At 45.8% G+C, this 72,089-nt stretch overlaps 3 protein-coding genes across 4 annotated transcripts; 1 reads left to right on the top strand and 2 right to left on the bottom strand.

Moving 5' to 3' along the window:
• Window positions 1-3,196: 3,196 nt before the first annotated feature.
• On the bottom strand, window positions 3,197-13,187 carry LOC130298108 (oocyte zinc finger protein XlCOF8.4-like). 2 transcript variants are annotated; one of them, XM_056550999.1, is made up of 3 exons: window positions 12,653-13,187; window positions 5,047-5,214; window positions 3,197-4,781 (listed from the first exon to the last, which is right to left on the bottom strand). In XM_056550999.1, exons 1-3 carry the CDS (start codon window positions 13,179-13,181, stop codon window positions 4,030-4,032), a joined length of 1,449 nt encoding a protein of 482 aa, XP_056406974.1. In that variant the 5' UTR covers window positions 13,182-13,187; the 3' UTR covers window positions 3,197-4,029. The 2 variants fall into 2 exon arrangements, with proteins under 2 accessions (XP_056406974.1, XP_056406975.1); XM_056551000.1 differs by lacking the exon at window positions 5,047-5,214.
• A 7,984-nt stretch (window positions 13,188-21,171) lies between these two features.
• Window positions 21,172-45,868, top strand: LOC130298115 (zinc finger protein 585A-like). The gene is made up of 3 exons (XM_056551010.1): window positions 21,172-22,071; window positions 39,286-40,622; window positions 44,475-45,868. The coding sequence occupies exons 1-3, from the start codon at window positions 21,438-21,440 to the stop codon at window positions 45,738-45,740; spliced, it is 3,237 nt and encodes a 1,078-aa protein (XP_056406985.1). The 5' UTR covers window positions 21,172-21,437; the 3' UTR covers window positions 45,741-45,868.
• Window positions 45,869-61,223: 15,355 nt separating this feature from the next.
• Window positions 61,224-64,592, bottom strand: LOC130298110 (uncharacterized). The gene is made up of 2 exons (XM_056551004.1): window positions 63,427-64,592; window positions 61,224-61,290 (listed from the first exon to the last, which is right to left on the bottom strand). Exon 1 carries the CDS (start codon window positions 64,505-64,507, stop codon window positions 63,671-63,673), a length of 837 nt encoding a protein of 278 aa, XP_056406979.1. The 5' UTR covers window positions 64,508-64,592; the 3' UTR covers window positions 61,224-61,290; window positions 63,427-63,670.
• Window positions 64,593-72,089: the final 7,497 nt, after the last annotated feature.

Genomic DNA, 72,089 nt, shown 5'->3' with positions numbered 1-72,089 from the left:
CTTGGTTTCTGGCTCCCTCTACCCCTCCCATTCTGCCCCCTACTAGCTTTCCTCTGGGCTCTTTGCGACATCCTTTTTCTCGCACCCTCCAAGTAGCCTTCGTTGTGAACCTCCCCCCCCCTCTAGTTTCCCCTTTTTGTGTCTTGTGTATGTGCGGTTCTTTGTGGTTTACTTTAGTAGTGTATTGGGCCTCCCTGCCTGTCTAACCCACTTAGTTCTCAGCTGTGCCATGATAGTATAAGTGGTTGGGGCCCGGATATGCTGTTATGGGTTCCAGTGCTTGCACGACCTGGCTGCCTGAATGTTCACACTGAAAAGTCATTCTTCCCCTTTCCGTTGGCTAGATGTCCTGGATTGCTTGTCTCTCCTCCCTTACCGGAGGCCCCCCTGACCTCGCTAGTGGTATGTTGGTTCCCTGTAGGCTCTAGCTGTACAACCCTCACTTGTGGACCGAAAGCCGGCGTCCAACTGCTGGAAACTGCATTGTCTCGGATTTATTGACCTGCCTATTTTGTGCTATCTAGCGCCTGACCGGCGTATGTATATGTTTCAGAACTGATTGTGTGGACTTCCCATTTCCGATGTCTGTTTTTCCCCTTTTTTTTTTTCCCTTGATTGTTTGATTTCCGCCTCCTTGGAGCGGATGTTGTCTTTGTTATTAATGTTTAATAAAAACTTTTGAAAAAAAAATAAAAAATGGGGGCCTCCATCTGTTGCAAAACTACAACTCCCAGCATGCCCAAAAAGTCAAAGTCCATCTGTGCATGTGTGTAGTTGAAGTTTAAGGGTACGTTCAGATGAGCGGATCCACAACCTATTTTACGCTGCGGATCCAGCACCGAGGGACCGGTACAGGGTGCCATTAGATGTGCCTGCTTGCAACAGCAATCTGGCCTGCGATGTGCGAGTCACAGCGCACATGCACAGTATATTCACACATCGTGGCTGCTCTCGGCCTAGCCCAGGGAGCAGGGGGAGTGGCCGCCATGTGTGCAGGTACACCACGCATGCGCGGCAGCTCGCACATTGCAGCAGTGTGTCTGCTCATAGCAGCGTAGTGCCACTCCGAGCAGGTTCATCTAAAAGCACCCTGTAGGGGTCCTTCAGCCGTGGATCCGCAGCGTAAAATACGCTATGGATCCGCTCGTCTGAACATACCCTTAAAGTTTTTAAACAACTGAAGGCACCTTTTTTGGGAAACACTGCTACATAGTAATTATATATATATATATATATATATATATATATATATATATATATATAGATATATATAGATATATATATAGACAGAGATATATCTCCCCAATAAAGTTCTGCTAAAGCATTTTATATATATATATATATATATATATAGGTTGTATATATACAGTACATATACACACAGTGGTCCCTCAACATACGATGGTAATTCGTTCCAAATGAACCATCATTACTTGAACCCATCGTATGTTGAGGGATCCGTTCCACAATAATATATAAAGTTATACTAATGTGTCCTCGCCGCTCCGGACAGTCACCGCTGCCCTGGATCGTCGTTCTACATCGCTGTCATCGCGTCGCTGTACACGTCGCTCCTATTGGATGACGGGGCGGCATGCGCAGCGACGTAATGACGACTGAGAGCTACGACCATGCAGCGGAGCATGAAGAGGATGGTCCGGAACGGCGGGGACAAGTGAGTGATAATCACCGGAGCACACAGGCACCTTAAATGGCTATGCGGCAGCTGAAGCAGTCTGCGCTGCAGGAAACAGTTTATGCGATGGCCCCGACATACAAAAGCATCATATGTTGATGCTGCCTCTGAGAGGCCATCATATGTTGAAATGATCGTATATTGGGGCCATCCTAGGTCGGGGGGTCACTGTATATATTTGAATAAAAATATCTATACACTCGTATGTATTTTTTTCATACAAGTCATTGTGCGTATTAGATATCTTTTATAAAAATATTTTTAGATATTATATATAATCAGTGTTTCCCAACCAGGGTGCCTACAGCTGTTGTAAAACTAAATGCCTAGGTAACCAGAGGCTGTTTTGGCATGCTGGGAGTTATAGTTTTGCAACATCTGGAGGGACACAGTTTGGAAACCACTGTGCAATGGTCTACATTGCCCCATAACCTCTGATGACGCCACATCGTGGTGAAACATGTTAGGAGGGGCTCTGTGTAGTTTTTAATTACAGCACAAGCACTAAATAGCTGCACATACTGCAGATGTGCGCTATGTATTAGAGAAATAATTTTGCCGCCTGGTGTGGCATGATATCATAAGAAAGGGAGTGCGATTAGTGCTGGTCTTTTTAAATCACACAATTTATACTCACGGTTTATTTTCATAATTTAATAAAAGTTAAGTTTTATAAATTAGAGTGAGGGCTAAAAAGTGGACTGGCCCCCTCAGCCGTTTGACTGAGTTGAAAAAAATTCATAACTTTGTTATGTCCACCCCTCATTTAGGTCCTTTATTTTGAAGAGTTGTAGTATTGCAACATCTGGAGGGCAAAAGTTTGGTGACCACTACACAGTGGTCTCAAAACCGTGCACTTCCATCTGTTGCATAAATAAAACTCCCAGCATACACTTCAGCTGTCAGTGCATGCTGGGAGTTTTAATTTTGCAACATCTGGAGGGCAACAGTTTGGAGACCACTGTGCAGTGGTCTACGAAAGGCACTCCTCCAGATGTTGCAAAACTACAATTCCCAGCATGCTCAGACAGTCCAGGCATGCTGGGAGTTGTAGTTTGGCAACATCTGGCCCTTCACATGTTGCCGAACTACAACTCCCAGCATGCCTGGACAGTCTGGGCATGCTGGGAATTGCAGATTTGGAAGATCTGAAGGGATCAGTTTGGAGACCACTAGAGTGTGGTTTCCAAAATGAGCCCTTCTAGCTGTTGCATAACTACAACTCTCGGCATGCCCTTCGGCTGTCAGTGCATGCTGGGAGTTGTAGTAAAATAAAAAAACATTAGGTAGGCAGCTGTGCCCCCACATTAGGGGCATTATTTCCCCACATTAGGAGCATAGTTTCTCCACATTAGGTAGCATAGTTTCCTCACATAAGGTAGCATAGTTTCTCCACATTAGGAGCATAGTTTCCCCACATTAGGTAGCATAGTTTCCTCACATTAGGAGCATAGTTTCTCCTCATTAGGTAGCATAATCTCTCCACATTAGGTAGCATAGTTTCTCATTAGGTAGCATAGTTTCTCATTAGGTAGCATAGTTTCTCCACATTAGGTAGCATAGTTTCTCCACATTAGGTAGCATAGTTTCTCCACATTAGGTAGCATAGTTTCCTCACATTAGGAGCATAGTTTCTCCTCATTAGGTAGCATAGTTTCTGCACATTAGGTAGCATAGTTTCTCCTCATTAGGTAGCAGTTTCTCCTCATTAGGTAGCATAGTTTCTCCACATTAGGTAGCATAGTTTATCCACATTAGCATAGTTTCTCCTCATTAGGTAGCATAGTTTCTCCACATTAGGTAGCATAGTTTCTCCACATTAGGTAGCATAGTTTCTCCACATTAGGTAGCATAGTTCCCCCACTGCCCTGGAACACTATTACTGCTCCGGTCAGTGTGACTGCTGGGGCTCACCCGAGTTTCTGCGGCCGCTCATCTCCCTCCTCCACGCTCCAGGGCAGACATCAGTGCCGGGAGCGTGAGGGACTAGACGCGCTGCCTCACGGGTGTTGCTACACAGAAGTCTCCCGCTCTCCCACGCAGATGGAGAGTCAGGTGGTCATCTGAGCAGTTGGTCATGTGACTTCCATCTCAGAAAGTGGGGGCTGTAGGAGGAGGGACAGCCGCTGAGACGGAGATGCCAGAACAGGGAGGCAGAAAAGGGTTTTGATGACATTTCACCTTATGAATAGTGGTGGAAGGAGTGTAAATTTTTTATGGATGTTTATTGCAAAAATAGAAAACTATGAAGGAGGAAACTAATAATAGAAAAAATATATATTAACTGACCTACCCCTTTAATATCTAGATGTGTTATCTGCATCATTTATTGCTCAGAATTGACTTCTCCCCTGTGTGAGATGTTTAACAAGACCGGACATCTCTGTTACACATTTACTACTTTTTGAACATGAAAATGGCTTTTCTCTTGTGTGAGTTCTTTGATGTACAACAAGATCTGATTTCTGAGCAAAACATCTCCCACATTCTGCACATGAAAATGGCTTCTCTCCTGTGTGAGTTCTTTGATGTACAACAAGACCTGATTTCCGGGTAAAACATTTCCCACATTCTGAACATGAAAATGGCTTCTCTCCTGTGTGAGTTTTTTGATGTACAACAAGACCTGCTTTCCGAGTAAAACATTTCCCACATTCTGAACATGAAAAAGGCTTCTCTCCTGTGTGAGTTTTTTGATGTACAACAAGGTCTGATTTCTGAGCAAAACATTTCCCACATTCTGGACATGAAAATGGCTTCTCTCCTGTGTGAGTTCTCTTATGTCTAAAAAGATTATATTTGTGGGTAAAACACTTTCCACATTCTGAACATAAATACCGCTTGCCCCTTGCACAATCTCCTTGATGTCCATCATTCCTTCTATGAATTTTATTTTGCTGAACATCCTGTGATGACTGAGAAGACCGGACCTGTATATAAGGATGAGATGACAGATCTTGGCTGTGAAGGGCTGAGGGTGTATCTGGGATAATGGAATGTTCTTCATATGTATCTTGTGTGATATCATCATCTGCTTTATAATCTGAAGATATAAGATTCTCCTCTGATCTCCTGGTACAAGAATCTGCCAAGAATAAAACAGATGTTATCTACATAAGGTGATTTTAGTACGTACCTGGCAGGCAGTAATGGACATGCTTAGGAAGGATCTGCGCTTGTCTTGGGGCTAATGGTTATGCTTTGCGATTACCATAACACTGTGGCTAGCTTTTTGTGAACTGCTATTTCCTGTTTGAGTTCCCTTCTTTGCCTACAAATCCCATAATTCCATTTTACTCCCTCCCACACATGAGCCAACCCACCCATTGAAACATAAATTAACTGCATACATTCAAAAGACCTGTGGTTTTCAAACAGGGTGCCCACAGCTGTTACATTAGTTGCAGATTGATCTCTCTCCCACCAAGCGATCTCTCCACCCATTGAAGCAGACAAGCTCCCTGTCATCAGATGACTAGTGATGTCAGGTCTCGGCCGCATTGCAACCTGGGAAAAATCTGAGACAACAGTAATTTTGGATGATGTTAAAAATAAATATTGGGGTGAAAATCACATAAGAATTGTGAGAAAACCGTCACACACAGGTACAGACACTATATTATGAACTACACTAACTTTACAGCCCCTGTAGCATAGTCAAATAAAAAAAATTCCTGGAATACCCCTTTACCCCCTTAACAACCCAGGAAATTTAAGCTTTTGTGTTTTCTTTTTTTTTCCTCCTCTCCTCATAGCCATAACTCTATATTTTTCCATCTACATTGCGTTTGAGAGCTTGTTTCTTGTAGGACAAAATCCCATTCAGCACAGCATGATGTATACAGAGTGAGGACAGCTGCATAACACAGTCAGTGACTACAAACACAATACAACCTAAACCGGGGACCTTAAAGGGGTACTCCGCCCAAAGACATCTTATCCCCTATCTAACGTTTTTTCAGAATGCTTGCTTTGGGCAGCCGTGGTCGTGATGTCACACCCCCTCCATTCATATCTACGGGATGGGACGTGACGGATGCCGGGTGCTGCATGGAGACCGCGGGGGTACCAGAGATGGGAGTACTCCCTGAGTAACTTGAGCGCATAACAACTCCTAGACTGAGCTGGAAAGAATTCCCTCCTTTGGGCAGAGGGACCCACCACACTACCCACCAGAAAAGGAAGAAAGGAAGGAGAAAGACAGAAGAGGAAAGGGTTAAAATGAGGAGCCAAGAGTTACCGAGGATAGCAAAGAGGTGAAACCTGAGAGGGAGTAATGAGGGAGAACCACACCGGCCCCCCCATACCTTATGGAACTTATCAGGGCACTTTCTTATTCAAGGTGAGTGTTTATTGCAGAAATATCGCCACGAGGCAAAACTTTATCTATATTTACAATTTAGTTGTTTTCTGTAGATTTGAAGTCTTCAGATTCGTTCAAACGTTACATGGTTTTTATGCAATTTGCGCAACTATGGGAATAGCATAATTTTTAAAGCAGTTCTGGAAAATCATGGGATATAAGCAATGTATGAACACAGCCTTAGGGGAGGTGTATGGCTACTATATATCCTGATCCCATAGAGATAGCAGCAGTATACAGATAGAGCTGAAGGGGAGGTGTATAACTAATATATATCCTGATCTCATAGAGATAGAAGCAGTATACAGATAGAGCTGGAGGGGAAGTGTATAACTACTATATATCCTGATCCCATAGAGATAGCAGAAGTATACAGATAGGGATGGAGGGAGGTGTATACCTTCTACATATCCTGATCCCATAGAAACAGCAGCAGTATACAGAGAGCTGGAGGGGAGGTATATAACTACTATATATCCTGATCCCATAGAGACAGTAGCAGCAGTATACAGATAGAGCTGGAGGGGAGGTGTATAACTACTATATATCCTGATCCCATAGAGATAGCAGCAGCAGTATACAGATAGAGCTGGAGGGAAGGTGTATAACTACTATATATCCTGATCCCATAGAGATAGCAGCAGCAGTATACAGATAGAGCTGGAGGGAAGGTGTATAACTACTATATATCCTGATCCCATAGAAACAACAGCAGTATACAGATAGAGCTGGGAGAGGTGGTTTCTGGGAGCTGCCAGGATAATCTGATATGTGATGATGTCATCCTGTAGTTTATAGGAAGTCAGCTGACCGAGGACTGACCTCTTCCACTGATACATTAAACACTGATTTTCTGTGGGTTAGACTTATCACATGACTCAGTTACAATAATTTATCCCCCCCCCCCAAAAAAAAAGTTAAAGGGGTAAGTTAAGTGCATATTCATTTTTTTTAGAAGATTTTTTTTTAACCAGTCATGAAAAAAAATGTGTTAATTTGGAATCGATGAAATCGTACTGACCTATGAATCAAATTAGCAAAATGACATTTTCTTTTCAGTTTCACCTCACAAATAATACAATTGCTTCAGTTTTAAAGAATATTTAATGGGAAATGAAGGATTTCATTATCAAATACAGTGGATTCTGCAAAAAACATGTCTATGTCTATTACAAGGCGAGGAGGGAAGAAATAAATGAAAAAATGAAAATTGGCTGCATCATTAAGGGGTTAAAATAATATATAATACAAAAATAAAGTATAGCAGAAACCAGGTCAAACACACAGCCAGGGGTCAGAAACCAAAGCTAGACACCCAAAAGCAGCATAGTCAGAAGTCAGAACCAGGATTAGGAACCAGATGTCAGCCAGGCCAGGATTATTAATGGAATCACAATCAGGAACAATAGTAACGCGCTTGGAGATCAGACTGCCTCTGCCCTTGCGTGGTCCTTGAACTGTTGCCGTTAAATAGCCAGGACCCAGCAGGGAAGGAGCTGGATGATTGAAAGGTATCCAAGGAAATAAGGAGGTGCTCATAAATATCAGCTGAGGTTTTGTTGTCTGAGAAACCCGCAGTGGAGCAAAGGAAAGACAAGAGCAACATATTTGGGGAGGAATTAAAGGGGTACTCCGGTGGAAAAAATTTTTTCAGGAACTGTCCAGAGTGCAAGCAAATCCCCATAGCAAAGCTATGCTGCTCTGGACAGTTCCTGACATGGACAGAGGTGTCAGCAGAGAGCACTGTGCTCAGACAGAAAATAAATTAAAAAAGAAAACAACTTTCTAAGGAGCATACAGCAGCTGATAAGTACTGGAAGGGTCAAGATTTTTAAATAGAAGTCATTTACAGATCTGTTTAATTTGTTGGCACCAGTTGATTTAAAAAAAATTGTTTTCCACCAGAGTACCCCTATATGCATGAAAGGCACAGAGAAGGGCAGGAGCACATACATCTGTAGTTGGAACCCAGGACCGTACCTTGGGCAATGTCTTCAATGGACCAGATACTGGAGGCCGCCCCTGGATACATGGTTTAACTTTTTTTAGCCAGTTGATATGAGAAAAAAATAATAGTATTTCACTGGAATACCCCTTTAAAGAGGAGAATCCCACACCATATGGAACAAGTCGGCAGCCAGAGGGCCACACCTCGTCTGTCCCACATATTTATTAATTAATCTCAGGAAAAAAAAGCCTACAAAAAAAACTACAGCCCATGGCGCAAAGAATAAACCCTAATACAGATCCGTAGGTGGAAAAATATAGAGGTCAGAACACGGGGCCACCAGAATTTTCCCAACAGGGCCCATAACAACTGATTTCTCCTGTTCGGCTGGAATCATGGAAAGCCCCCATCACTAGGCTTCTCGGGAGGAGCAGAGCTTAGAGCAGTGAGAATGGGGCCCCCAACAGGCAGGTGACAGTACTACATATAGGGCTAGAATACGGTCAGCAGGTATGACTGGTATGAGACAGGGCATCAGCTTTAGGTTATGTTCACACCGCAGAATGTCTGCAGGGAATTCAGCAGGAATATTCCACACGGACATTAAGCTGCAGCAGAGTCCGCTTGATTTTAATAGGATTTTAGTATATGTGCTGTCGAGGCGACTTCTATAAGATTCTGCTGCACTGTGCACACGACGGAATGTCCAGATAGACTTGTCTATTCTTCCTGCAGATTCCGATAGGAAATGTATAACAGTCTATGAGACGCAGCATTTCTGAGCCGTCCTATCGGCCATCGGATCATTTAAATCTGCGGAATGTCGCCCGTGTTTTCTGGGTGTTCATTCCGCACATTTTCAGCCATTTGAACCCGGCCTTAGTGTTCTTAGTGCCAAGAAGAAAGGAGACACATAATAAAATGGGGAGAAGAAGAAGAGAGCCCACCTAGCCTGTCCTAGAGATAAACATTTGGCCGCAGGGAGGTAAATGAAGTGTTTGTGATCCATAAGAATTAGAATAGGTCCGGTAGTACCCACAGACAAGTGCGGCCACTCCTTGAGGGACAAATGATGGCCACTGAGGAAAGTTTCCTGGTAATAAAGCTATAAGAATAAAATGGTCTCTCTGGGGTAGGAAGGTGAGACACCTATTCTGTCTCAGACGCATCGTATGAACGGGAAAGCTGGGTTGTGGTGACCCAGGATGGGAGCTGTGGTGACGGCAGCTTTCAGGGTGGAAAACGTTTTTGACCTTCGTAGAATTCACATTTCTCCAGTTTGTAATACAGAACAATCTCTCGCAACGTAGCAATGCAGCTAAAGATTACAGCGCCGGAACTCTGCATATACTACACGGATGTGAGTAAGTGACCCCTCTTTGTAAAGCTGTTTACCCCACTATAACCCCGTATATTGGCTTTAGTGTGGAGAACAAGGGGTCAGATTCTCTATAAGTTACTTTGGATAAGACTGTAATGTGATTGAGGCCCCTGCGATTGATACAGGGCCTCAACTCACCAATCCCAGGGGCCTCAACTCACCAATCCCAGGGGCCTCAACTCACCAATCCCAGGGGCCTCAACTCACCAATCCCAGGGGCCTCAACTCACCAATCCCAGGGGCCTCAACTCACCAATCACAGGGGCCTCAACTCACCAATCCCAGGGGCCTCAACTCACCAATCCCAGGGGCCTCAACTCACCAATCCCAGGGGCCTCAACTCACCAATCCCAGGGGCCCCAACTCAACAGTCCCAGGGGCCTCAACTCACCAATCCCAGGGGCCTCAACTCACCAATCCCAGGGGCCTCAACTCACCAATCCCAGGGGCCTCAACTCACCAATCCCAGGGGCCTCAACTCACCAATCCCAGGGGCCCCAACTCACCAATCCCAGGGGCCCCAACTCACCAATCCCAGGGGCCTCAACTCACCAATCCCAGGGGCCTCAACTCACCAATCCCAGGGGCCCCAACTCACCAATCCCAGGGGCCTCAACTCACCAATCCCAGGGGCCTCAACTCACCAATCCCAGGGGCCTCAACTCACCAATCCCAGGGGCCCCAACTCATCAATCCCAGGGGCCCCAACTCACCAATCCCAGGGGCCCCAACTCACCAATCCCAGGGGCCCCAACTCACCAATCCCAGGGGCCTCAACTCACCAATCCCAGGGGCCTCAACTCACCAATCCCAGGGGCCTCAACTCACCAATCCCAGGGGCCTCAACTCACCAATCCCAGGGGCCTCAACTCACCAATCCCAGGGGCCTCAACTCACCAATCCCAGGGGCCTCAACTCACCAATCCCAGGGGCCTCAACTCACCAATCCCAGGGGCCTCAACTCACCAATCCCAGGGGCCTCAACTCACCAATCCCAGGGGCCTCAACTCACCAATCCCAGGGGCCTCAACTCACCAATCCCAGGGGCCCCAACTCACCAATCCCAGGGGCCCCAACTCACCAATCCCAGGGGCCCCAACTCACCAATCCCAGGGGCCTCAACTCACCAATCCCAGGGGCCTCAACTCACCAATCCCAGGGGCCTCAACTCACCAATCCCAGGGGCCTCAACTCACCAATCCCAGGGGCCTCAACTCACCAATCCCAGGGGCCTCAACTCACCAATCCCAGGGCCTCAACTCACCAATCCCAGGGCCCTCAACTCACCAATCCCAGGGGCCTCAACTCACCAATCCCAGGAGCCTCAACTCACCAATCCCAGGGGCCCCAACTCACCAATCCCAGGGGCCCCAACTCACCAATCCCAGGGGCCCCAACTCACCAATCCCAGGGGCCTCAACTCACCAATCCCAGGGGCCTCAACTCACCAATCCCAGGGGCCTCAACTCACCAATCCCAGGGGCCTCAACTCACCAATCCCAGGGGCCTCAACTCACCAATCCCAGGGGCCTCAACTCACCAATCCCAGGGCCTCAACTCACCAATCCAGTTTCTGACCTGGACAGAGGTGTCAGCGGAGAGCAGTGTGGTCAGACTGGAAAGAACTACATAACTCCCTCTGGAGCATACAGCAGCTAACTATTGGAAGGATTAAGATTTTTAAATAGAAGTAATGTACAATACTGAATAAATTTCGAGCACCAGTTGATTAAAACAATTAATTTCCATCAGAGTACCCCTTTAACCCCTTAACGACGCAGGACATAAATGTACGTCCTGGTGAGGTGGTACTTAACGTACCAGGATGTACATTTACGTCCTATGCATAACCGCGGGCATAGGAGCGATGCCCTGATCATGCGTGGCAGGTCCCGGCTGCTGATCGCAGCCAGGGACCCGCCGGTAATGGCGGACATCCGCAATCGCGCAGATGTACACCATTAACCCCTCAGATGCCGTGATCAATACAGATCACGGCATCTGCAGCATCGCGGTCACTAAAATGGATGATCGGATCGGAGCCCCCTGAGGAAGGAGCGAAACAGTGACTGTAGGGGTCCAGTGGAGTGCAGACGTTTACTTATTATGGGTGAGTGCACATGACTTCATGATAGTTTTACATCCGGCAATGTGTACATTGTATATGCACACAGAGCAGTTTTTTCTGCAGACAGGTCACTATAGACAGGAGGATAACCTCCCCTAGGGACACCAATTAGTCCGCAGATTATATATGAGAGCTCCGCAAGGTTCTTGTGCAATATTATAATATCAGCATTTGCATGTAATATGGTCTGTACCCCACTGAAAGTTTTTATTGGTGCGCCATTGTGAGTTATACCTCATGTTTTAAAGATTTTTTCTAGAATGTATAATAAAGTTTGGTATTCTTTTGGAGATTGTTGTAGCTCTATTTTTTTCATTGGTAAAAAATAAATAAATAAAAAATTTAAAGAAGTAATAGAAAAGTGTATAATCATGGGTATCATTTTAATCGTATTGACCCAAATAATAAAGAACTCGTCATTTTTACCGTAAATTGTATGTCGTGAAAATGAAACCTTCCAAAATTAGCAAAATTGCGGTTTTCTTTTAATTTCCCCACACAAACAGTATTTTTTTGGTTGCGCCATACATTTTATGGTAAAGTGAGTGATTACATTACAACGGACAACTGGTCGCACAAAAAACAAGCCCTCATTACCGTCTTTGTCTTGTATTGTATGGCTCTTTTTTCTGCCCCTGTCTGCCCACTTGCCTGGGCAGCCTGGCTTTCTACTTGCCTGCCCCCTCATCTTACTGTTTTTATGCCCCTGTCCAGGTGTTTGGACGGTTTTCTCCATTTCTTTGACTTAACTTTCTCTTGGTGTTTTCGCACACTTGTTCCAATGTTTTCCTTTTTAACGCTACCTGTATGTTTTGATCTGTTCTATTTTGGCCCACCAGGCCGTCATTACCGTACATTGCTTGATTTATTGAGTTTTTGTCATTACTGATTTGTTTAATAAACTTTTTCTCAATTTGAAGAAAAAAAAAAAAAACAAGCCCTCATACTAGTCTGTGGATGAAAATATAAAAGAGTTATGATTTTTTGAAGGCGAGGAGGAAAAAACGTAAACGTAAAAATAAAATTGTCTGCGTCCTTAAGGTCCAAATGGGCTGCATCCTTAAGGGGTTAAAAAAATTCCATATAAAATTATTACAGTCAGTGACTGAGCAGAATCTGTGACTGTTACTACTCACCTGGGCGGTTACCTGTAGGAATGTCCTTCTCATACTGCTCATCACTGCTCCTATCTGTCTTTTCTTCTTCCTTTATGTCTGTAGCATTAATATAGATCAGATCTTTCCCTGTATGAATGTTCTCCTTATACTGCTCATCAACACTCACATCTGTCTCTTCTTTTTCTTCCTTTATGTCTGTAGCATTATTATAGATCAGATATTTCTCTGTAGGAATGTCCTCCTTATACTGCTCATCACCGCTCACATCTGTCTCTTCTTCTTCCTTTATGTCAGTAGCATTCATATAGAGCAGATCTTTCTCTGTAGGAATGTCCTCCTTATACTGCTCATCACCGCTCACATCTGGCTCTTCTTTTTCTTCCTTTATGTCTGTAGCATTTATATAGATCAGATATTTCTCTGTAGGAGTGTCCTCCTTATACTGATCATGTCTATTACCTGGTGACGTCAGGGGCTGCTGATCCTCCATCATGACCTGATCATTGTACTGATCCTTGTGTCCTTCTACATAATCCCACTCCTCCATGGAGAAATAAACCGCCACGTCCTGACACCTTATAGGAACCTGACACATAATGATACAGTCATCACCCCGACCCCTCCAGTGGTGTTACTGTATAATGTCCCAGCATTCCCAGCAGTGTCACCTCTCCAATTATCACCAGACCCCTCCATTACTGTATAATGTCCCAGCAGTGTCACCTCTCCAGTCATCACCAGACCCCTCCATTACTGTATAATGTCCCAGCAGTGTCACCTCTCCAGTCATCACCAGACCCCTCCATTACTGTATAATGTCCCAGCAGTGTCACCTCTCCAGTCATCACCAGACCCCTCCATTACTGTATAATGTCCCAGCAGTGTCACCTCTCCAGTCATCACTAGACCCCTCCATTACTGTATAATGTCCCAGCAGTGTCACCTCTCCAGTCATCACCAGACCCCTCCATTACTGTAGAATGTCCCAGCAGTGTCACCTCTCCAGTCATCACCAGACCCCTCCATTACTGTATAATGTCCCAGCAGTGTCACCTCTCCAGTCATCACCAGACCCCTCCATTACTGTATAATGTCCCAGCATTCCCAGCAGTGTCACCTCTCCAGTCATCACCGGACCCCTCCATTACTGTATAATGTCCCAGCAGTGTCACCTCTCCAGTCATCTCCAGACCCCTCCATTACTGTATAATGTCCCAGCAGGGTCACCTCTCCAGTCATCACCAGACCCCTCCATTACTGTATAATGTCCCAGCAGTGTCACCTCTCCAGTCATCACCAGACCCCTCCATTACTGTATAATGTCCCAGCAGTGTCACCTCTCCAGTCATCACCAGACCCCTCCATTACTGTATAATGTCCCAGCAGTGTCCCCTCTCCAGTCATCTCCAGACCCCTCCATTACTGTATAATGTCCCAGCATTCCCAGCAGTGTCACCTCTCCAGTCATCACCAGACCCCTCCATTACTGTATAATGTCCCAGCAGTGTCACCTCTCCAGTCATCACCAGACCCCTCCTTTACTGTATAATGTCCCAGCAGGGTCACCTCTCCAGTCAGCAGCTCCATCATCTTGTTGATGAGTTCTAGGATCTTCTGTTCATCCATTTCTTCATGTATCAGGGAGTGAGGTGGGGTCCCCGGGATTGGGCTCAGGGTTCTTCCCCATCCTTCACACACAGGGGCCCCACAGCGCCCACTAGAGGACTTCTTCACTACTGTGTAATCCTGTGTATGGAGAGACACATTAATATCACTACATACATTCCCAGAATCCCTCACCTCTCCAGTCATATCCATCTGTGATTACATAGATAAGAATGAGGTCATGTGACATCACTCCCAGAATCCCTCACCTCTCCAGTCATATCCATCTGTTATTACATAGATAAGAATGAGGTCATGTGACATCACTCCCAGAATCCCTCACCTCTCTAGTCATATCCATCCGTTATTACATAGATAAGAATGAGGTCATGTGACATCACTACCAGAATCCCTCACCTCTCCAGTCATATCCATCTGTTATTACATAGATAAGAATGAGGTCATGTGACATCACTCCCAGAATCCCTCACTTCTCCAGTAAGCCGGAAGAGTATCTGTAGGGTGAGGTTTATGATCCTGTCGGCCATCTTGTTCCTGTCTCTCTCCATGGTTGATGGGTCATCCAGGAGAATTCTCTTATATAGAAGATCTCAGCAGAGGATCCTGGATTGGAGAAACCTGAAGGGAAGAAGAGGAGACGCTGATAAACCGCACCAGATTCTATGGAGAAATAAAATCCATTTCCTGGAGATAATCTGGGGAAACATCTGAGGAGACATTATAGTCACAATCATGGAGGCTGTAAACCTAGTCAGGGGATCCATCATAGTCTGCGTCCATGTTATCGAGGTAATACCAGAAGCCGCGAGGGAAATGGTGGACAAAGTGTCTGAGGACTCTTCATCATCCAGTAGATGTGACCTGTCATGGTCGGAGGTCAGGAGGTCACTGTCCTATGTCACACACCTTCTCTTACCATCCTATTTTAACTATAGTCAGTTATTCTGATGCCATCTAGGTGTTTACCCTGACCACTGGAGGGCGCCAAATATCAGGACTCAAGACATTGAACAGTTACACATATAAGGGATTTGGTGACACCGCACTGGAATCATTGATAAAGGGATCATCCATCTGGGATATTTCCACACAGGATCGAGACCTTCTGCCTCCCACTAATCCCAAGGATTTCCTCACATTATTACCTTCTATCATATACATACGTATACGTTTATTGTGAGCGGCTTTACCTCATTTCACCTTCTCTCATAGTGGACTGAGGACATCTACACCTGATATTCCTTCATTGTATGTATCCCACTGCGAACAAACCATTGTGCCTCCCCCCCCCCCTCCCTCAGGTGGTGTAAAAACTTTTGTGACACGGTCACATGACACATTTCTGTGCTTTTTGTAATTTAGCTCACATAAAGCGTTGGAGGGATCATAGGTGAATGGATCCGCGTCACACTGGGAATTATTGTCCCGGAATGTTACAATTGTCCAGAATCTGGGCAGAAAGCCAATCTGGTCTCCAGGGTCGGTACGACACTATGTCGGGAGTTTGAATCCTGATGTGGATGTTGTCCCTCCAGGTACCCACATTATGGACCCTTTTCATCTGGAACACGTTGTTTGTGGTAACAAAGGGGATGGAACAGAGGGGCCCCGAGCAGAGAAGGCTGAGGAAGAAGCCTCTGAGGAGAGACCATACGTTACCGCTGTGCCTTGTGTGCAGGCTGTGCGGCCGTAAGGAAGGAGGTAGAAGCAGCCACCGGGACCACAGTGGCGGCCATCTTAGATTGCTGTATGGAAGAAATGGCTAATACCCAGAGAAGACATTAACCAGATGACAGGATGGGCGGGGAGATGACCTGCAGCCCTTCACCATATAAACACGCCTCAATCCATAGACCTGCATTGAGAGGGCGTGACGGAACAAGGGGCGTGGCTATGCCAGCACAACCCCCGCTCCAATCGTTCAGAACACTGTGGCAGCAGAGTACCCCTTTAATGGGTTTATCATTAGCGGTGAGTCCTGGCTGCTTATAGCTCCTAAGCTCACATCTAAATCCCATATGGGGCGCAGATGTACCGCATGTTCTTAAAGGAGTTCTGTAGTAAAAAATAACCAACGAATAGGGGACAAGTTATAGATCGCGGGGGTCTGACTGCTGGGAACCCCTGCAATCTCTTGTACGGGGCCTCGACAGTCCGCAGGAAGGGGGCGAGCCAACCCCTGCACGGAGTGGCGGCCAAAACGCCCCCACCATGTATCCCATAGAAATACATGGAGGGGGTGCTTCGGCAGCTGCTTCCTGTGGGGGTCAGGTCGCCCGCTTCCTGCGAAATGCTGGTCCCCCATACAGGAAATCGTGGGGGATCCCAGCAGTTGGACCCCCGCAATCTATATCTTATCCCCTATACTTTGGATAGGGGATGTTATTTTTCACTGCAATAGTCCTTTATGGGTTAATAATATCCCCAATAATCCTGATCTGATGGTGACCGCACACACATACCTGTATCTGTAGAGGAGCCGTGTGCTTACAGGACCTGCGATGATGTCACCGTCATGTGATCAGTCACATGGAGGAGGAGGGGGTCACATGATCAGGGGCTGCTGCTCTGAGAGATCTCCACACACAACACAACAGCAGTGACTGCCCCACCAGGACCTGCTCTGTATCTGCTACATGCTGAAGGTGTAGGACCTGTGATGATGTCACAATCATGTGACCAGTACATTTTGACGCAAAGTTTAGCAGTATATAAGTGACTGGGGTTGAAGGACCTGTGGGGAGGATCATGTGACAGGAGTGGGCGGAGCTGACCAGTGCAGGGTAGAAGAGATTGTAGTTGAAGGACCTGTGATGATGGTCATGTGACAGTAGAGTCCCGCATACACTGAGCAGATGAGCCTAGAGCAGCAGCCCCCGATCATGTGACTCCTCCTCCATGTGACTGATCACATGACGGTGACATCATCGCAGGTCCTGTAAGTACACGGCTCCTCTACAGATACAGGTATGTGTGTTCTCTCCCTGTCAGGATTCTCTTACGTCCCTCCAGCAGCACAGATGGTATATTCCTCCCCCCGCACACTGGTATGACCCATGCATTGTACTGACAATAAAACCTTACAAGGGTTAATCGCACCCCCTCCCCTATATAGAGGCCGATCCCCTCACCCTGTGATTTCTCCTTTGGGGATTATTTTTATGTATTTTTGTGTTTTTTACTTTAATATTATTTTATCTTTGCTCCTGGTGAGAGAAGGGTTAATATATTGTCTTGTTTCTGCTGCTGTTTGTGTTATTCCGCCATCTTTACTCATTTCCTATATCTCCGCCCAGTTGGCCCCCAGCTAGAAGCCCCGCCCTCCTGTCCTTGTGGCCCTATTCCTGTTATGTCTTTACCTCTAATATGTCAGGTTCTTCTTCTCCTTCTGGTTCTCTCCCCGCGGTGTCCACATGTCTCCCCGGCCGCCGCCATCTTGTAGAAGGAGGTTTATGGAGAACTGGGCCGACTCCTCTGTGGATCCAGGCTCTGCCGACACGCCCCCTCCCATAGACATGAATGGAGGGGGTGTGGCCGTGACATCAAGAGGGGGTGTGACTGTAACATCACGAGGGGGTGTGGCTGTGACATCACGAGGGGGTGTGGCTGTGACATCACGAGGGTGTGTGGCTTTGACATCACGAGGGGGTGTGGCTGTGACATCATGAGGGGGTGTGGCTGTGATGTGACACAATGAACCCCTATAAAGGTGACTCCGCCCCCAGACATCTTCTCCTCTCTCTGGGGGAGGGGACAGACATTGATCTATAGATAAAATATAGTAAAATGATACATTAACCCTTCATCTCCCACATCCTATAAATCTTCCCATCTCCTCCGGCTCTGGTGTCCAAGGTGATAGATTAGTCGCCATCCATGAGTCTCATGATAGATTCTACCAGACGTGGCCCCCGTGGATGTGATTCCAGGATCCTGTGGAGTCGCCGTCCTGTTGTGTCCTCCAGCGTGTTCTCTGCTATATTGCTGGGTCATGTGATTGGTCGTCCATTCCCGCCTTATGCTCCTCCCCCCTTGTTTCCCTTCACCCTCTATCCTCCCTTTTCCTTCTCTTTTCTTTACATTTACCTTCTTGTCTTTCTTTTCATGTTCTCGGTGTTTGTTCTTCTGTATTTGATTCTTTGCCGCCAAAGATTCTGAAAGATTTTCTGGTAATTTCCGAGGACGTCATCATAGAGGAGAACTCATCCGAAATCATTGTGACTATAATGTCTCCTCAGATGTTTCCCCAGATTATCTCCAGGAAATGGATTTTATTTCTCCATAGAATCTGGTGCGGTTTATCATCGTCTCCTCTTCTTCCCTTCAGGTTTCTCCAATCCAGGATCCTCTGCTGATATCTTCTATATAAGAGAATTCTCCTGGATCACCCATCAACCATGGAGAGAGACAGGAACAAGATGGCCGACAGGATCATAAACCTCACCCTACGGATACTCTTCCGGCTTACTGGAGAGGTGAGGGATGCTGGGAGTGATGTCACATGACCTCATTCTTATCTATGTAATAACAGATGGATATGACTGGAGAGGTGAGGGATTCTGGGAGTGATGTCACATGACCTCATTCTTATCTATGGAATAACAGATGGATATGACTGGAGAGGTGAGGGATTCTGGGAGTGATGTCACATGACCTCATTATTATCTATGTAATAACAGATGGATATGACCGGAGAGGTGAGGGATTCTGGGAGTGATGTCACATGACCTCATTCTTATCTATGTAATAACAGATGGATATGACTGGAGAGGTGAGGGATTCTGGGAGTGATGTCACATGACCTCATTCTTATCTATGTAATAACATGGATATGACTGGAGAGGTGAGGGATTCTGGGAGTGATGTCACATGACCTCATTCTTATCTATGTAATAACAGATGGATATGACTGGAGAGGTGAGGGATTCTGGGAGTGATGTCACATGACCTCATTCTTATCTATGTAATAACAGATGGATATGACTGGAGAGGTGAGGGATTCTGGGAGTGATGTCACATGACCTCATTCTTATCTATGTAATAACGGATGGATATGACTGGAGAGGTGAGGGATTCTGGGAGTGATGTCACATGACCTCATTCTTATCTATGTAATAATAGATGGATATGACTGGAGAGGTGAGGGATTCTGGGAGTGATGTCACATGACCTCATTCTTATCTATGGAATAACAGATGGATATGACTGGAGAGGTGAGGGATTCTGGGAGTGATGTCACATGACCTCATTCTTATCTATGTAATAACGGATGGATATGACTGGAGAGGTGAGGGATTCTGGGAGTGATGTCACATGACCTCATTCTTATCTATATAATAACAGATGGATATGACTGGAGAGGTGAGGGATTCTGGGAGTGATGTCACATGACCTCATTCTTATCTATGTAATAACAGATGGATATGACTGGAGAGGTGAGGGATTCTGGGAGTGATGTCACATGACCTCATTCTTATCTATGTAATAACAGATGGATATGACTGGAGAGGTGAGGGATTCTGGGAGTGATGTCACATGACCTCATTCTTATCTATGTAATAACAGATGGATATGACTGGAGAGGTGAGGGATTTTGGGAATGTATGTAGTGATATTAATGTATCTCTCCATACACAGGATTACACAGTAGTGAAGAAGTCCTCTAGTGGGCGCTGTCGGGCCCCTGTGGGTGAAGAATGTGGAAGAACCCTGAGCCCAATCCCGGGGCCCCCACCTCACTCCCTGATACATGAGGAAATGGATGAACAGAAGATCCGAGAACTGATCAACAAGATGATGGAGCTGCTGACTGGAGAGGTGACCCTGCTGGGACATTATACAGTAATGGAGGGGTCTGGTGATGACTGGAGAGGTGACCCTGCTGGGACATTATACAGTAATGGAGGGGTCTGGTGATGACTGGAGAGGTGACACTGCTGGGACATTATACAGTAATGGAGGGGTCTGGTGATGACTGGAGAGGTGACCCTGCTGGGACATTATACAGTAATGGAGGGGTCTGGTGATGACTGGAGAGGTGACACTGCTGGGACATTATACAGTAATGGAGGGGTCTGGTGATGACTGGAGAGGTGACACTGCTGGGACATTATACAGTAATGGAGGGGTCTGGTGATGACTGGAGAGGTGACACTGCTGGGACGTTATATAGTAATTGAGGGGTCTGGTGATGACTGGAGAGGTGACACTGCTGGGACATTATACAGTAATGGAAGGGGTCTGGTGATGACTGGAGAGGTGACACTGCTGGGACATTATACAGTAATGGAGGGGTCTGGTGATGACTGGAGAGGTGACACTGCTGGGACATTATACAGTAATGGAGGGGTCTGGTGATGACTGGAGAGGTGACACTGCTGGGACATTATACAGTAATGGAGGGGTCTGGTGATGACTGGAGAGGTGACACTGCTGAGACATTATACAGTAATGGAGGGGTCTGGTGATGACTGGAGAGGTGACACTGCTGGGACATTATACAGTAATGGAGGGGTCTGGTAATGACTGGAGAGGTGACACTGCTGGGACATTATACAGTAATGGAGGGGTCTGGTGATGACTGGAGAGGTGACACTGCTGGGACATTATACAGTAATGGAGGGGTCTGGTGATGACTGGAGAGGTGACACTGCTGGGACATTATACAGTAATGGAGGGGTCTGGTGATGACTGGAGAGGTGACACTGCTGGGACATTATACAGTAATGGAGGGGTCTGGTGATGACTGGAGAGGTGACACTGCTGGGAATGCTGGGACATTATACAGTAATGGAGGGGTCTGGTGATGACTGGAGAGGTGACACTGCTCGGAATGCTGGGACATTATACAGTAACACCACTGGAGGGTCGGGGTGATGACTGTATCATTATGTGTCAGGTTCCTATAAGGTGTCAGGACGTGGCGGTCTATTTCTCCATGGAGGAGTGGGAGTATGTAGAAGGACACAAGGATCAGTACAAGGATCAGGTCATGATGGAGGATCAGCAGCCCCTCACATCACCAGGTAATAGACATGACTATATACACACGTCCTCTCATTATTTGTATGTAAAGAATGAATTCAGTCTCTGTATGTGTTCCCTACAGTCAGATCCAGTAAGAGAACAGCACCAGAGAGGTGTCCCCGTCCTCTTCTTCCACAGGATGATCAGGTAGATGGAGATATTCCCTATGATCTGTAGAAGGGCTGTGAAGCTCTTGTGGTCAGTCCCCTCACCCTCCATGACTCCTCATCTCCTGCTCATCTATAACATCCCACGTGACTTCTACTGTCTGATGACTTTCACAATATTTCTTTCACATCTTATTAATCAGGGAGAAGATCCGAACAATATTAATGCTCCAAAGACAGATGTGAGTGGTGATGAGCAGTATATGGAGGACATTCCTACAGGGAAAGATATGATCTATATTAATGCTGCAGACATAAAGGAAGAAGAAGAGACAGATGTGAGCGGTGATGAGCAGTATAAGGAGAACATTCATACAGGGAAAGATATGATCTATATTAATGCTGCAGACATAAAGGAAGAAAAAGAGACAGATGTTAGCGGTGATGAGCAGTATAAGGAGGACATTCCTACAGGGAAAGATATGATCTATATTAATGCTACAGACATAAAGGAAGAAGAAGAGACAGATGTTAGCGGTGATGAGCAGTATAAGGAGGACAATCATACAGGGAATGATCTGATCTGTAGTAATACAACAGACTTAAGGAAAGAAGAAGAGACAGATGTGAGCAGTGATGAGCAGTATAAGGAGGACATTCCTACAGGTAATCAACCAGGTGAGTAGTAACCACTAAATGAAGAAAACTGTCACAGATTCTGCTCAGTCATCGACTGTAATAATTTTTATGGAATTTTTTTAAGTGGTACTCCGATGGAAAAAATGTTTTTTTTATCAACTGATGCTAGAAAGTTATTCAGAATTGTAAATTACTTCTATTTAAAAATCTTTAGCCTTCCAGTACTTATAAGCTGATGTATGCTGCAGAGATGTTATGTATTTTTTTTTTCTGTCTCACCACAGTGCTCTCTGCTGCCACCTCTGTCCATGTCAGGATATGTCCAGAGCAGGAGAGGTTTGCTATGAGGATTTCCTCCTACACTGGACAGTTCCTGACACGGACAGAGGTCTCAGGTGTCTCACAGATTTTTGGAACAGTGGTCCGTGAAAGTTAAAAATGTAGTTTTTCATTTGCACAGTCCACTGTTCCAAAGATCTGTCAAATGCCAGTGGGGTGTAAATACTCACTGCACCCCTTATTAAATTCTGTGAGGGGTGTAGTTTCCAAAATGGGGTCACGGGGGGCTTTGTAAACGCACATGGCCCCTGACTTCCATTCCAAACAATATTTTTTTCCCAAAAGCTCAATGGCGCTCCTTCTCTTCTGTACATTGTAGTGCGCCAGCAGAGCACTTGACGTCCACACATGGTGTATTTTCATACTCAGAAGAGATGGGGTTACAAATTTTGGGGGGCATTTTGTCCTATTACCCCTTGTAAAAATTTAAAATTTGAGGGAAAACTAGCATTTTAGTGAAAAAAAAAAATCATTTACACATCCAAATTTAACGAAAAGTCATCAAACACCTGTGGGGTGTTAAGGCTCACTGGACCCCTTGTTACGTGCCTTGAGGGGTGTAGTTTCCAAAATGGTATGCCATGTGTTTTTTTTTTTTTTGCTGTTCTGGCACCATAGGGGCTTCCTAAATGCGACATGCCCCCCAAAAACCATTTCAGCAAAATTTGCTTTTCAGAAGCCAAATGTGACTCCTTCTCTTCTGAGCATTGTAGTTCTCCCGCAGAGAATTTTACGTCCTAACATGGGTTATTTCCATACTCATAAGAGATGGGGTTACACATTTTGGGGGGCATTTTTTCTTATTATCCCTTGCAAAAAAAATTAATTTGAGGGAAAACTAGCATTTTAGTGAAGAAAAAAAAAAAAATCATTTACACATCCAACTTTAACGAAAAGTCGTCAAACACCTGTGGGGTGTTAAGGCTCACTAGACCCCTTGTTATGTGCCTTGAGGGGTGTAGTTTCCAAAATAGTATGCCATGTGTTTTTTGTTTTTTTGCTGTCCTGGCACCATAGGGGCTTCCTAAATGTGACATGCCCCCAAAAACCATTTCAGAAAAACTCACTCTCCAAAATCCCCTTGTCCTTCCCTTCTGAGCCCTCTACTGCGCCCGCCGAACCCTTGACATACACATATGAGGTATTTTCTTACTCAAGAGAAATTGGGCTACACATTTTAGGAAGATTTTCTCCTTTTACCCCTTGTAAAAATTCAATAACTGGGTCTACAAGAACATGCGAGTGTAAAAAATGAAGATTTTTAATTTTCTTCAATTTGCTGCTATTCCTGTGAAACACCTAAAGGGTTACCAAACTTTTTGAATGTCATTTTGAATACTTTGAGGGGTGCAGTTTTTTTATAATGGGGTCATTTGTGGGGTATTTCTAATTTGAAGGCCCTTCAAATCCACTTCAAAACAGAACTAGTCCCTGAAAAATTTTGATTTAAAATTTTGTGTGAAAAATTGCAAAATTGCTGCTGAACTTTGAAGCCCTCTGGTGTCTTCCAAAAGTAAAAACATGTCAACTTTATCATGCAAACATAAAGTAGACATATTGTATTTGTGAATCATTATATAATTTATTTGGAATATTCATTTTCCTTATAAGCAGAGAGCTTCAAAGTAAAAAAAAAATGCTAAATTTTCAATTTTTTCATCAAAGTTTTGAATTTTTCCCCAAGAAACGATGACTATCGACAAAATTTTACCACTAACGTAAAGTAGAATATGTCACGAAAAAACAATCTCTGAATCAGAATGAAAGGTAAAAGGGGCTAGCAAAAAAAAAAAAATAGGATGGTGGGAGCTACCCTTTAAGGGGTTAACTCTGTGTCCTGTCAGTCTTTTCTGCTGTATATTCCTTTATTCAGTCAGAATATAAACTATAAATGATGAGAATGTGAGACGGTTGAGAATATAATAAAGGTGATTTGTTCTGATCATCTCCATCTGGTTTTGTGGTTCCTGACATTACACAAGGGCCATGAATCCGGATGATGCAGACAATCCACCAGCACCAAACATTTTCACTATAATGGATCTGCAGGATCAGAGGATTGAGCAATTGGCACTTGTAATGCAGACGCTTTAGAATCGTACGTCTCCCCTAGAGCCTCCTGTGCCTCAACCGGCAGCCACCTACCCTCCTGCTCTGACAACTATTTCTGCTGCCATAGAAGCCATTGCCTCCTGTGGGTTTACTGGATCTGCTCCGCTTCCCCAGCATTATGGGGGCGATCCTAATGAATGTAGAGGCTCCCTGAACCAAGTGGGCATTTATCTGGAAATGGTCCCGCAGTCCTGTCCTAATGATAGAAGTAAGGTAGGATTCCTGATCTCCCTCCTTACTGATAACGCTCTATCCCGGGTGAATCCTCTTTGGAGACTGATAAACGTATTATCTACGACTACAGAGACATTTCATCTCCCTGTCCGTTCTCCCTCTGCGGCAGAGCAGCTCATGTCCATGTAACAGGGGACGAGAACTGTGGCCAAGAATTCAATAGAGTTCTGTATTGTAGCAGCAGAAGTGTGCTGGGATAAGGAAGCGCTGGTGGACACTTTCTCTCGTGGACTCTCTGCTACTATACAAGAAGTTTTTATTCCTCCCTTACATCTTATGCCCCATTTTCCATTTCATCTGTAGGGCTCAAATTACTGCAGCTCCAGCTCCCCCTTCTGGAATAGTATATCGCGGAAGAAAGAGGAGATAGCGCCAGGTGCGGTGTAGGTCTCTAGCCGGTTTAGGTAGGTATCCGGGTGGAGGGTAGCGTGTCCCTTGCCAGTGATGGTAGCTTGGTAAGCAGGCCTGCAGCGTGAGGACGGAGCCCAGAGGTGGGTCCATATGTAGAATGCAGAAAATGTAGAAAAATGCTGCGGTGGCGCTTCCAAGGAATTAACCAAAAGTCAAGGGTGTTGGTATAAAGTAATTTTGTGGCCATTTGCTCAGATTATACAAAACTTGGCTGGCAAATGCTTGTACTTGAGGTCCTCCGGGGGACAGATCCTGGATGGGCTTTCTTGTTCCCCATATATCCACAAAGAGAAACCTATGATTACAATTATCCTCTAATGGGCTAATACCTCCGCAGTCATGCAGACCCTCGTAGTCTCCGATTCCACTGGCTATTTTTAGGATAAGGTCTTTGTAGCCCAAAACGCTATTCCACTACATCTACGGGTCCTCTACTCTCACCATTGGAGCGATTTATGGAAGACCCTTACAGCCCCTCACCTTATCCATGAGACAGTTCCCTTGTCTGTAGTGATAGGGGCGCTCTACAAGGAGACCCTCTAGTTCCAGATGATTTACCCCTAGACTACATTGGGTGTAGCTGTACACCCTCACCGTCTGGGACTGAACGCATCGGGGTGTAAATGTACGCCCTGAAGTATTAAAGGGGTACTCCCATGACCCAACATTCTAAGCGGGCAGCCATGATGGTGATGTCATGGCCACGTCCCCCCGTGACATAGACATTAATGGAGGGGGTGCAACATTACCATAACGGCTGCCCGCTCTAAACATTCTGATCAAAATGTTCAGAACTCTGGGACACGGGAGTACCCCTTTAAGTGGCTAGGAAGCGAGTAGCCTATCAGTAGCCAGACACTCACCACTAATGCTAATGACAAAAAGCATCAATCCTGCAGCGCCCCCCCCCCCCCCCCCCCCCCGCCTATCATTGGGCTTTTAGACGATGATCACAACATCTAAAATATTGAATCACAGATGCCGATGAGCTTTGGGGGCTCATATAAGCTAAAATGGCAGAGGAGGGTCCCCTGACCAGTCTACAGCTGCCGATCATTGATCCAATGATGCAGCGATCACACTGTATAATGCTATACCATAGGCCTTGTATACAGTGAATGCAATATAAAACCCTCCACCAATTTTACAAAAATAAAAAAATTATAAATAAAAATAATATATTTGGTACAGAATTGTCCAAACTACACTGCTCAAAAAAATAAAGGGAACACTAAGATAACACATCCTAGATCTGAATGAATGAACTAATCGTATAAAATCCTTTCCTCTTTACATAGTTGAATGCGCTGACAACAAAATCCCACAAAAATTATCAATTAAAATCAATTGTATCAACCCATGGAGGTCTGCATATGGAGTCACACTCAAAATCACAGTGGAAAACCCCACTACAGGCTGATCCAACTTTATGTAATGTCTTTAACACAAGTCACAATGAGGCTCAGTAGTGTGTGTGGCCTGCACGTGCCCGTATGACCCCCCTACAACACCTGGGCATGCTCCTGATGAGGTGGCTCCTGGACAGTCTGTGGTGGATGGAGTGAGATGTCCCACAACTGCTCAATTGGATTCAGGTCTGGGGAACGGGCGGCCAGTCCACAGCATCAATGCGTTCCTTTTGAAGGAACTGCTGACACCTTCCAGCCACATGAGGTCTAGCATTGTCTTGCATTAGGAGGAACCCAGGGCCAACCGCACCAGCATATGGTCTCACAAGGGGTCTGAGGATCTCATCTCGGTACCTAATGGCAGTCAGGCTACCTCTGGCAAGCACGTGGAGGGCTGTGCGGCCCCCCCAAAGAAATGCCACCCCATACCATTTCTGACCCACTGCCAAACCGGTCATGTTGGAGAATGTTGCAGGCAGCAGAACGTTCTCCACTGCGTCTCCAGACTCTGTCACATGTGCTCAGTGTGAACCTGCTTTCATCTGTGAAGAGCACAGGGTGCCAGTGGCAAATTTGCCAATCTTGGTGTTCTCTGGAAAACGCCAAACGTCCTGCACTGTGTTGGGCTGTAAGCACAACCCCCTCATACCACCCTTATGGAGTCTGTTTCTGACACATGCACATTTGTGACCTGCTGGAGGTCATTTTGCAGGGCTCTGGCAGTGCTCCTCCTGCTCTTCCTTGCACAAAGGCGGAGGTAGCGGTCCTGCTGCTGGATTGTTGACCTCCTACGGCCTCCTACACGTCTCCTGATGTACTGGCCTGTCCCATGGTAGTGCCTCCATGCTCTGGACACTACTCTGACAGACACAGCAAACCTTCTTGCCACAGCTCGCATTGATGTGCCATCCTGGATGAGCCGTACTATCTGAGCCACTTGTGTGGGTTGTAGACTCCGTCTTGTGCTACCACTAGAGTGAATGCACCGCCAGTTTTCAAAAGTGATCAAAACGAGACTTCCGGTTCCAGCGTGGGCATGTAAGGAGCACAGGGCAGGAGCTCCCACACCCTGGACTCGTGCCGTACTGACAGCCAGGAGGGGACCTTCCCCACTCACCAGTCTCTCAGGGGTTCCAAAGTCCTCGGGGACCGCGGGGAGCCCATAGCTTATACACTGCAAGCAGAAGGAGTCGCAGAGCTCCGGCGGCCGCCTGCCGCCGGCACTTGAAAGGTACGCAGCAGGGTCAGACAACAGGGGCTGTGACAGACCACCCTTCGTTAGGCAGCCCAGTAGAGAAAAGGGGCTGCTTTCTCGGCCACAATACGCTCCTGCCATGCTACATAGAGGATCGGGCAGCTTCTCTATGCGGCACCATCACGTGACACCCCTGCAGTCACCTCCATCACTGCCGCAGGACAGCACTGTGTAGACTGCAAGGCTACATTACTACCCCAAAGCTGCAGAGGGCGTCCAGGGACTCTTTCTCCTCTCTTTTAAAGCTGCAGACAGTTCCCCTTTACTGACCCGATACCTAGTGCTGAGCGGTATACCGGTTCATACCATTTTTTTCCTGCACGAGATTAATTTTTCCCATACCGTAATAGGTACCCCCCTCGAATGAATGAATTAGCAGCCACAGCGCGCTGTCCCCACATCGGGGAACTAATCATATGTGACCCGTGGGCGCTGTTCTGCTTCTCTCCCCCTCGTCCTCCTGTGAGTTGCGGGCCGCCAGAACTCTGTACTGTACTACATATTCCTGTGCCTGGGCTGCAAAATCACCGGCCGCACCAACCGGCTCCTTACATGACAGTGCGCTCAGCCTATCACCAGCCAAGGTGGGACATTGCTGCGAACGGTGATAGGCTGACGGCTCTGTGACGTTCCCATCCCCAGCGTGAGGCCGATATCGGAGCAACGGAGGAACGTAGGAAGGTGAGTTAAAGTTTATTTTGTTTATTTTTGAAACCCGGGCACAGGAATATGCAGTGCAGTACAGAGTTTCTGTGCCGGTGGCTTGCAACTCACAGGAAGATGAGCAGAGCAGCGCTTGCGGGTGACATATGATTAGTTCCTTGATGTGGGGGACAGCGCAGCGCTGGGCTGATAAACCTGGGGAGAGAAGCTGCGTCCATGGGTCACATGATGGGGGGTGGTGGAAAATACTGTTAAATACCGTGAAACCGCCATAACTTACAAAAATACTGTGATACACATTTTTGGTCATAACGCCCAGCTCTACCGATAACAGCCTCTCATGGACCACTATCTCAACAAAGGGTTCCAAAGAGTGGGTCCCCCAGCTGTGGCACCCCCCACTATACCTGCACTCCAACCAGCCCCAGCTGCTAACTCAGTGCCCTCTAAGTGCACTCAGCTCCATCCTGTTAATATGGAGGTCACCAGCAGCCAGCTATTGTTCACCCCTGATGAGGGTGCCCAGACGACATCTGTACCCCTTCAAATCTTTAGACCTTAGTGGAAACCCTGATCAAGCTGATTTCTCCTACTATACAGACGACCCTGGAAAACACCATGCATTCCACGTTAACACAATTGCAAACAGACTTGTCAGCTCAAGCGGGTCGTCTGGATGAGGCAGAACAGCGCATCATCATACTGGAAGATGAAAATAGGGGTCTTGCTACTAGACTTTGCCAAACTGAAACAGACCTCTGTTATGTCAGTGAAAAGCTGGAAGATCTGGAAAACAGATCCGGGCACAACAGTTTACAAATAGTGGGGATTAGTGAATCTCTCCCTCCTTCAGACCTGCAGGACTTTTGCAAAAGTGATTTAGCCAAGGCTCTTGGCCTTACGCATAAATGCAGAGTGGAGAGAGCATATCTAGTAGGATGGCTTCATTCAGGCCCCTCCCAGGCTCGACTGGGCGGGGATTCGTGCCCTCGGCAAATCATCTTCAAATTGCTGGTTTATAATGATAAAGTGGAGCTCCTGAGGGCCTACAGGAAGCGCTCCTCCCCGCTCGCTTTCCGCAACAAGAAAATATTGCTTTTTGAAGACTTTTGTGTCAAGGTTGCCAAACGCCAGAGGGCCTATAGTAAAATTTGCTCAGAACTGTTCAAAGCCAAAAGACGCTTTCAACTCCAATATCAAGCCACTTTGAAAGTTTTCAGATCAGATGGCTCCTTTTCTTCTTAACAGACCCCAGCGGAAGCGTAGGCCGCCTTACTAGAGCTCTTGAGGGAACCTGCTCGCACCACCCGCTCTCCATCTCATCACTCCCCCTCTCCCAGAGGCCGGGGTGTCCCTCTTAATCATTCTTCCAGACACAGGACCAACCGCACGAGATCTCTGGTTGACTCTGGAAATGTCACAAATCGGCGGGGAGATGCAGCAGGATTAGGAGAAGCCGTTCATCGTCTCCAGACGACATCGTATCCTCTACGTGACCGTCTCTTCTTACTTTCTTAATGTGGGGGATATGCCACTCCTGAATCGTTTTAATTCCTGTTGGCCCACGAGGCACCTCTTTAACTGTCCCAGGGGATCATTTTACACTGTGGTTTAGGGGTTTATTGTCATTTATTATTCACTGTAACGTATGTAATGCCATTTGTTGTTCTTCTGTGTGAATGGTTGTGTTACACCACACCTCTACGGTTCCTTCTAGGGATTGCCCGATTTTGTACTATTCTTGCTGTTTAAGGGTAGTGGTTGGGTAATCTCCTCCGGTCATGAGTTTCCCTGTGTTTCACTGAGGGATCCCCTTCCTATAGGTACCCATCTAGTTATAGTTGCTGTAGGATTCCCCTGGAGGCCCCTTTTTACGTGTATATTCTTCCCCTTTTTGTTTAGGCCCAGTTGATTGGTTTATGTCGAGGGTCTGGGGTGGTAGTTCTAGCCACCCACATGTCCGAAAAAAGTGGAGTCCAATTTATGGCCGCCCTTATTCTATTCTGTGGATTGGTCTGTCTGGGGATTTTTATTTTTCTGTTCTTGCCCTCTTTCGGGTTGTCTTTGTTTGTTTCTGTGTTTTTGCCTCCTCCCCCCCCCCATATTCTTCTCATGATGTCAGATCCTTTTCTGTTTTACCTTCCTTTGTATTTCTGGTTCCATCCAATGTTTCCTCCTCGCCTTCACCCATCTTTGGTCCTCTTGTCCATCATGCTCTCCTCACCCTCATAGCTATTGTCTCCTCAGTATATGTTCCCCGCTGCATTCTCTTGCCCCCGGGGGATGTTAGCTCACCATGTGTAAGTTGGTGACGTGGATTGTTAAGGGTTTATGCTCCCTACAAAAATGCATGGAAATTCTGCGCTTTTTGAAACGCCTGCTTCCGGACATAGTCCCTCTCCAGGAAACACATCTAACGGAGCAGGGTTTTCAGAGATGCAGAAGTTGTGGGTGGGCAAGGTGTTTGGCAGCCCAGCGGCGGATGGCAAATCGGGAGTTGTAATGTTGCTTCACAAGTCTTTCTCGCACCACATTCTCTCACACGAAAGGGATGACGAGGGGGTGTTTTTCATTTTCAACTAGTCCATAATGGTACCACATCACGTTTATAATGTTTATGCTCCTAGTGGTGATAACTCTTCCTTCTTTGCATCTTTAGCAGATACAGTCAGTAGGTCTAATGGACCGCACACCATCCTGGGAGGGGACTTAAATACAGTGAATAGACCATAGACGCTCAGCTCACATATCTACCATCCCATATCAGAGTGACAGGGTTCTCCCACCTTTCCTGACACAGACGGGATTGATAGACTCTTTGCGGCATTTACACCCGGACGGTCGTGAGTACACGCACTTCTCACGTACAGGGTTCATGCATTGACCATTTCCTAGTCAGTCCCCTTGTGTGCTCTCGCTTGGGAGAAGTGGACCTGGTCATTTCGGATCATGCACTGGTGGTCTTGGAGCTCCTGCCATCATGCACAAAGGGTCCTGACATCTTGTGGCGGTTTTTGTCTTATTTAACGAAAGATGAATCTTTTCTAAGTCTTCTCAGGGGGTGGTGGCTGGAATTTCAAACGGACAATGCATCCCACATTGATAATCCCTCTCTGTACTGGGAAACTGCTAAGGCGGTACTTGGGGATAAAATTATGTGTTATAGTAATTCTGTCAAAAGGAATACTCTGGAGGGTCATGCAATGGCAAGCGCAGCCTTAGCGGAAGCTTACTCCTGCTTTTTAGAGTCCTCCACCGTTGATCATAAACTCAAGTGGCAGGCAGCAAAATCCTTGTATGAACTCTGGTTGGATAGGAAAGAGAGAATCCATAGGTCTCACTTTGAAGTAGTTATGTTTTGGCAGGGCAAAAAAGCGGGACGTTTGCTAGTGTGCCTGCGCATGTACTGGCGTTGCGTGACTCATCGGAGCAAGTAACGCATGAGCCGCACTCAGTTAATGTTGTCTTGGACTCCTACTATGCTGCTCTCTATTCTTCTCCCCCCGCTCTGAGGAAGGGGCGCGGTTTCTGGAGGGGCTCACCCTACCATCTTTATCTGATGAGCAGCAGCAGGAGCTCAACGCGATGTTCCAATGGAAGAAGTAGCCACTAATATACGCACTTTGGCAAATGGGAAAGCACCAGGGCCAGACGGCTATCCTGGCAAGTTTTACAAACCCCTGATTGATCAGGTTGTTTCCCCCTTATGGCATATTTTAACAAAATGGCACAGGCGTACACTCTCCGGCTGCATAACTAGCATATATTAAGGTACTCCCCAAGCCTGACAAGGACCCTTTAGAACCTGGTTCTTATCGCTCTGATCAACCAGGATGTGAAGTTATTATCTAAGATCCTGGCAGATCGCCTGGCTAGATTTTTACATTCCCTTGTTGGTGACCATTAAGTTGGGTTCGTGAAAACCCGCTCGGCGGTCATGAACATTAGGAGGGTACTGGCATTACTGGACAGTGTTTGGGGCCAGTCCCAGACAGCAACCCAACCCGCATTGTTTGCTTTGGATGCTGAAAAAGCTTTTGACAATATTCGGTTTGACTGGCTGCGGCTGGTTCTGACAAAGTTTGGGATTGTCCTTTATAGACGGCCTATGTGATGGTCTCAGGGCTAGGGTACATACCCCAGGCATCTTATCCACTCCCCTCCAGTTATCGAAAGGAACACGTCAGGGTTGTCCCTTATCGCCTTTATTGTTTGATCTGGCGATTGAACCTCTGGCCCGCTATTTGATCTCCTCTGATATCTACAGGGGTATAGCCGTGGCACCCAGAAGATCAAATTGTCCATGTGTGCCGATGATGTATTACTTTACCTAACCACCCCAAGGAGGCTGCCCCTAAAATTCTGAACTTTCTATCTTATGCCGGAAGCTTCACGGGCTACAGGGTCAATGCCGCCAAGAGTATGCTACTGCCTTTGGGTGCGACTCCTCCCAGGTGGCTTCTTGATTTCTTCCATAATGTATCTAGGCATTCGCATTGGGAAGACTCCTGACATTCTCTATTCACTCAACTAAACACCCCTCTTTCAGCGTATTTTTGTGGAGATGAAGCGCTGGGAGCCCTTGCCCTTATTTTTCCTGGGTAGATGCCATCTCGTTAAAATGATTAGTTTCCCCCGCTTGTTGTACCCCTTGCAAACTCTCCCACTTCTACTTCAGCATGATGATATTAGAAGCCTCAACGCAGCCTTTTAATGCTTCCTATGGCAGGGCAAGTGCCCGCGCATAGCTTTACAGAAGCTCATGCTTAGCAAGGTTGAGGGGGGAGTTAATTTCCCAAACATCAGGGGCTATAATTTGGCTTGTTTTTTTCGCCACGCACTTGATTGGCTGCACTCCTCTGACTACTTCTCCAATCTAGCGGTGGAAACAGCGATGGCCGCCCCATGGTCTCTACCGACACTGCTTCACGCTTCATAAGCTATACTTCCGGTAGGGATCAGGGGCTCAGTGCTACTGCGAGATACCATAGTGACCTGGAAGGCAGTGCGAAAAGTTTTTAGCCTTCTGTTTCTGGTATCCAAAGGGATGCCCTTTCTTGACCACCCAGAATTCCTGCAGGGTAAATCTTCTCTGTGGTTGAAATTGTGGCTTTCTAGAGGGGCTCGGACGGTGGGGCAACTGATTCGTAGCGTAGTGATGACCGTAGATGGCTCACCCCTGGAGAAATGTTCTGTGTGTTTGACCTCCCCTGTCCCACACTCTTTATGCCAATCAGGTAACACCTTTTGTTCGTCTAGATATCGGAATCTGTCGAAGGAAGCCCCAAACCACATTTTAGATGACATTATAGGCAATGAACCCCAGAGAAGGTTGATCTCTGACTTGTACGCAGCCTTCCGTAAACGCATCCTAAACATGTATTTCGGACATGGGAAACATGGACAGGGGACACAAACATTACTGACGTAGTGTTGAGCGGGTGGGCATCTGTACGGAAAAATGTTATCGATGAGAGGTGGAGGGAGACATACTTCAAGGTTGCTCATGCTGCCCTATATGGCTTCAACATCTTGCCCTCCCATAACTTCCCAGATAGGATCACTCATTGCCCTAAATGAAGTACCCCACTTAAAAACATGTATCATGGCATCTGGGAGTGCTCACACTCAGCGATATACTGGCGTCTCATACAATCTTACATATGGGATCATTGGAAGGTGCGGGTCCCTTTTACACCACAATCGCTACTATTTCACCAGTTGCGCTCACTGGAGGGAGGAGGGGAAGGGGAGGAGAGGTTTCCTCGGTTTGTCCATTTAGTTGCCATGCATTGTCTAAATGGTTAGATACTACCACTCCAGATTTGCCTATGCTGATTGCCCAATTGAAATCCTTTCTAGAAATAGATTACTTAGATGCCGAGAGACATTGAGAAACTGTCACTAAATGTTTTTTTCCAAAAATGGAAATCCTTTCTTGTTGCTCACTTTCACTCTCGGGGGATCGTTGAGATTGTACGACCATTTAGATACAACCACATGGTACAATGTGGAATCTCTGAGAGGTTCTCTAGGGGTGCTAAGATTTCCAGATACATAATACTGAATACAGGCTGACCATTTATTTTGAGCACTATGGCTCTCGGTTTGGATGCCCTGGGAGTCAGAGGAGCACCAGCAGGGTCCGAGTGAGGCTCCCGTAGTGAGGAGCTGCACTTTATGCTTGTCTACATGGCTTGGGGCCGGGGGAGGCATGTGGTATCTCTGTCTCCCCATCGACGACACCTATTTCTTACCAGATGATGACTGCGCAGTGACCGATGTCAATTTCTCCTAAGATGCCTTAGCGCACTTTTCAAGGACGTTCAAGCACTTTTCTACTTTTAGTTTGGGGGAGAAGGGATTTATATTATAGGGATTATGGTACCTGGGTGAAGAAGCTTTATGCGTTCTTTACATTCTCGGAGATGTCATGTTCTCTGCCTATGCTCTTATGCATCTTGTTCCACTGTATAATTTTGTGTTATATTTACTGTTTATTGAAAATTGCTTATCCTCTTAAGGACGCAGGGCATACCTGTACGCCCTACGCCCGGTCCTGGTATTTAAAACGGGGTCACGCTAATGATAGCCGGGACCCTTGGCCAATTAGTGTGCGACACCGATCGTTTGTGCCGCGCGCTATTAACCCTTTAGACGTGGCGATCAAAGTTGATCGCCGCGTCTAAAGTGAAATCTTCCCTGCAGCTCAGTCGGGCTGATCGGGACCATCGCGATGTCCTGATCAGCTAGGATGCAAGCGGAGGATCCCTTACCTTGCTCCGTCGCGTCCAATTGGCGATTGATTGCTCCAAGCCTGAGATACAGGCTTGAGCAATCGACTGCCTATAACACTGATCCATGCAAACCTATGGCTTTGCTGGGATCAGTGTAAGAGATCAGTGTGTGCAGTGTTATAGCCCCTATGGAAAAAAAAGTTAATAAAGGTCATTTAACTTTGAATTTAAGCTTGAATCGCCCCCCTTTTCCCATAAAAAAAAACCGAGTAAATAAAAATAAACATATGTTGTATCGCCACGTGTGGAAATGTCCGAATTATAAAAATATATTGTTACTTAAACCGCACGGTCAATGGCGTACGTGCAAAAAAATTCAAAAGTCCAAAATAGTGTATTTTTGTTCACTTTTTATATCATGAAAAAATTTATAAGAAGCAATCAAAAAGTCCGATCAATACAAAAATGGTACCGATAAAAACTTCAGATTATGGATCAAAAAATGAGCCCTCATACCGCCCCATACACGGAAAAATAAAAAAGTTATAAAGTTAGAAGATGAGAATTTTTAACGTATACATTTTCCTGCATGTAGTTATGATTTTTTTCAGAAGTACAACAAAATCAAACCTATATAAGTAGGGGATCATTTTAACCGTATGGACCTACAGAATAAAGATAAGGTGTCATTTTTACCGAAAAATGTACTGTGTAGAAACGGAAGCCCACAAAAGTTACAAAATTGAATTTTTTTCTTCAATTTTGTTGCACAATTAATTTTTTTTCCGTTTCGTCTTGGATTTTTTTGTAAAATGACTAATGTCACTGCAAAGTAGAATTGGTGGCGCAAAAAATAAGCCATCATATGGAATTTTATGTGCAAAATTGAAAGCGTTATGATTTTTAGAAGGTGAAGGAAAAAATGAAAATACAAAAACGGAAAAACCCTGCGTCCTTAAGGGGTTAATAAAAATATATATATATTTTTTTTAAAAAAGGGAGCAAAACATTAGCCAGAAAGCATAGGAACGGAGAAGTGGTCTGTGGTCACCACCTGCAGAACCACTCCTTTATTGGGGGTGTATTGCTAATTGCCTATATTTTCCACCTGTTGTCTGTTCCATGTGAAATTGATTGTCAGTGTTCTTCCTGAGTGGACAGTGGGATTTCACACAAGTGTCAGTGACTTGGAGTTACATTGTGTTGTGTAAGTGTTCCCTTTATTTTTATGTATTCAAATATAGGGGGAGATTTTTTTTAAAACCTGTCCAGAGGAAAAGTTACCCAGTTGCCCATGGCAACCAATCAGATGGCTTCTTTCATTTTTAACCTCTGCAAAATGAAAGCAGGGATCTGATTGGTTACTATGGGCAACTGGGTAACTTTTCCTCTGCACAGGTTTTAATAAATCTCCCCCATAATGTTTATGATTCCGCATAATGAACATCATAAACGTAAAACATTACCAAACACCAAAAATGCGGATTTTTGGGCCCATCATATGTATAAGCCGTCCTGAATATAAGCCGAGGCCCCTAATTTCACCCCAAAAACCCAGGAAAAGTTATTGACTCGACAATAAATAAGCTTAGGGTGGGAAATACATAATCCCCCCCCCCCCCCTGTCATCATCCAGACCCCCGTCATTATCACCCTGTCATTATCACACCCGTCATTATCACCCTGTCATTATCACACCCGTCATCATCACCCTGTCATGAACACCCTGTCATCATCACCCTGTCATTAACACCCCCGTCATCATCACCCTGTCATTAACACCCCTGTCATCATCACCCTGTCATTAACACCCCCGTCATCATCACCCTGTCATTAACACCCTGTCATCATCACCCCCGTCATCATCACCCCCGTCATTATCACCCCCGTCATCATCACCCTGTCATTATCACCCCCGTCATCATCACCCTGTCTTTAACACCCTGTCATTATCACCCCCGTCATCATCACCCCCGTCATCATCACCCCCGTCATTATCACCCCCGTCATCATCACCCTGTCATTATCACCCTGTCATCATCACCCTGTCATTAACACCCTGTCATCATCACCCCTGTCATCATCACCTTGTCATTAACACCCTGTCATCATCACCCTGTCATTAACACCCTGTCATCATCACCCTGTCATTAACACCCCCGTCATCATCACCCTGTCATTAACACCCTGTCATCATCACCCCCGTCATCATCACCCTGTCATGAACACCCTGTCATCATCACCCCGTCATTATCACCCCCGTCATCATCACCCTGTCATTATCACCCCCGTCATCATCACCCTGTCTTTAACACCCTGTCATCATCACCCCTGTCATCATCACCCTGTCATTAACACCCTGTCATCATCACCCCCGTCATTATCACCCCCGTCATTATCACCCCCGTCATTATCACCCTGTCATTAACACCCTGTCATCATCACCCCCGTCATCATCACCCCCGTCATCATCACCCCCGTCATCATCACCCTGTCATTATCACCCCCGTCATCATTACCCCGTCATCATCACCCTGTCATTATCACCCCCGTCATCATCACCCTGTCATTAACACCCTGTCATCATCACCCCCGTCATCATCACCCCCGTCATTATCACCCCCGTCATCATCACCCTGTCATTATCACCCCCGTCATCATCACCCTGTCATTAACACCCTGTCATTATCACCCCCGTCATCATCACCCCCGTCATCATCACCCCCGTCATCATCACCCCCGTCATTATCACCCCCGTCATTATCACCCCCGTCATCATCACCCTGTCATTATCACCCTGTCATCATCACCCTGTCATTAACACCCTGTCATCATCACCCCTGTCATCATCACCTTGTCATTAACACCCCGTCATTATCACCCCCGTCATTATCACCCCCGTCATTATCACCCCGTCATTATCACCCCCGTCATTATCACCCCCGTCATTATCACCCCCGTCATTATCACCCCCGTCATTATCACCCTGTCATTATCACCCCCGTCATTATCACCCCCGTCATTATCACCCCCGTCATTATCACCCCCGTCATTATCACCCTGTCACCCAGATTGAAGACCACTGCGGCCTTTGTCATCATCCAGACCCCCCTTTTGTTTTCTACTCACCTCCCCTCGATGACGTCCCTGCGCATGAACGTCCCTGTGCGTCGTCGTCAAGGCAACGTCATTAGTCCGGGGCCGGCCCGGAGCAGAGAAGAGGGCCTCCCGGTGAAGATGGACAGCCCGGAACGACTAACAGTCCCCACCAGACGGTCCCTGCAGCACAGATGACGGCCCGGACCAGCTCTCCCTTCTTTACCACCGAGGGGAGGTGAGTAGAAAACAAAAGGGGGTCTGGATGATGACGAAGGCCTCAGTGGTCTTCGACCTGCGGACCTCCAGATGTTGCAAAACTACAACTCCCAGCATGCTGGGAGTTGTAGTTTTGCAACATCTGGAGGTCCGCAGGTTGAAGACCACTGAGAAGGTATTGACAGGCGGAGATGGACGGGCCGGACCATCCCCTCACAGCTAAAGCCAGAAAGTTTTTTTTGTCCACTTGAGTATAAGCCGAGGGGGGTGTTTTCAGCACGAAAAATCGCTGAAAAACTCGGCTTATACTCGAGTATATACGGTATCTGAAAAAAGTTATCAAAAAGTCAGATATATGATGGGTAATGGTCCTGATAAAAACTACAAATCACAGCGCAAAAAAATCCTCCTCATACATCCCAGTATACGGAAAAATAAGTTATAGGGGTCAGAATACGGCAATTTTATGAATAACTCATTTTGTAAAAAGTATAATAGTAAAATTTATCACAGAATAAAGAGAAGATGTTTTTTTTCCATTTTCCTCACAAATAGTAATATTTTGGTTTTGTCGTACATTTTAGGACACAATAAAAAAGTGTTATTACAAAGTAAGATTTGTCCCTCCAAAAAAACAAGTTCTCAAGCGGCTCTGTATACGGAACAATAAGAGTTATGGCTCTAAGGAGAGGAGGAAGAATGACAAATGCAGTAGTTTAAAGGTCCTGGGTCGTTAAGGGGTTAATACAGATAATAAAATCTGTGTTATTCTCTGCAGATTCTTGTACCAGGAGATCAGAGGAGAATCTTATATCTTCAGATTATAAAGCAGATGATGATATCACACAAGATACATATGAAGAACATTCCATTATCCCAGATACACCCTCAGCCCTTCACAGCCAAGATCTCTCATCTCATCCTTATATACAGGTCCTGTCTTCTCAGTCATCACAGGATGTTCAGCAAAATAAAAGAGATCATACAGGAAAGAAACCATATTCATGCTCAGAAGATGGGAAATGTTTTACTTTTAAATCAGGTATTGTTACACATCAGAGATATCACACAGAAGAGAAGCCATTTTCATGTTCAGAATGTGGAAAATGTTTTGATAAGAAATCACATCTTGTTCAACATCACAGAACTCACACAGGAGAGAAGCCATTTTTATGTTCGGAATGTGGGAAATGTTTTACTCAGCAATCACATCTTGTTACGCATCAGCGATATCACACAGGAGAGAAGCCATTTTCATGTTCAGAATGTGGAAAATGTTTTATTAATAAATCAGATCTTGTAGTACATCACAGAACTCACACAAGAAAGAAGCCCTTTTCATGTTCAGAATGTGGAAAATGTTTTACTACGAAATCAAATCTTGTTGGACATCACAGAACTCACACAGGGGAGAAGCCATTTTCATGTTCAGAATGTGGAAAATGTTTTACTAAGAAATCACATCTTTTTGAACATCACAGAACTCACACAGGGGAGAAGCCATTTTCATGTCCAGAATGTGGGAATTGTTTTGCTAAGAAATCAGCTCTTGTTAGGCATCAAAGAACTCACAAAGGCAAGAAGCCATTTTTATGTACAGAATGTGGAAAATGTTTTACTAAGAAATCACATCTTGTAGTACATCACAGAACTCACACAAGAAAGAAGCCATTTTCATGTTCAGAATGTGGAAAATGTTTTACTAAGAAATCAAATCTTGTTGAACATCACATAACTCACACTGAGAAGCCATTTTCATGTCCAGAATGTGGGAAATGTTTTGCTAAAAAATCAGATCTTGGTAGACATCAAAGAACTTGCAAAGACAAGAAGCCATTTTCATGTTCAGAATGTGGAAAATGTTTTAATAAGAAATCACATCTTGTTGAACATCACAGAACTCACACAGGGGAGAAGCCATTTTTATGTTCAGAATGTGGGAAATGTTTTACTCAGCAACCACATCTTGTTAGGCATCACAGAACTCACACAGGGGAGAAGCCATTTTCATGTCCAGAATGTGGGAAATGTTTTGCTAAGAAATCAGATCTTGTTAGGCATCAAAGAACTCACAAAGGCAAGAATCCATTTTCATCACAGATTATTAACCTCTTAAGGACTGAGGGCATATCCATACGCCCCCGTTTTAAAGTCCTTAAGGACTGAGGGCATATGGATACACCCGTGGGAATTCCGGGCCCCGCCGCTCGCCGGGCGGGCGGGGACCGGACCCCGAAGCCTGCTGATATCATTCTGCAGTCATCCCGGCATATCGTCCAGGGGGGTCCTGAGACCCCCCCCCATGTCAGCGATCGCGGCAAATGGCAGATCAATTCAGATCGGCCATTTGCCGCTATTCCGGGCTGATCGGGTCTCTGATGACCCGATTGCCCGGAAATTAGGGATGATCAGAGCTGTCAGTGACAGCCCCAATCATCCTAAGGGATAGGAGTGCGGTTGCAGTGGTACCCCCCCCTCCTGTCCCCTGCTATTAGTCAGCAATGACTACTGACCAATGGCAGTTGAAGACAGGGGGTTACCATGGAAATCCCCCGCTCTGCCCACCCCTGGATGTCGGGCAGAGCGGGGGGAGAAGATGGCGGCCGGTACCTGGGGACTTTTATGCGGTGGGGACCGCCAATCATCAGTGGCATCAGCGGAGATCAGCGGCGCCGGTAGGGAGGCGACGGCGTGGAGCATCAAGGAAGGTTGCAGTAAAGTGATATTTACTGCTGACTTCTAGTGGTTGCCAAACTGCAACTCCCAGCATTCCCAGACAGCCAAACACCTCACAGAGACCCAAACACCTCACAGAGAAGTTCCTCGGGGGCGGAACTTGAGCTCTTGCAGGAAGGCGGCTTCTGAACTGAGCTTCTTCCTGATCCACTTATAAAGTGACTATAATGCAACTTCCTCAGCTGGAATTCGGCAAAAAAACAGATATCTGGACTGTGGGGAATCAGAGGAACAAACCAACACCTCATTTGTACAATTTAAGGCATTTTTCCCAGATCTAGTTTTGAGGCCTGCAACACAAGCTGAAGCCTGGGACAAAATTTTCAGTTAAATCCTACAATCTGCTCCCACTTACCTTCCTGTGTAGCGAACACCAGGAATCCTCCTCAGCAACACTCCGGAGGCCGGCCTACACTAACTCCAGCCTGCTGGGGCAAGAAAACCTCCCCCAAAGGACTGTAATACTAAGTAGTGGTCTCCTCCAGCCCATCCGGGCTCTTTGCCTTCATAGCTCGGGGACTCCTCTTCAGAATTAGGACCAATCCTCTTCTTGTCCCCTGTCGGGCTATCTGTGGGGGGGGGGGGCTCTTCTGTTCATCTAGGAATGCTCGGACCTGACACCCATAATGTGGTGGTCACCATCTTGCTGGAAAAACTCAGGGAACGTGCAGCTTCAGTGCATAAAGAGGGAAACATCATCATGTAGCAATTTCGCATATCCAGTTGAGTGGCCCCCAAGGTCTCCCGATCTGACCCCCTTAGACTTTTATCTTTGGGGTCATCTGAAGGCAATTGTCTATGCTGTGAAGATACAAGATGTGCAGCACCTGAAACTACGGATACTGGAAGCCTGTGCTAGCATTTCTCCTGCGGTGTATATAGTAGTATATAGCAGTGTATATGGATACTGGAATCCTGTGCTAGCATTTCTCCTGCGGTGTATATAGTAGTATATAGCAGTGTATACGGATACTGGAAGCCTGTGCTAGCATTTCTCCTGCGGTGTATATAGTAGTATATAGCAGTGTATATGGATACTGGAATCCTGTGCTAGCATTTCTCCTGCGGTGTATATAGTAGTATATAGCAGTGTATACGGATGCTGGAAGCCTGTGCTAGCATTTCTCCTGCGGTGTATATAGTAGTATATAGCAGTGTATATGGATACTGGAATCCTGTGCTAGCATTTCTCCTGCGGTGTATATAGTAGTATATAGCAGTATATGGATACTGGAAGCCTGTGCTAGCATTTCTCCTGCGGTGTATATAGTAGTATATAGCAGTGTATACAGATACTGGAAGCCTGCACTAGCATTTCTCCTGCGGTGTATATAGTAGTATATAGCAGTATATACGGATACTGGAAGCCTGTGCTAGCATTTCTCCTGCGGTGTATACGGATACTGGAAGCCTGTGCTAGCATTTCTCCTGCGGTGTATATAGTAGTATATAGCAGTGTATAAGGATACTGGAAGCCTGTGCTAGCATTTCTCCTGCGGTGTATATAGTAGTATATAGCCGTGTATACGGATACTGGAAGCCTGTGCTAGCATTTCTCCTGCTGTGTATATAGTAGTATATAGCAGTGTATACGGATACTGGAAGCCTGTGCTAGCATTTCTACTGCGGTGTATATAGTAGTATATAGTAGTGTATGCAGATACTGGAAGCCTGTGCTAGCATTTCTCCTGCGGTGTATATAGTAGTATATAGCAGTGTATACGGATACTGGAAGCCTGTGCTGGCATTTCTACTGCGGTGTATATAGTAGTATATAGCAGTGTATACGGATACTGGAAGCCTGTGCTAGCATTTTTCCTACGGTGTATATAGTAGTATATAGCAGTGTACACGGATACTGGAAGCCTGTGCTAGCATTTCTCCTGCGGTGTATATAGTAGTATATAGCAGTGTATACGAATACTGGAAGCCTGTGCTGGCATTTCTCCTGCGGTGTATATAGTAGTATATAGCAGTGTATACGGATACTGGAAGCCTGTGCTAGCATTTCTCCTGCGGTGTATATAGTAGTATATAGCAGTGTATACGGATACTGGAAGCCTGTGCTAGCATTTCTCCTGCGGTGTATATAGTAGTATATAGCAGTGTATACGGATACTGGAAGCCTGTGCTAGCATTTCTCCTGTGGTGTATATAGTAGTATATAGCAGTGTATACGGATACTGGAAGCCTGTGCTAGCATTTCTCCTGCGGTGTATATAGTAGTATATAGCAGTGTATACAGATAGTGGAAGCCTGTGCTAGCATTTCTCCTGCGGTGTATATAGTAGTATATAGCAGTGTATACGGATACTGGAAGCCTGTGCTAGCATTTCTCCTGCGGTGTATATAGTAGTATATAGCAGTGTATACGGATACTGGAAGCCTGTGCTAGCATTTCTCCTGCGGTGTATATAGTAGTATATAGCAGTGTATACGGATACTGGAAGCCTGTGCTAGCATTTCTCCTGCGGTGTATATAGTAGTATATAGCAGTATATAGAGAAGAGGGCTGCATTGACAATCCAACACAATGGGCAGCACATTGAACATTTTATAAGTGGTCAGAAACTTGTAAATAACTCATGAAAGAATAAAGTTACGTTAAAACCAAGAACATCATTGTTTTTCTTGTGAAATTCCCAATAAGTCTGATGTGTCACATGACCCTCTTCCTATTGAAAAAACAAAAGTTGGATTCAAAATGGCCAACTTCAAAATGGCCGCCATGGTCACCACCCATGTTGAAAAGTCCCCCCCCCCCCCACATATACTAATGTGCCACAAACAGGAAGTTAATATCACCAACCATTCCCATTTATTAAGGTGTATCCTATAAATTTCCCACCCTGTACAATAAAGATCCCTGAATGGTGAGTGCTGGCCGCTGTCTTTTCTTATATTTCTACATTTGAAATTCATCTCTTGTCTATGTGCACCAGGGCAGGTGCCTGAAGTGGATTGCTGTACTGGGACTGCTTTGCATACTTATAGTAGTGTACATGCCGGTGCCTCTGTATCTTAGTTTGGAATTACATTGTATTAATGTACAGTAAAATATAAGATCGGTCCCACAAAAAACAGCTCTCAAACCCAGTGTAGATGGAAAAATAAGAGTTATGGCTATGAGGAGAGGAGGAAAAAAAAGAAAACACAAAAGCTTAAATGTCCTGGGTTGTTAAGGGGTTAATACTGATAATAAAATCTGTGTTATTCTCTGCAGATTCTTGTACCAGGAGATCAGAGGAGAATGTTATATCTTCAGATTATAAAGCAGATGATGATATCACACAAGATACATATGAAGAACATTCCATTATCCCAGATACACCCTCAGCCCTTCACAGCCAAGATCTGTCATCTCATCCTTATATACAGGTCCTGTCTTCTCAGTCATCACAGGATGTTCAGCAAAATAAAGGTCACAGAAGGGGTGTTGGACATCAACGAGCTCATACAGGAAAGAAACCATATTCATGCTCAGAATGTGGGAAATGTTTTCCTTATAAATCACGTCTTGTTGTACATCAAAGAAATCACACAGGAGAGAAGCCATTTTCATGTTCAGTATGTGGGAAATGTTTTACTCAGAAATCAGAACTTGTTGTACATCAAATAACTCACACAGGGGATAAGCCATATTCATGCTCAGAATGTGGGAAATGTTTTACCAAGAAATTTAATCTTATTCAACATCAAATAACTCACACAGGAGAGAAGCCATTTTCATGCTCAGAATGTGGGAAATGTTTTACTTTTAAATCAAGTCTTGTTGTACATCAGAGAACTCACACAGGAGAGAAGCCATTTACATGTTCAGAATGTGGGAAATGTTTTACTCGGTCATCACATCTTATTGAACATCAAAGAACTCACACAGAAGAGAAGCCATTTTCATGTTCAGAATGTGGGAAATGTTTTACTCAGCAATCAAGTCTTATTCAACATAAAAAAACTCACACAGAGGAGAAGCCTTTTTCATGTTCTGAATGTGGGAAATGTTTTACTCAGCAATCAAGTCTTATTCGACATCAAAAAGCTCACACAGAAGAGATGCCATTTTCATGTTCTGAATGTGGGAAATATTTTACTTTTAAATCAAGTCTGGTTGTACATCAAAGAACTCACACAGGAGAGAAGCCAATTTCATGCTCAGAATGTGGGAAATGTTTTACTTTTAAATCAAGTCTTGTTGTACATCAGAGAACTCACACAGGAGAGAAGCCATTTTCATGTTCAGAATGTGGGAAATGTTTTACTCAGTCATCACATCTTATTGAACATCAAAGAACTCACACAGAAGAGAAGCCATTCTCATGTTCAGAATGTGGGAAATGTTTTACTAAGAAATCCTATCTTATTCAACATCAAAGAACTCACACAGGAGGCAAGCCGTTTTCATGTTTAGAATGTGGGAAATGTTTTGCTCAGAAATCAACTCTTCTTCAGCATCAAAGAACTCACACAGGGGAGAAGTCAACTCAGATCAATAAATGATGCAGATATCACATCTATATATTATCCATGTACATCGATTATCTGACATTTATACATATATCATATACTGCATCTCCAAACTTGTTACCAATTGTTAATAAAAGTTTTATTTCTTATATGATTTATTATTCTTATATTCATCCCCGCACACTGGACTTATAATAAATGTAATATTGTCCCTGACATTGTATATAGGGAATGTAACGCGTCAGTGTTGTCCCCGCCCCCTTCTCATTATGATTATAGAGACTTTAATTCAAGGCATCAGACAGGATCCGCGCGTCTCCCTTGAAGATCGTCTCTTCTGAACATAAGACGCTGCAGATACTTTTATTTATCACAAACCCTAGACGAGCGTTTCCCGTCTTGACTTCTATTTTCGGTCTCAGATCATAAAATCCATTTTTCTATATGAGAAGTCGTCAATATCTCAGCGTCCCCCGGGTTCAGTAAACATCGGTGTAATTCTTTTCCTTTTCTTTGTCCTCCCCGGGGTATAAAATCCCTAGAGATCTGATCACATCTGGTACAAGATCTCTTTACTTCACACTTTGCGCCATTATTACACGGATTGAAGACCCAGTTACACGCTCGTAAATTCCCATATATGTCGTGGATTGGAAGGAAAAAGGTTCTTAAATCTTATATTTACCAATAATATTTTATATTTTTACAGTCCGTCCCTATCATAGTACGGAATTGTTATTTTTCTTCTATCCGATGGTTATTTAGTAATTTTGTTATGATTCAGAAGAGACCACGTGTCCCGTATAGACGCTCACCTTGAAGACGTTAGACGGCGGTTTTGTGTTTCCGGATTTACACACTTATTATGAAGCTTTTCCTTCGTCTGGATTATTAGAGCTCGTTCGCTCTTCTTTTTTCTCATCCTCCCCTTTTATATTCCTCCTCATGATTTCCTCCCAAGGTTATCCTGCCTATGGCTGGCGTTACAAAGCAAGGCCAGTCATAGATCACTTAGGGGGCAAATTTTGGGAGGCCTATGTACCTAGAAGGGAGCTCTCTGTAGAGGAGTCTCTTATCAGTTTTAGGGTGCATTCACACTGAGGAGCGCATGCTGAATCTCCAGTCGTGGAATTCAGCGAACAGGGAATCAGCCTGGCAGCCACCAACAGTTGTAGGACGGTGCGGCACTGCGCAGTCACCATTGGCAGCTATGCAATAATCGTGGAATTCTGCACAAAGAATGAACATGTTCTTTCTTTGTGCGGAACACTTTCAGCGGTGGAATTGTCCGCCGCTGAAATTCCACAGTGTGAACGGGTCTCGTGCAAGACCCATTCACACTGATGGTATCGTTCACTGCGCAGAATTCTACCTGAGGAATTCTGCAGGAATTGTGCAGTGTGAACTCATTTTTCGCCAGTACATTTCCTCGAAGCGGGCGCGGTATGGCGTGAAACTCTACAAACTTTGCGAGAGTACCTCCGAGTACACTTACAAGTTTAGAGTATATGAGGGACGAGATTCCCGTACTAAACCCCCAGAATGTCCCCCCACTCTGGGTGTTAGTGAGAAGCTTTTGTGGGACCTTGCGCACCCATTGCTGGATAAGGGTTACCACGTGTACGTGGATAACTTTTATACCAGCATCCCTCTGTTCACATCCCTGACCGCCAGATCCACATCCGCTTGTGGGACCGTGGAGAAGAATCAGAGGGGCATCCCTCAAAATTTTGTACAGACACCTATGCCCAATAGTGAGTCCCGTGCCCTGACCCATGATAACCTGTTGCTGGTCAGGTATAAGCATAAGAGGCATGTCCTTATGCTGACCACTATTCATGGTAATGGCAGCTCACCTGTCCCTGTGTGAGGTACTTCAACACCGGTCCTCAAGCCCGATTGTATTCTGGACTACAATCACTATATGGGGGAAGTTGATCTTTCTGATCAAGTCCTCAAGCCATACATGGCCATGCGGAAAACATGGGCATGGTACAAAAAGTTGTGGTCTACATGCATGGTACAGGTTCCCATGTACAACTCTTTTGTACTGTCCCAGTACGCTGACAACACTGGGACATTCCTCCAGTTCCAAGAAGAATTCCTAAGGGCCCTGATCTTTGGTGACCGGGAAAGAGCAGGCCGGATTTCCCAAGGAACTGGAGTTATAGGTGCCAGGATCGTCCCAGGCCAAAACTTTCCAGGTGAGGTCCCCCACACTGGAAAGAAGGGACGATCCTAGAAAAAATGTAGTGTGTGTCACAAGAGGGAGATACGGAAGGACAAGAGGGGGATACTGCAGCACAAGAGGGGGATACTGCAGGACAAGAGGGGGATACTGCAGGACAAGAGGGGGATACTGCAGGACAAGAGGGGGATACGGAAGGACAAGAGGGGATACGGAAGGACAAGAGGGGGATATGGAAGGACAAGAGGGGGATACGGAAGGACAAGAGAGGGATATGGAAGGACAAGAGGGGGATACTGAAGGACAAGAGGAGGATACAGAAGGACAAGAGGGGGATACGGAAGGACACCACCACTCACTGTGACACGGGATACGGAAGGACACCACCACTCACTGTGACACTTGCCACGATCAACCGGGCCTCTGCATTAAGGAATGCTTCAGGGAGTATCACACTTCCATGGAGTACTACATTTTGAATCCTATTCTCTTTAATTTCCTATAATTCCAAATTTTAACCCCATAAACCACAAAATTGCCCAAAAAACCCTTTCATCAAAGAAAAAAAAAAAAAAAAACCCTGATAAGACCTCTGGAAGTATTTTTTTTCAAAAAATGGGTCCTGGGTCACTGAGTCACTATCATCGAAGGGCATTTATGTTGCCTCAAATAACAGAATAGGGACGGCCACACACATCACATTCACAGAATGATGATTCACAGCATAGGGTTTGGGGCGGGCACACTTTTTAGTTTTGGCTATGCTCTGGTGTGCATCCGCACACCAAATATGAGGTATGTCCTTTCTCCGAAGAAATGTATTTACAAATGTTCTCCTATTACTACTTGTGAAATTGAAAAATTTGGGGTAACCCCAGCATTTTACTGAAAAAAAATAAAAAAATTTTCCTTTTCACATCCCACTTTAATGAACATTTATCAAACACCTGTGGGGTTTTAAGGCTCACTGGACCCCTTGTACGTGCCTTGAGGTGTGTAGTTTCCAAAATAGTATGCCATGTGTTTTTTATTGTTGTTCTGGCTTCATAGGGGCTTCCTAAATGTGACATGCCCCCCAAAAACCATTTGAGCAAAATTTGCTTTCTAAAAGCCAAATGTGACTCCTTCTCTTCTGAGCATTGTAGTGCGACCGCAGGGCACTTGATGTCCACACATGGTGTATTTCCATATTCTTCTTTTTTTTTTCTTAAATCAGAAATTTTTATTAAACAAGTGGGGTTCCTGCCAACAGCATGTTGAATACTAGCATTCAATCTGCTGGTGGAATATAGTCATTGGGATATTGAGAAGATATAGCAAACAATATAATCAAAGGGGGATTAATGTTGTGGAAACTAAACAGTTAATATCCTTAAAGTACAGAATTTGTTGAGTGGCTTTAATGGCTAAGCTATAAAGCCAAAACATTTAAAAGAGAAAATTGCCTAGTCTGTGCGGGTACCAGGCTCCACTTAGCTGCAGCACCCTTTCCTCTAAACCCTAGTACAGATTCAGAAGGTTTAAATTGTATGATGAAACTGTTCCAAAAAGCAAACAAACCTGATACTAACACAACCTGTCATACATTGAGTTTATTGTTTCCTCAGGTCCAGAGATCTCAGATACCCCCAGCGGTCATGACATTTTCTGGCAATTTTACTCTCTTTGCACTCCCAGAGAATGAGAGCGGTACAAACCTGGGATCGTTGCCTGATGACTACTGTATGGAGAGGATTAACACAATAGGGAAAGATGGTGGCTGGGTTGAGCATGATACCCAAAGGGCTGACGTCCGGTGGTTATGCGGAGATAAACGGCTAAGAGCTAGGATCCCAGCCAATGCCTGAGGGTACTGTGGTCCAACTGGCTATGCCCCTCCATAACCTGTCAGTCACCCTGGAAAAGAGGCCACTCACGTAGCCAAAAGGACACCTCTCCTAAAGGGTCTTTTGATTCTCAGGCATACATTGATGAGATAGGGGATCCACGTGGAGTACCTAATGAGTTTAAGGCCAGAGATGAAGTGGCAGCAGGGTTTGAGCCTCTGTTCTTTTGGTGGAGAACAGTAAACAAAAATGTTGACTGAATAAATTACATCTGCTATAACCAACAGAGGTTTGTACATTCTATAAGGGATGTAGTCAAAGGCTTAGCAGAATAATTGGCCCCCACCTCTTTGATGGCCTGGCAAAATAGGATTGCCCTAGATATAGTACTAGCAGAAAGAGGAGGGGTCTGCAGGATGTTTGGCAGTATGTGTTGTACCTTTATTCCCAACAATACAGCTCCAGGAGGAATCGTGACCAGAGCAATCGAAGGAATGACTGCATTATCAAATGAGATGGCCAAGAACTCTGGAATAAGTCACCCATTCACCGACTGGCCTGAGGGATGGTTGGGAAGACGGACTGGATTGGTGACGTCTGCCCTCATCTCCATCACGATTGTGTTGGCCATCTTGGTGACCTGTGGATGTTGTTGCATTCCCTGCATCCGAGGACTATCTCAAAAACTGATTGAGACTGCTGTGACAAGAACTATATACCAAACTATTCCTCTAGAAGAAGATGTCTATGATGATACTTCCTCTCTATGAAGGAATGTCCAAAAACCCAGCTGAGGAAGGGACTTATGCTGAGATAAACTGAGAGAGTGAACATAGATATCAGAGGAGGGAATGTTGATAACATTATATTTTGATATCAATGTTCTCTGTATATATATAGTGTGGCAAGGAAAGGGTTTATTTCCCTTGCTAACTCTGGAGAATACTCCACCTGTGGCCTGATTAATGAGGCGTGTTACCTAAATGAGGACCCTGTTTAGGTAGCACGCAGAAGGCGCTGCGAGTGGTCCAAGAAGTGGTGTGAACTGTGAGTAACAGGTTGCAGGAGTCACATGTTTAACTGGCTGAGGGTAGCTCACCAGCTAGTAATCAGGGCATGCTATGTGTAGTCAGTGACCAGACGGTCTAGGACTTTATTTTGTTCCTGTTTATGTTTTGTTTTACCTGCAAGCTGTGGAAATAAAGCTGGCGAGGAGCCAGACTTGTATGCGGAACTGTGGTCTGTGGTGTTATTTTGAGGAACGTGACCAGGACGATCTCAGAGCTAATCCCCAAGACAGTTCGTCACATTTTGGTGGAGGATGCGGGCATGCCGTTGCGTTGGCAACCAACGAGCGAGTTGGAGAGGAGCTGTTGCTAGGAGCAACCCCCTGCAAGATTGCAAGTCGGAGGAGCCCAGCAGAGGAGTTCAAGCACAGTTTGGTGTCTGTGGAGGAGAATTGCTAGGGGCAACGGATCGAGATTTATTTTATTTTTTTTCAAGAAAATGGGACAACCTCGAAAGGCCGTTGCTGGGACCAACCGACATAGGCCACAAGCTGTGGTTGCCAAGACGGAAAAGAGGACCCGTGAGTTACTGGTGGGTGGAATCCCACTACTTGTGGAACTGGATTGCTGCCAGACTGTTTGCAGAATTATGCCAAACGTTATTCCATTCGTGAAGTCCCGACCAGAGTTTGGTAAGACTATTCCAATTGACTTTGAAATGTGTTTTGGGACATTGAGCCATATAATGGAGGTTTGTGCTGAACTTACAGTAGAAATTATTCTGGGTAGAGACTTTCCATATTTCTGGCAGTTGTTGGATGAGGAGAGTGAGCCAGAGAATACGCACACAAAGGTTCCGGAAGGAGTGAGGACTGGGGGGTCTCTACTGGACTGTGTGAATGGTGCTGTATATTGTGAACCCATGCAGGCTGATAATGTTTTTCTTGAAACACTTATGTTAATGTATTCTGATGTAAAGAGTACTGTTGCCACCTCTCGCAGGACAAAAGAAAACCTGTGTGAGCTGGAAATAGAAGGTAAAAAGATGATGGTTTTGTTAGATCCAAAATGTGTAATAAGTCTGGTAAAGAATAGTTGCAGAAAGCCAGACCCTGCTGTAATGTCTATACAAGCCGGTATTTGGAGTTATTAAACAGTTAATGTGTGTATTTCTACTCCCTATGGTACCATAAGTCACAAGGTTGCAATAGAGCCAACCTTAGAGTATGAAGTAGTGCTGGGGAAAGATTTTCCGTTTTTTCAACAGTTGTTGGAAGATAGTCAGGTGACTAGAGCAGGAACACCTGATAGGCTCATAACACTTGATTTACACCACATAGCAGGGGACAGTAACCCAGCAGAGGATGAGGATGGGGAGTGTCAGCAGACCCTAGGTAGATCTCAGGTGGGAGTGTGCCAGACCACTAGGGGAGCTGAAGAACAGTCCGCGAGTCAAGTTAAAGAGGTGACTGGAAAAGAAACTACAGAGATGGCTGTGGAAAAACCAAAACTCCGGAAAAGAGTACCAGTGGAGCTGGGGGCTGCGCTTATGGTCACAGACAGAGTCCTAAGTGAAGGAGATGTGGCATCTGGACCAGAGAGGGGTTGTAACCAGGAAGGTCGAACCACTGGACCAGATATTGTTGCAGACCCAGGAGCCCTAGTCGGTTTTGCCAGGCCGTGGAGAGACTGTGACAAGACAAAAGAAAAGTCTACCAAGGAGCCGAGAGACAGTTCAGAGGAACTGTTCAGGAATCACCCTGACTTGCTGGTGCCAAGAGCCATTGAAGTTGTTGCCAGGGGCAACAAGCTTACCGCCAAGGGATTGCCGGTCTGACGGGAGTGTTTAGCAAGAGTCTCAAGAGTTGCCAAAGTGATGGGAGAGGAAGTGTGCCAGGTGTCGGTGTCACCTGTTGTTGATGATGGTGATGAGGCAAAAGTGTCCGCAACCCCGAAAAAGGGGGAGACTTCATCTAGAGATGGAGAAGAGCTGGGTCGAGTGTATGACAGAGGACCAGAGGATGTCTCAAGGTCTAACAGCGAGAGTGAGGAGACCGCTGTCAGTAAAAGGTCTCGGAAAGATGAGCTGGCCTAGGGAAAAAACTGGAGCAGATCCAGAATCTGGAAGAATCCCTGCAGATGGTTTCTGTGAAGTTGACAGAGAAAGAAAGAGGTACATCGCTTGACAGAGGAGAGGGACAAATCGCTTGCTGACTTTAAGAAAGAGCAAGAAGCGAGGCTTCAGCTGGAAAGTCATGGAGCACCACAGAAGTGAGTTTGTGGCTCTGCAGGATGAACTGTCCCGCTCCCAGGGTCTTGTGACCAGCAAGGAGAGTAAAGTGCAGAGTCTGGCCAAGCGGATGTCATTCCAGGAAGAAGAAGTGAGTCTTCTACATGGTGCATATCAGGCCATGGAAAAAATAGAAAAAGAGAAGGATGAAATGAAGATGGAAGCTTAGGCTCTTGCCAGCAATCTGGAGTGTCTCTAAATCTAAGAGACAACTTGAGGAGGAAGTCAAGGCGAAGAGTGCCCTTGCACATGCTCTTCAATCTGCTCGTCATGACAATGACTTGCTCTGTGAGCAGTATGAGGAGGCCCTGGAACAAGTTGAGACTCTGAAACATGAAAACAAGAACTTGCAACAGGAGATCTCAGATCTATCTGAACAGATTGGTGGGAGTGGAAAATGTATCAATGAGTTAGAGAAGACCAAGAAACAGTTGCTGGACAGTGAGAAGATGATCTCCGCAAACCTCGAGTGAGCAGCTGAAATATATAAATCTGGAAGATGACATGAAGATCTTAAAAGAGAGCCTGGAAGCGCAGAAGGTCCCACGTAGCTGCCTTGGTTTTGCTGGGAGCGCAACTCTACGAGCAGGTGGCTGTGCTGGCGGACAATGAACAGTTAAGGAAACAATTGCTGTCTATGGAAGATACTGTCAGACTTGACAGAATTACTTGACAGTGAGAGAATTAAGTCTGCTGAGCTCCAGTGTAAGCAGCAAAAATGTGAGAAAAAGGACCAGGAAGTCCTAAAAGAGAGCAGAGACCAAGCTATGGTGGAATTGGCTCAAGAAAGGCTTCTGGGGCAGAAGTTACAGGATACAGGGATGCTTTCCCGGTAAAAAGTCCTCTAATGCTAAGATTGAGGTGAAGCCCTGTAAGAAGTCCTCTGAAGCTAGGACTGAGCTGAAACCTGGTGTGAAATCCTCTGAAGTGGAGACTAAGGAGAAGTCAGGCGGGAAATCCTCTGAACCTGAGCAGACCAAAAATTCTGAAGGTAATGCTGAGGCAGAGAAATTCTCTGAAGCAGAAACTAAACCAGAGTCAACCTCGAAAGCTATGAGTGAAGAGAATGGCACAACTGAAGCTACAGGTGAAGAGAAGAGTAAGCCTGAAGAAGCTGCAGAGAAGAGCCAAACAGTAGTAGAAGCTGATTCTACACAAGAATCTGAAGGAGCCAAAGACTCTGAAGCCAAACCTGAGGAAGCTGGTGCCCCTGAAGAGAAAGCTGGAAGGGATGAGGTGAAACCATGTGAGAAATCCACTGAAGTCAAAACTGTGGTGAAACCAGGTGGGAAGCCTTCTAAAGTTGAAACTGAGATGGACCCGTGTCGGAGGTCCTCTGAAGCTACAGAGAACAAGACAGTGGTTGGTGAAGCCACTGAGGCCGAAAGATTCTCTGAAGCAGAGGCAGAGGTCCGGCAAGCCAGAAGAAGACAAAGGTTAGAAGCCTCGGTCCTCTCTGTCCTTAATTTCAAGAACCCTGCCCACACCAGGGTGAAGAACCTGGTACTGGAGAGGTGTGACCGAGAGACTTGCAATTGGTGGCTGGTAAAAGTCCGGAAGAATAAAGTCAAGGACTTCAGAGACTGTGGGACAAAAGTTGTCCAAGAGAAAGGAAAGGCAGATGGTTTCTGCCTTTCAAATACATGTGCTCCTTCCCGGTGGTCTGAGCAAAGGGGGGGGGGGGATATGTGGCAGTGTGGCAAGGAAAGGGTGTATTTCCCTTGCTAACTCTGGAGAATGCTCCACCTGTGGCCTGATTAATGAGGTATCACAAAGGGAAAGTGTGTTTAAAAGGAAAGGAAACAGAATAGTTGGGGTCTCCCTGGGAAACAGTATGCTGGCTGTTAGAGGGGGAGACACACGGACCCTGTTTAGGTAACACGCAGAAGGCGCTGCGAGTGGTCCAAGAAGTGGTGTGAACTGTGAGTAACAGGTTGCAGGAGTCACATGTTTAACCCCTTAAGGACCGGAGGTTTTTCCGTTTTTGCATTTTCGTTTTTTGCTCCTTGCCTTTAAAAAATCATAACTCTTTCAAATTTACACCTAAAAATCCATATGATGGCTTATTTTTTGCGCCACCAATTCTACTTTGTAATGACGTCAGTCATTTTGCCCAAAAATCTATGGTGAAGCGGGAAAAAAAATCATTGTGCGACAAAATTGAAAAAAAAAACGCTGTTTTGTAACTTTTGGGGGCTTCCGTTTCTACGTAGTACATTTTTCGGTAAAAATGACACCTGATATGTATTCTGTAGGTCCATACGATTAAAATGATACCCTACTTATATAGGTTTGATTTTGTCGGACTTTTGGAAAAAATCATAACTACATGCAGGAAAATTAATACGTTTAAAATTGTCATCTTCTGACCCCTATAACTTTTTTATTTTTCCGTGTATGGGGCGGTATGAGGGCTCATTTTTTGCGCCGTGATCTGAAGTTTTTAACGGTACCATTTTTGCATTGATAGGACTTATTGATCTTTTTATTCATTTTTAAATGATATAAAAAGTGACCAAAAATGCACTATTTTGGACTTTGGAATTTTTTTGCGCGCACGCCATTGACCGAGCGGTTTAATTAATGATATATTTTTATAATTCGGACATTTCCGCACGCGGTGATACCACATATGTTTATTTTTATTTTTATTTACACTGTGTTTTTTTTTTATTGGAAAAGGGGGGTGATTCAAACTTAAATGAGTTAAATGATCTTTATTCACTTTTTTTTTTCACTTTTTTTTTTGCAGTGTTATAGGTCCCATAGGGACCTATAACACTGCACACACTGATCTTCTATGTTGATCACTGGTTTCTCATAAGAAACCAGTGATCAACGATTCTGCCGCATGACTGCTCATGCCTGGATCTCAGGCACTGAGCAGTCATTCGGCGATCGGACAGCGAGGAGGCAGGAAGGGGCCCTCCCGCTGTCCTGTCAGCTGTTCGGGATGCCGCGATTAGCCGCGGCTATCCCGAACAGCCCGACTGAGCTAGCCGGGAACTTTCACTTTCACTTTTAGCCGCGCGGCTCAGCTTTGAGCGCGCGGCTAAAGGGTTAATAGCGCGCGGCGCCGCGATCGGCGCTGCGCGCTATTAGAGGCGGGTCCCGGCTTCACTATGACGCCGGGCCCGCCATGATATGACGCGGCGTTACTGTGTAACCCCGCGTTATATCAGAAGAGCAGGACCAAGGACGTACCGGTACGTCCTTGGTCCTTAAGGGGTTAACTGGCTGAGGGTAGCTCACCAGCTAGTAGTCAGGGCATGCTGATATGTGTAGTCAGTGACCAGATGGTCTAGGACTTTATTTTGTTCCTGTCCTGTTTATGTTTTGCTTTACCTGCAACCTGTGGAAATAAAGCTGATATATATGTCACGATGCCGGCTGGCAGGTAGTGGATCCTCTGTGCCAGAGAGGGATTGGCGTGGACCGTGCTAGTGGACCGGTTCTAAGCCACTACTGGTTTTCACCAGAGCCCGCCGCAAAGCGGGATGGTCTTGCTGCGGCGGTAGTGACCAGGTCGTATCCACTAGCAACGGCTCACCTCTCTGGCTGCTGAAGATACTGAAGATAGGCGAGGTACAAGGGAGTAGGCAGTAGCAAGGTCGGACGTAGCAGATGGTCGGGGGCAGGCGGCAAGGTTCGTAGTCAGGGGAGATAGCAAAGGTACTGGTACACAGGCTATTTAACACACAAGGAACGCTTTCACTGGCACTAAGGCAACAAGATCCGGCAAGGGAGTGCAAGGGAGGAGACTAGATATAGCCAGGGAACAGGTGGGAACCAATTAAGCTAATTGGGCCAGGCACCAATCATTGGTGCACTGGCCCTTTAAGTCTCAGGGAGCTGGCGCGCGCGCGCCCTAGAGAGCGGAGCCGCGCGCGCCAGCACATGATCGCAGGAGACGGGAACGGGTAAGTGACCTGGGATGCGACTCGCAAGCGGGCGCGTCCCGCTGTGCGAATCGCATCCCCAACGGCCATGGCAGAGCAGCGCTCCCGGTCAGCGCTGACCGGGGAGCTGCAGGGAGAAGAACGCCGTGAGCGCTCCGGGGAGGAGCGGGGACCCGGAGCGCTAGGCGTAACAGTACCCCCCCCCCTTAGGTCTCCCCTTCTCTTTATCGGGTAACTGCCTCCCCTGGGATGAGGACACCGGGAAAGGATGGAGGGATTCCTCAACGGCAGGCAGAACCGCAGGAGTAGGAATGGGGAGAGAGGGCAGAGGGCGAGACCTGGCACGGGGCAGTGTGACACCAGGACGAGGGCCATGAGGGGACACAGAAGCTTGCCTGATGGAACTGGGAGGGGGGGAGGGGCATTTCCTGTGGCAGGCAGAGTCCTTAAAGACCTTAGGGGGACCGAATACAGGAGGAACCACAGAGTTACGGCAAGGGTTACTGGGAACCGGTTTTAGACAGTTCTTGGCACAAGAGGACCCCCAACTCTTGATCTCCCCAGTGGACCAATCCAGGATTGGGGAATGAAGTTGAAGCCAGGGAAGTCCAAGGAGAATTTCCGAGGTGCAATTGGGGAGGACCAAAAGTTCAATCCTCTCGTGATGAGATCCGATGCTCATAAGAAGGGGCTCCGTGCGGAAACGTATGGTACAGTCCAACCTGGCTCCGTTGACCGCGGAAATGTGGAGTGGCTTGACAAGACGGGTCACCGGAATACGGAATTTATTCACAAGGGACTCCCGAATAAAATTGCCAGAAGCTCCAGAGTCCAGGCAGGCCACGGCTGAGAGGGGAGAGCTGGCTGAAGTGGAAATCCGAACAGGTACCGTGAGACGTGGAGAAGCCGACTTGGCATCAAGAGACGCCACACCCACGAGAGCTGAGTGCGAGCGTGCGTTTCCCAGACGTGGAGGACGGATTGGGCAATCCACCAAAAAATGTTCAGTACTGGCACAGTACAGGCAAAGATTCTCTTCCTTACGGCGATTCCTCTCTTCCAGGGTCAGGCGAGACCGATCCACTTGCATGGCCTCCTCGGCGGGAGGCCTAGGCGCAGGTTGCAATGGAGACTGTGGGAGAGGTGGCCAAAGATCTAAGTCTTTTTCCTGGCGGAGCTCTTGATGCCTCTCAGAAAAACGCATGTCAATGCGAGTGGCTAGATGAATGAGTTCATGCAGATTAGCAGGAGTCTCTCGTGCGGCCAGAACATCTTTAATGTTGCTGGATAGGCCTTTTTTGAAGGTCGCGCAGAGGGCCTCATTATTCCAGGACAATTCTGAAGCAAGAGTACGGAATTGTACGGCATACTCGCCAACGGAAGAATTACCCTGGACTAGGTTCAACAGGGCAGTCTCAGCAGAAGAGGCTCGGGCAGGTTCCTCAAAGACACTTCGGATTTCCGAGAAGAAGGAGTGTACAGAGGCAGTGACGGGGTCATTGCGGTCCCAGAGCGGTGTGGCCCATGACAGGGCTTTTCCGGACAGAAGGCTGACTACGAAAGCCACCTTAGACCTTTCAGTGGGAAACAGGTCCGACATCATCTCCAGATGCAGGGAACATTGGGAAAGAAAGCCACGGCAAAACTTAGAGTCCCCATTAAATTTGTCCGGCAAAGACAGGCGGAGGCTAGGAGTGGCCACTCGCTGCGGAAGGGGTGCAGGAGCTGGCGGAGGAGATGGTTGTTGCTGCTGTAGCTGAGACTGAACTTGCTGTAGCTGCGACTGTTGCTGCTGTTGCTGTGACTGGAGCTGCTGTAGCTGCGACTGGAGTTGCTGTGTCATGGAGGTCAAGTACGACAGCTGGTGCTCTTGTCGGGCGACCAATGTAGGGAGGTCGGCGGCAGCTGGCAGAGGAACTTCAGCGGGATCCATGGCCGGATCTACTGTCACGATGCCGGCTGGCAGGTAGTGGATCCTCTGTGCCAGAGAGGGATTGGCGTGGACCGTGCTAGTGGACCGGTTCTAAGCCACTACTGGTTTTCACCAGAGCCCGCCGCAAAGCGGGATGGTCTTGCTGCGGCGGTAGTGACCAGGTCGTATCCACTAGCAACGGCTCACCTCTCTGGCTGCTGAAGATACTGAAGATAGGCGAGGTACAAGGGAGTAGGCAGTAGCAAGGTCGGACGTAGCAGATGGTCGGGGGCAGGCGGCAAGGTTCGTAGTCAGGGGAGATAGCAAAGGTACTGGTACACAGGCTATTTAACACACAAGGAACGCTTTCACTGGCACTAAGGCAACAAGATCCGGCAAGGGAGTGCAAGGGAGGAGACTAGATATAGCCAGGGAACAGGTGGGAACCAATTAAGCTAATTGGGCCAGGCACCAATCATTGGTGCACTGGCCCTTTAAGTCTCAGGGAGCTGGCGCGCGCGCGCCCTAGAGAGCGGAGCCGCGCGCGCCAGCACATGATCGCAGGAGACGGGAACGGGTAAGTGACCTGGGATGCGACTCGCAAGCGGGCGCGTCCCGCTGTGCGAATCGCATCCCCAACGGCCATGGCAGAGCAGCGCTCCCGGTCAGCGCTGACCGGGGAGCTGCAGGGAGAAGAACGCCGTGAGCGCTCCGGGGAGGAGCGGGGACCCGGAGCGCTAGGCGTAACAATATATATATATATATATATATATATATATTTATATAGAGAGAGAGAGAGAGAGAGCGAGCAGCACCCTAGGCAAACAAGAATCTGTGCACGCAGAGTCCAGACCCGGGTCAGGGATCCATATGTAAGCAAAAAATTGGAAATATCCGCAGCACACTGGGTAGTAAAATCCCAAAAAGTTTTTATTCCATCACAGTGAGGGTGTCCAGAACAACGTTTCAACCAGCTCCCTGGTCTTTTTCAAGCTCAGTATACAATGTGCACAACACACAATTTATAAGGGTATTCATCAAGTACCAAGATAAGTGTCAATAAATCCATAACATCAAATATAATGTGAAAAAGAATCAATCTTTTAAAAATAATCAAATACATCATACCAAGATAGTGAAAATATACAAATCAATACATAATCAATTCCAAAGTGTACATAAATACTGTGCTATGTGCACCAATACCTTAATAGGTGTCCGATTGTATAGATCATATGGGTGCAAATTAAAAACAAAGCAGTTGCTAGGGGAAGCTCACTCACCCGGACGAACTCTGGCTTGTAAACAAAGAGAATGCGCATGCGCGGCGAACCAAGCCGCCGTACATAGCGCGACACAAAGTATAACTTCCTGTCGCTGTCTATGGGCGTGTTCAGAGCACGTCCGCTAAACAACTTCCGCCTACATGGACTTAATCAGAGCGCGTTCGTTGGCATGGCAACGCGTCACTAGTCTCCAGCGCATGCGCAATGGATACCAACACCCGCGACTAAGTTCCGACAGAAGGCATCAGCCACGCAGGCGCAAAGAGTCCAGTATATCACACGTATGGACAGATAGATATCTCAAATGTGGATATTATAGCCTCAATAAAATAACAGAATACATAAAAGAAAATGACATGAAAAAAAAAAAATAAGAAGAAATACTATATAAAACAAAATCAAATAAAAATCAAGGTTATGAAAAGATAATGAATAATATTTTATAGTCCAAGGGTATCATAAATTCATTCAGAGTGGTGATACCACAGCCTGGCAAAACCTGGGTTCGATGTTGGCGCATGTCAATCAGCACATTTGTGACAAATGGCATACACCATTGGGTCCATGTCCCATCTCACCCAATTACTTGGTTGATGATAAGGACATGTCACCTCTACACCTCCCACTGGACCCTCCAGTCACATTATGCCCAGGTACCCACACACTCAAGGCCCTGTTGCTATGGTCCAAAATAAGTTAACCCTTCTAAGGACTAGTACGGTTGATATAACCAACCCCTGATCAAAATTAATGTGAAAATAAAACAATTAAAACAAAAAAATAAAATTTAAAAAATAATGAATAGAACAACATTAATAAGTGAACAATAAAAATGAAAAAAATAGAATTAAAATAAATATAAATGTAAATAAAATTAATAATAAAGGATTAAAAATAAAAAATAAAGAATAAAAAATAAAGAAAAAAATTTAAAAGAAGTAATAAAAAATGAAAATAAAATCAAAATTTGATAGGAATAAAGAATGAAAACAGCACTTAAGGCTCTCCCAAATCACACTGTCCAACGTGTGAGCTGCCGCCCATGCCTAAAGTGCGATCACAGACTACTCCATAACATGATTAGATTAAACAATTTATTGAGTACAGAAAAGAAAGAATTGTTCATCAATCCTTGATATAGTCCGATGAGTTGAGCATATCCTCCCAGCCGCATACTGCAAAAGGAGCAAGAAATAAGAGGTATTGATAAATCTTTCTTAATACATAAAACAATATATATACTGAGTATACAGATGCAGAGAAATCAAAGTAGAGGGAAAAGAACCGAGGCACAACCCCCTATCTACCAACAACCCTTGATGACACTTTAAATTCAACATTTAGGCCACCTGGCCTAAGTGTGCCCAATGCGAAGATCCATTTTAGTTCTCTTCTTTTAAGTAATCCCTGTCTATCACCACCCCTCCCCAGAGGAGGGACATGGTCAATGACCATGAATTTCAGATCACCCTCACCATGTCCCACCTCTGAGAAGTGTTTGGGCACAGGTAGATCATCCTTGTGTTTTCTAATGGTATATCTATGTTGATTTAGTCGCGTCTTCATGTCCCATGTGGTCTCTCCGACATATAGGAGACCACATGGGCACCACAATACATAGATCCCATAAGAGGAATTACAATTTAGATAGAAATTAATAGGGTACTCAGTTCCCAAATTGGGATGTATGAATTTATCACCTTTTTGCATATATTTACAATTAATGCAGTTTCTGCACGGAAAACAACCCTTTTTCTCTGATATAAAAAAGTTTGTCTCTGTCCTTTCTTTTGTGACACGTCTGCACGTACCAAATTATCTCTCAAACTTGTGGCTCTTCTGTATGACATTAGCGGAGGTTGTAAAAATTCTGGAATATGTCCCAGACCTGAAAAGAGATGCCAATGTTTTCGTAATATTTTACCTATTTCAGGGGAGGAGTCATTATATGTGCTCACAAAGGCTAATCTTGCCGTCTGATTCCTGTCAGTCTGTTGTGAGCCATCAGTCATCACTCTAGCATGCTGTGTCTGTATCAGCTGCATTGGATAACCTCTATCTCTAAAGTTGTCAGTCATTAGCTCTAATGCTCTATCAAGTTTGTCAGAAGTGTCTGTGATCCTCCTTGCCCTCAGCATCTGGCTGAAGGGCAAGGAGTTCACCATCAGTCGGGGGTGGCAACTGTCATACCTTAAAAGGGTGTTCCGGTCCGTTTCCTTAACAAATAGATCAGTGGTCAGGCGATCACCCTCCAATGTGAGGAGTATGTCAAGAAAACTGATGGAACTAGTTGAATAAGTCAGGGTAAATTGTATGTCTCTTGTTCTACCATTAAGGTAGGCCTGAAAAGTGTGTTAATATCTCCTGTCCAAACCAAGAAAATATCATCTATGTATCGCCACCACTCCAGGATAAACCCGGAGTGGTGGGATACATAGACGTGTTGTTCCTCAAAAAAACTCATTAAAATATTTGCATACGTCGGGGCCACATTGCTGCCCATTGCAGTACCCCGACGTTGCAAATAAAAAGTACCATCAAAAAGAAAATAGTTGTTCTCAAGCACCAGTAGTAACAATGTGATCACAAAATCTATTTTTTTCACCAGAATAATTTGCCCTCCGCAAACAGTCACTGACAGCCTCTACACCCCCATCATGCTGGATGGAGGTGTAGAGGCTGACCACATCAAATTACGCTATTATAGCACTACTGGGTATATTCAGCCCTGAAATTTTTTGCAAAAAATCATTAGTGTCCCTTATATACGACCGTGCATTAACTGCAAACGGTCGTAACAACTTGTCAAGAAAAATGGACATCCGTGAGGTGATGGAATTCCTCCCGGACACGATGGGTCGTCCGGGAGGATTTCTCAGATCTTTATGAACTTTAGGTAACAGGTATAATTGAGGGGTCACCAGAAAGAGTACCTCCAAAAATTTACCCACATCTTCATCAATAAGATTCCTAGACAAACCATACTCAATAACTCCTTTGATCTTTTTTTCAATACTCATTTTGGGATCCCTAGGGAGGCACTCATATACAGTACTGTCTTGTAGCTGTCTCAAGGCTTCACTGACATACTGATCTCGGTCCATGACCACGACCGCACCGCCCTTGTCCGCGGGCTTGATGATGCGATCGTGGTCATGAACAAGAACTGCCAGGGAGTACATCTCGCTCCTAGTCATGTTGGGATACCTCAATTGTTTTATGTTATTCCTCAATTTTCCTAGATCTCTCTTTACACATAGTGCATATACATCAATAACATTAGTGTCGATGTTTGGGGAAAAATCACTTACATTTTTTAAGCCGTATTCTTTAAGTCGCATGGTTTCATAGAAGAAGAAGAGACATCAGTAGGAAAAGTCGATACATTTTTGCCTGCAAACCACATTTTAAGCTTAAATTTACGAACAAATTGCAAAAAATCTAACTCAAATTGAAACCAATCCATGGTGACGCTAGGGCAAAAACTTAGTCCTTTTTGTAAGAGTCCCTGCTGTTCAGGAGTAAGTTCTTTAGACGAAATGTTAATCACGGTGCTCATTTCTTTTTGAATATCTTGGTCTGTGGGGTGCCAGCGTTCCTTCTGTTGTTCCTGGTTCTTACGTTTCCTGTCATGCTTTCTGCCGCCCCGCCGACGGCATCTCCCTGGGGTGTGCGCTGTCCTAAAAAAGAAACAGATGAACCACTGTCCATGTTGTTGACCCCTTGTGGATTCTCCAGGACATTAGTTAAAGTTTCTTCACTATTAACTTTGTTCCTCTTAGTTCTTCTCTGATTATTAAATGGGGATCCCCAATTATAGACCTTATTGTTGGTATAATCCTGTACGTCTCTGTGCCATTGACGCTTTTTACCATCCTCCAACTCACTTCTAAATTTTGTTAGAAACTCTTTTTGTTTGTCAAGGAGATTATCCAGATCCTGTCCGGATATATTGTCCTTAAGTATTATTTCCACTTGTGTAACCAGCTGCTTTACTTTAGTAATATCATGAAAAATAAACTCCATATGCAAAAGCATGAGGTCAAATGCGTATCTATTTGATATTGCTTCAAACCTGCTGCGGTATTCAGTCTCATTCATATATGCACAATCCCTGGGTTGTGACCTTAACCCACGGGGGATCCTTTTAGCTTTGAAATATTCAGCTAGCATAGTGTGATGCAATTGTAAGCTGAGTAACTTCTTCGTGGCAAACTCATAATTCCTTTTAACATCAATCATTGATGGTGTATGTAGGAAAGTCCCATCCTCCGAAACATCTCCCAAAATCCTCGAGATATCTGCATCCGTATATGAAGAGACACCCATATTAGTAGAACTGGCAGACATACCTGCTTCCATGTTGCTGTGTATAACTGTCACAACGTCCATATAATAGGTTTAGCGCACGCTCATAGACCAAAGCATATAAATAGAAGGAGAGCAGCACCCTAGGCAAACAAGAATTGGTGCACGCAGAGTCCAGACCCGGGTAAGGGATCCATATGTAAGCAAAAAATTGGAAATATCCGCAGCACACTGGGTAGTAAAATCCCAAAAAGTTTTTATTCCATCACAGTGAGGGTGTCCAGAACAACGTTTCAACCAGCTCCCTGGTGGAAGTTGTCTAGCGGACGTGCTCTGAACACGCCCATAGACAGCGACAGGAAGTTATACATTGTGTCGTGCTATGCACGGCGGCTTGGTTTGCCGCGCATGCGCATTCTCTTTGTTTACAAGCCAGAGTTCGTCCGGGTGAGTGAGCTTCCCCTAGCAACTGCTTTGTTTTTAATTTGCACCCAGGTGTCTGATCTATACAATCGGACACCTATGAAGGTATTGGTGCACATAGCACAGTATTTATGTACACTTTGGAATTGATTATGTATTGATTTGTATATTTTCACTATCTTGGTATGATGTATTTGATTATTTTTAAAAGATTGATTCTTTTTCACATTATATTTGATGTTATGGATTTATTGACACTTATCTTGGTACTTGATGAATACCCTTATAAATTGTGTGTTGTGCACATTGTATACTGAGCTTGAAAAAGACCAGGGAGCTGGTTGAAACGTTGTTCTGGACACCCTCACTGTGATGGAATAAAAACTTTTTGGGATTTTACTACCCAGTGTGCTGTGGATATTTCCAATTTATATATATATATATATATATATATATATATATATATATATATATATATATATATATATATATAATATATATATATATTGTCTAACTTTAGATGGTGTTGGCCGGTTTTATCTAGTTTCAATTAACCATTGTCTTACTTCTGGCCAGTGCCCAGTGATGCTCGAAAACTATCCAAATGACCTTGGTAAATAATGAGGCTTTGTTGTATAACATGTTAAGAAAGTGTAAAAGGAATCCTGTGATTGGTAATAAAGTTATACACTATGAGGCATCGGGGTTCCTTCACGCTCAGTGTGTTGCTATATAAAAGGGCTGTAATCTATTTTGGGGTATGATTTTCTTCTGCGGAGCTGTTCTTTCTGTATGTTAGAGAACATCCACCTGTATGGATATATGTGCATTAAATCTGTCTGATAATAAACACGGCTGGAGATGACTGATCACAGGGAGGAATAGTTCCTAACAGACTGGAATGGGAAGCAAAATGTCAGCTCATTTACATGTAAATCTGTGTTATTTAGGAAATTAACCTTTACAAAAAGTGTTCCCCAGGTAGAGTAGCACATTGTAAGATTAAAATGACCTGGGATTATAGCTGTTTATTATAGAAAACTAAAGTAAATGACACAATGGAATGTCCATAGACTATAATGGGAAGGGAAATGTGATTTGGAGTCTGAACCATTTAACATATGAAATATATATTTAGCGCATACTGTGCTAGTTCAGTGGGATTATTTAAAATGGAGATGGGATTATAATTGGCTTCTATGAAATGACAAGGGGAATGACATAATGGAATGCCCATAGACTATAATGAGAAGTAACGTGATTTGGAGCATAAACCATTTAACATATCAAATACATCTTAACCCCTTAAGGATGCAGCTCATTTTAACCTTAAAGGAGAACTCCAGAATACAAAAATTGTCCCCCATACTGCCGGCAGTAAAAAAATAAAGATGTACATACCTTCCTCTGCTCCCCCGGGGCCTAAGGGTAACCGCCTCTGGCCTCCACCGCAATCCACTTCCTGGTTGCCGGTGGTCGGAGAATCATACTGCACTCAGCCAATCACCAGCCGCAGCGAAGTCCAACTCGGCCGGCGATAGGACCAGAGCCTTTTTTGCAAATCTGACCATTGTCACTTTAAGCATTAATAACTCTATGTTAGTGGTAAAATTTCGTCGATACTTGCATCATTTCTTGGTGAAAAAATTCCAAAATTTTATGAAAAATTTGAAAATTTAGCATTTTTTTTTTACTTTGAAGTTCTCTGCTTATAAGGAAAATGGATATCCCTAATACATTATATATTGATTCACATATACAATAGGGGAGATTTATCAAAGGATTTAGACTGGTTTTTCCTGTCTAAATTTGTCGCACAGAAAGTCGCAGTCTAAATATGTGCGACTTTTCTGCGACTTTTGCTGTAGAGGATTTTTAGAACATGATGCATGCAAGTCTATTTTAGACGGAAATGCATTGGAAAATGCATTGGTGCTGAATTTATCAAGTGCGACTTTTGTGCGACAAGTCGCATCTGCCCAAAATACGCTGAAATGTCAGAACATGTTGGAGCAGGTCTAAATGCAGTTTAAGCTGTAGACCCTGAAGTCTGAGCACAGAATTTATCAAGGGCTGTGAGACCTTTGATAAATTAGGAGCACAATAGACAGGAGACTACCACATACGCTGGTCTATAAGCATACCCAGAATAGACTAGATTAGGAAATGTCCCCCAATATGTCTACATATACAATATGTCCAATTTTTCACAAAATTTTCAAAATCTGAATTTTTCAGGGACCAGTTCAGTTTTGAAGTGGATTTGAGGGGTCTTCATATTAGAAATACCCCATAAATGACCTCATTATAAAAACTGCACCCCTCAAAGTATTCAAAATGACATTCAGTAAGTGTATTAACCCTTTAGGTGTTTCACAGGAATAGCAGCAAAGTGAAAGAGAAAATTCAAAATCTTAATTTTTTCCACTCGCATGTTCTTGTAGCCCCAGTTTTTGAATTTTTACAAGGGGTAAAAGGAGAGAAATCTTCCTAAAATGTGTAACCCAATTTCTCTCGAGTAAGGAAATATCTCATATGTGTATGTCAAGTGCTTCATCATTTCCTGGTGAAAAAATTCCAAAATTTGATAACTTTGAAACTCTCAGCTTATAAGGAAAATGGACATCCCAAATAACACTACAGCACTACAAGGCTCAGAAGGGAAGGAGCGACAATAGGATTTTGGAGAGTGAGTTTTTCTGAAATGGTTTTTGGGGGCATGTCACATTTAGGAAGCCTCTATGGTGCCAGAACAGCAAAAAAAAAAAAAAAAAAAACACAAGGAACTCAAGGAATGTAACAATGGGTACAGTGAGCCTTAACACCCCACAGGTGTTTGACGACTTTTTGTTAAAATTGGATGTGTAAATGATTTTTTTTTCACTAAAATGCTGTTTTCCCCCCAAATTTAATTTTTTTTTCAAGGGGTAATAGGAGAAAATGCCCCCCAAAATGTGTAACCCCATCTCTTCTAAGTATGGAAATACCCCATGTTACGACGTAAAATGCTCTGCTGGCGAACTACAAAGCTCAGAAAAGAAGGAGTCACATTTGGCTTTTGAAAAGCAAATTTAGCTGAAATGGTTTTTGGGGGGCATGTCCCATTTAGGAAGTCCCTATGGTGCCAGAACAGAAAAAAAACATAGCATACTATTTTGGAAACTACACCCCCCAAGAAACGTAAGAAGGGGTACAGTGAGCATTAACACCCCACAGGTGTTTGACGACTTTTTATTAAAGTCGGATGTGTAAATTGTTACGCCTAGCGCTCCGGGTCCCCGCTCCTCCCCGGAGCGCTCACGGCGTCTTTCTCCCTGCAGCGCCCCGGTCAGTCCCGCTGACCGGGAGCGCTGCACTGTCATGGCCGTTGGGGATGCGATTCGCACAGCGGGACGCGCCCGCTCGCGAGTCGCATCCCAGGTCACTTACCCGTCCCGGTCCCCTGCTGTCATGTGCTGGCGCGCGCGGCTCCGCTCTCTAGGGCGCGCGCGCGCCAGCTCTCTGAGACTTAAAGGGCCAGTGCACCAATGATTGGTGCCTGGCCCAATTAGCCTAATTGGCTTCCACCTGGTCCCTGACTATATCTGACCTCCTCCCATGCACTCCCTTGCCGGATCTTGTTGCCTTGTGCCAGTGAAAGCGTTTAGTGTTGTCCAAAGCCTGTGTACCTGAACTTCTGCTACCCATCCTGACTACGAACCTTGCCGCCTGCCCCCGACCTTCTGCTACGTCTGACCTTGCCTCTGCCTAGTCCTTCTGTCCCACGCCTTCTCAGCAGTCAGCGAGGTAGAGCCGTTGCTAGTGGATACGACCTGGTTGCTACTGCCGCAGCAAGACCATCCCGCTTTGCGGCGGGCTCTGGTGAAAACCAGTAGCCTCTTAGAACCGGTCCACTAGCACGGTCCACGCCAATCCCTCGCTGACACAGAGGATCCACTACCTGGAAGCCGAATCGTGACAGTAGATCCGGCCATGGATCCCGCTGAGGTGCCGCTGCCAAGTCTCGCTGATCTTCCCACGGTGGTCGCTCAGCAATCGCAGCAGATTGCCCAACAAGGACAGCAGCTGTCGCAGTTGACCGCCATGTTACAGCAACTTCTGCCTCTGCTACAGCAGCAACCATCTCCTCCGCCAGCTCCTGCACCTCCTCCGCAGCGAGTGGCCGCTCCTAACCTACGCTTGTCCCTGCCGGACAAATTTGATGGGGACTCTAAACTCTGCCGTGGATTTTTGTCTCAGTGTTCCCTGCATATGGAGATGTTGTCGGACTTGTTTCCTACAGAACGGTCTAAGGTGGCGTTCGTAGTGAGCCTTCTTTCAGGAAAGGCCTTGTCTTGGGCCACACCGCTCTGGGACCGCAATGATCCTGCCACAGCCACAGTCCAGTCCTTCTTCGCTGAAGTCCGAAGTGTCTTCGAGGAACCTGCCCGAGCCTCTTCTGCTGAGACTGCCTTGCTGAACCTGGTCCAGGGTAATTCTTCCGTTGGCGAGTACGCCATACAATTTCGTACTCTTGCTTCTGAACTATCCTGGAATAATGAGGCTCTCTGCGCGACCTTTAAAAAAGGCCTATCCAGTCGCATCAAGGATGTGCTGGCCGCAGGAGAGATTCCTGCCAACCTCCAAGAACTCATCCATTTGGCTACCCGCATTGACATGCGTTTTTCTGAGCGACACCAAGAGCACCGCCAGGAAAAAGACTTAGATCTCTGGGCACCTCTCCCACAGCATCCTTTGCAGTCTTCGCCTGGGCCTCCCGCCGAGGAGGCCATGCAAGTGGATCGGTCTCGCCTGACCCAGGAAGAGAGGAATCGCCGTAGAGAGGAAAATCTCTGTCTGTACTGTGCCAGTACTGAGCATTTCTTGGTGGATTGCCCTATCCGTCCTCCACGCCTGGGAAACGCACGCACGCACCCAGCTCACGTGGGTGTTGCATCTTTTGGTTCTAAGTCTTCTTCTCCACGTCTCACGGTGCCCGTGCGGATTTCTTCTACAGCCAACTCCTCCCTCTCAGCCGTGGCCTGCTTGGACTCTGGTGCCTCTGGAAATTTTATTTTGGAGTCGTTTGTTAATAAATTCAGCATCCCGGTGACCCGTCTCGTCAAGCCGCTCTACATTTCCGCGGTCAACAGAGCCAGATAGGACTGCACCGTGCGTTACCGCACAGAGCCCCTCCTCATGTCTATTGGACCCCACCTTGAGAGGATTGAGTTCTTCATTCTCCCCAACTGTACCTCTGAGGTCCTCCTCGGTCTGCCTTGGCTCCGGCTTCATTCCCCCACCATTGATTGGACCACCGGGGAGATCAGGAACTGGGACTCTGCCTGCCACAGGAAGTGCCTCTCCCCCCCTCCCAGTCCCGTCAGGCAAGCTTCTGTGCCTCCCCATGGCCCCCGTCCTGGTGTCACACTGCCCCGTGCCAGGCCTCGCCCTCTGCCCTCCCTCCTCATTCCCACTCCTGCTGTACTGCCTGCCGTTGAGGAAACCCTCCATTCTTTCCCGGTGTCCTCATCCCAGGGGAGGCAGTTATCGGACAAAGAGAAGGGGAGACCTAAGGGGGGGGGGTACTGTTACGCCTAGCGCTCCGGGTCCCCGCTCCTCCCCGGAGCGCTCACGGCGTCTTTCTCCCTGCAGCGCCCCGGTCAGTCCCGCTGACCGGGAGCGCTGCACTGTCATGGCCGTTGGGGATGCGATTCGCACAGCGGGACGCGCCCGCTCGCGAGTCGCATCCCAGGTCACTTACCCGTCCCGGTCCCCTGCTGTCATGTGCTGGCGCGCGCGGCTCCGCTCTCTAGGGCGCGCGCGCGCCAGCTCTCTGAGACTTAAAGGGCCAGTGCACCAATGATTGGTGCCTGGCCCAATTAGCCTAATTGGCTTCCACCTGGTCCCTGACTATATCTGACCTCCTCCCATGCACTCCCTTGCCGGATCTTGTTGCCTTGTGCCAGTGAAAGCGTTTAGTGTTGTCCAAAGCCTGTGTACCTGAACTTCTGCTACCCATCCTGACTACGAACCTTGCCGCCTGCCCCCGACCTTCTGCTACGTCTGACCTTGCCTCTGCCTAGTCCTTCTGTCCCACGCCTTCTCAGCAGTCAGCGAGGTAGAGCCGTTGCTAGTGGATACGACCTGGTTGCTACTGCCGCAGCAAGACCATCCCTCTTTGCGGCGGGCTCTGGTGAAAACCAGTAGCCTCTTAGAACCGGTCCACTAGCACGGTCCACGCCAATCCCTCGCTGACACAGAGGATCCACTACCTGGAAGCCGAATCGTGACATAAATGAAAAAAAAAATGTCACTACAATGCTGTTTTTTCCCCAAATTTTACATTTTTACAAGGGGTTATAGGAGAAAATGCCCCCCCAAATTTGTAACCCCATGGTTGGGTATGGAAATACCCAATGTGTGGATGTCAAGTGCTCTATGGGTGCACTACAATGCCCAGAAGAGGAGGAGCGCCATTGAGCTTTTGGAGAGAGAATTTGTTGGAATGGATGGCGGAGGCCATGTGCGTTTACAAAGCTCCCCGTGGTGCCAGAACAGTGGACCCTCCCACATGTGACCCCATTTTGGAAACTACACCCCTCACAAAATTTAAAAAAATTAAATATTCCATTTTAACGGACCACTGTTCCAAAAATCTGTCAGACACCTGTGGGGTGTAAATGTTCACTTCACCCCTTATAACATTACGTGAGGGGTGTAGTTTCCAAAATGCGGTCACATGTGGGGGAGGGGGGGTCCACTGTTCTGGCACTATGGGGACTTCTCTTCTGAGCATTGTAGTTTGCCCGCAGAGCACTTTACATCCACATATGGGGTATGTTCTTACTTAGAAGAAATGGGGTTACAAATTTTGGGGGCTTTTTTTTCCTATTTTCCCTTGTGAAAATAAAAAATTTAGGGTAACTCCAGCATTTTAGTGAAAAACATTATTTTTTCTTTTACCCTCGAACATTAACGAAAATTTGTCAAACACCTGTGGGGTGCTAAGGCTCACTATACCCCTTGTTACATTCCATGAGTGGTGTAATTTCCAAAATGGGGTCACATGTGGGTATTTATTTTTTTGCGTTTTTGTCAGAACGGCTGTAAAATCAGCCATCCCTGTGCAAATCACCAATTTAGGCCTCAAATGTACATAGTGCGCTCTCACTCCTGAGCCTTGTTGTGCGTCCGCAGAGCATTTTACACCCACGTATGGGGTATTTCCGTACTCAGGAGAAATTGCATTACAAATTTTTTC

Source organism: Hyla sarda (genome assembly GCF_029499605.1).
Source record: "Hyla sarda isolate aHylSar1 chromosome 1 unlocalized genomic scaffold, aHylSar1.hap1 SUPER_1_unloc_21, whole genome shotgun sequence".
Classification (NCBI taxonomy): domain Eukaryota; kingdom Metazoa; phylum Chordata; class Amphibia; order Anura; family Hylidae; genus Hyla; species Hyla sarda.
Note: the sequence above shows the minus strand (reverse complement) of the source record. Positions and strands in the feature narration are given on the sequence as shown.

Excerpts from the sequence above, each read along its gene's own strand:
- LOC130298108 (XM_056550999.1), bottom strand. The coding sequence starts at position 13,181 with ATGGAGGAGTGGGATTATGTAGAAGGACACAAGGATCAGTACAATGAT. Across the intron at positions 5,215-12,652 it reads TCCTACAGGTAACCGCCCAG|ATTTTTCCCAGGTTGCAATG; the intron begins GTGAGTAGTAAC and ends CTGTTGTCTCAG. Across the intron at positions 4,782-5,046 it reads AAACCACAGGTCTTTTGAAT|ATTCTTGTACCAGGAGATCA; the intron begins GTATGCAGTTAA and ends TATTCTTGGCAG.
- LOC130298115 (XM_056551010.1), top strand. The coding sequence starts at position 21,438 with ATGGAGATATTCCCTATGATCTGTAGAAGGGCTGTGAAGCTCTTGTGG. Across the intron at positions 22,072-39,285 it reads TCCTACAGGTAATCAACCAG|ATTCTTGTACCAGGAGATCA; the intron begins GTGAGTAGTAAC and ends TATTCTCTGCAG. Across the intron at positions 40,623-44,474 it reads CACAGATTATTAACCTCTTA|ACCAGGAGATCAGAGGAGAA; the intron begins AGGACTGAGGGC and ends GCAGATTCTTGT.
- LOC130298110 (XM_056551004.1), bottom strand. The coding sequence starts at position 64,507 with ATGGACGTTGTGACAGTTATACACAGCAACATGGAAGCAGGTATGTCT.